This window comes from Nannobrachium achirus (genome assembly GCF_963921795.1).
Source record: "Nannobrachium achirus genome assembly, chromosome: 13".
NCBI lineage: Eukaryota > Metazoa > Chordata > Actinopteri > Myctophiformes > Myctophidae > Nannobrachium > Nannobrachium achirus.
This window is the reverse complement of record NC_137833.1, coordinates 47966071-48018467: the sequence shown is the minus strand read 5'-3', so window position 1 is coordinate 48018467 and position 52397 is coordinate 47966071. Positions and strand designations below refer to the sequence as shown.

The 52397-nt window shown below is 42.5% G+C and overlaps 2 protein-coding genes across 2 annotated transcripts; both read right to left on the bottom strand.

Moving 5' to 3' along the window:
* Positions 1-13182: 13182 nt before the first annotated feature.
* Positions 13183-52102, bottom strand: LOC308297399 (uncharacterized protein; the record flags this gene model as incomplete). The annotated part of the gene is made up of 7 exons (XM_080740809.1): positions 13183-18163; positions 31324-31420; positions 33328-33657; positions 34152-34284; positions 35035-35114; positions 37952-38017; positions 52006-52102. The coding sequence occupies 7 exons, from the start codon at positions 52100-52102 to the stop codon at positions 13183-13185; spliced, it is 5784 nt and encodes a 1927-aa protein (XP_080596935.1).
* LOC308296707 (ligand-dependent corepressor-like) lies at positions 28490-31082 on the bottom strand (the record flags this gene model as incomplete). The annotated part of the gene is made up of 2 exons (XM_080740035.1): positions 28490-29534; positions 31075-31082. The coding sequence occupies 2 exons, from the start codon at positions 31080-31082 to the stop codon at positions 28490-28492; spliced, it is 1053 nt and encodes a 350-aa protein (XP_080596161.1).
* Positions 52103-52397: the final 295 nt, after the last annotated feature.

Below are 52397 nucleotides of genomic sequence, written 5' to 3'. Positions count from 1 at the left end.
TAGTCTAGATAGCCAATCAGGAATCAGAAAAAAAGAAAAGAAAAAGAAAAACTAGCAGCAAAATTATTATGGTTAACATAGCCAAGCAGCATTCTCTGTGAGGTCACCATTATATACGTTTTTGATCGCCATTGTTGCCATGCTATCCCCAGACAGGTATTTGTCAAGAATACAGCCCAAATAGGTAATCTCTTCCTTGCTAGAGATTACTGTATCATGAACTTTGACCTTGAAATCGTTTATATTTATCTCACTTTAGAGAATGTCTGGTCCAAAAAAGAATGGATTCTGTTTTACCAAGGTGTAGTGACAGTTTGTTATCTGTAAGCCAAGTACGAATTTTGGTGACTTCTGAGCTGAGTGCTTCCTCAACCTGCAATTTGTCATCAGCAAACAGGAACAGTTTGCAGTTACAGTCAGCATTCATGTCGTTAGCGGCCAGTGTGGACACTACCTTCCGCTTCTATTGAGAACATTATTTTTTAAATATCTTTCCTTGTCACACTGTTTACACTGGAAAGGCTTTTTCCCCGGTATGGACACGCTGGTGCATCTTCAGGGTACTTAACACCCTGAAACTCTTGTCACACTGTTTGCACACAAAGGGCTTTTCTCCAGTGTGGATACGCTGGTGATTCTTAAGAGTCCCTAACACATTGAAACTATTGTCACACTGTTTGCACACAAAGGGTTTTTCTCCAGTGTGAATACGCTGGTGACTCTTCAGGTGACCTAGCTCACTGAAACCCTTGTCGCACTGTTTACAGACAAAGGGTTTTTCTCCAGTGTGGACACGCTGGTGCCTCTTCAGGTGACCTAGCTCACTGAAACCCTTGTCACACTGTTTACAGACAAAGGGTTTTTCTCCAGTGTGGACACGCTGGTGTGTCTTCAGGTCACCTAACCTACTGAAACCCTTGTCACACTGTGTACACACAAAGGGTTTTTCTCCAGTGTGGATACGCTGGTGCCTCTTCAGTTGACATATCTCACTGAAACCCTTGTCACACTGTGTACACACAAAGGGTTTTTCTCCAGTGTGAATACGCTGATGTGCCTTCAGGTTACTTAACACACTGAAACCCTTGTCACACTGTTTACACACAAAGGGCTTTTCTCCACTGTGAACACGATGGTGTGTCTTCAGGTGACCTAACCGACTGAAACCCTTGTCACAGTGTTTACACTGGAAAGGTTTTTCTTTGGTGTGGACATGCTGGACACGCTGTGTCGATACCTCAATGAAACTCTTATCACATAAGAGGTTTTCTTTCCTGGGTAGGTCATCAAATGTTTCTTTACTTCTCCCGGCTGCGTTGAAGTCCTCACAAGATCTCGGTTTGTCTGTGTCTCCTTGCTGCTGGCCGGTTACACAGCTGGTGATCGTCAGACAGGAAGATGTGGGCAGCTGTCCATTGCTCATCATTTGACAGCAGAGGTTGTTGTGGCTCCTCGTCATGTTTTCATGGAGGGTGACCCGAGACGGGAAGGCGTATGGACAATCCAAACAGGACACCTGTGTCCTGGAAGATTGGTTCATGGACACTGCTTCTGCTACTTGGACTGTAAATTGGAAGGCGTTCCTTTGTGTCTTGCAGGTTGGAAAGACTAATACATTCTCTGACAATCTCTTTGTCTCTATATGTCCCTCACCCGCTGATTCTCACAACACACTTTAAAGACCTTCTCACAGTCGTATTCAGACTAATTGTGACGTTTAGAAACGGCGTATTATTCAGGTTGACCAGAGCTCTGCTCTGACATCACACAACACTTATTCAGGTTGACCAGAGCTCTGCTCTGACGTCACACAACACAAACCACTGACATCATTCCTAACACCGATTTGCACATCTGACAGTTGCATTTCATCCATCCGTGATTTTAGTTGAATCATTGAATCAAGTTGAACCAAACCCAGAAGTAAAGGCTCAAGCTTTTCGGACAAGCTCTATGGCCTTCTGGCATATTCTATGCTACGGGCATAGACGGCCCCTCTGGTGGCCCTTATAAATGCCTTGATGTTATGACTTCACCCCTCTCTGATTGGCTACGGGCCCATGGCGTAAACACAGACACTCAGTCTGGGACAGCCGTCCCTGATGACATGTTTGTCCCCTTCTCATCTCTGCCACCTCTCTCGTGCGACAGTTCAATGTCTGCCGACATTTCCCTCCCCTTCTCATCTCTGTCACCTCGTTCGTAAGACTGTCTGTTGTCCATCGACAGAGCTTTTCTCTTTGTTAAATTTTTCGAAGATTACTTCGAAATTACTTCAACTAGACGTTCGGCCGCCCGACCAGCCTACTCGGGAACGATGTAAATAGGGAGTGAATGCCCCACCCCTTATTGCAAACCCCATTATACCTGTTGTCATAGGACCCGTTTTGACCATCTGTCTCTCTGTGTCCATGTTATGCCCATACATAGCTATCTCTTGTAAACCGATACTTGCCATTGACAGTGCATTGTTGTACGGTCTTGCAAGCTTCACAAATTTCTGATCGAGGAAAAGTTCCATAATGGCTTGTGGAGGCTTTGGTGGGATTGAGCTGAGGCACAATCTGGCTATCCAGACAATAAATAGGCAACCACACAATTTCCCAGAATTGCAGTCTTTCTAGTTCCCGGTTGTCCAGGTAGATAGATAGATAGATAGATAGATACCTTTATTATCCCAAGGGGGAAATTTAGTTGTCCAGTAGTAGCACAGCAGTATACAGTTATTTACAAAGTTACAGAGACGTAAGAAAGATAGATAAGAGGGAAAAAAAACAAAAAAAAACAAAGACAAGAGCAGTACAGTACCAATAAGGAGAAGGTGCCCACCTCTCCAAGTTCCCACATGTCCCTAGTGCCCAGGTGTGTGTGTGTGTCTGTCTGTCTTACTGTCTGTCTGTCCGTCCGTCCGTCCGTCCGTCCGTCCGTCCGTCCGTCTCAATTTCTTTCAAAGAAAGAAAAAAACACGGCCCTGACTTTGTGGGGCCCCAGGCAACGTAGGCCTGGCCCTGCACCGTTTACAGGCCAATTCGGTGGAACATTTGTAAACATTTTGTGATTATGAGAAGTAGACACATCTGAAGGTGGAAAAATAGATTCATTTTTTTAGACAATTTAACAACTGCTGGACGCGGAGTTGCAGACGGACAAAGCAACACGCATTCTCTGGTACACATTCTGATTAAGGTAGTGAGAATCAATGGCTCACTGGAAGCAGTGAGTGCAAAGATCTGAGAATTGATGTGACGTGGTCAGCTCGGCTCAGATGTCCATTGCAGTAGTCTGACTTTGTTGATGTGTCTATACAAATTTAGATCTGAATCCATAATTACTCACTTCTTAATATGTTTGTCATCTGGTTATAGATGACAGAGATACCAGAGTGTGTTAGAATCAATAAAGACACTGAATGTTAAATTCTCCAAAGTTCTGTAGCCTGTCTTGTTGTGTACGTCCTTTATGCATTCTGGCTTGTATCATGTGTATTGCATTCTTTTTATTTTCAACTTCTTTCTGTTTGGACGTTCTTGTAGATCTCCTGAATGCCTGGCGTGTTGCCATCTTTTTACGATGTTGTTTCTTTATGTTGCGTATCCTCTTTTCTTTTGTTTTTGCTTTCTGCATCCTGGTTTGTTTCTTGTGTATTGCATTCTCTTTATTTTCAAGTTGTTTCTGTTCAGATGTCTTTCTAAACCTCTTGAATGCCATGTATCTTGCCATCGTTTTGCAATGTTGTTTCTTTATGTTGCGTAGCCTCTTTTGTTCTGTATGTATTTTCTGTGTCCTGATTTGTTTGTTGCGTATTGCATTCTTTTTATTTTCAACTTCTTTCTGTTTGGACGTTCTTGTACACCTTCTAAGCTGACTTTTTGTCATCTTTTTGCTATGAGGTGGTCTCTGATCAGATGTTCTTTCAGCAGTTCTCAGTCGTTTCTGTACTACTTTCCTTTCTTTATGATGTTGTTTCTGTTCTAGTGTTTCTTTAGCTTTGTGTTTCTTCATTTCATGTAAATGGAAAGGGTTTTCTCTTGACTTTCTTTTCAACTAAACGGATTCTTTGTCATGAAGTCTTTCTTGATACTGATGATAACCAAATGAAGGTGTTGTACTTGGCCTTGATGTTTGTATGATGTTCATTTTAACATCCCCATTGAAAGTAATCTCTTTGTATTGGTTAGAATCAATGACAGTTGAAAGTGAGATCAGCATTGGAATATCATGCTTCTTGTAGCTGTAGTTGCCATCAATATAATCTTTCAGTAGGTTAACTGTTTTGTCTCTGTCCTGAATTGTTACTGGAATAGGGTTTTCATAGTGGCATTGGTTATAGGCGAGAAGTGCAGGAATATGTGAGTCCAATAGTCCACCAAATGTTTCAGGTTGAATCACATGAATAGGACTTGTAGCTTCAGGACTTGTGTTGAAGATGAGCAAAATTCTTTCGACAGCCTGGAGCTATTGCATTGACCACCATATCGCCAAAGAAGTCCAAATTCCAGTTACCAGGCTGCTTGAGTTTGTTCCACTGTTGTTGTCTAAATGATGTGGAGAAGTTATCAGGTATGAGGTATGGATGGTTGTGTTCCAGTTCATGTTGAAAAGCGTCTATTCTCTGTTTTCATTATGTTTTGCAACTTGCTTTGCCAATGTAAATGTATGTTTTCGCATGCCATTATTTTTCTTTCTCCAGTTTATTCTGGGTTTAATTATATAGTGTGTTTTACATGTGAAAGGCATATCAGGAAAAATACTTTTACTTCTAATCCACTACATCTCGGATCCAAATATTGTATTTTTACTCCACTAAAATTTGAAAACTTTAGTTACTAGTTACTTTACAGACATAAATTATAATATTATAAAACATACATAAACCACTTTAGCCCTAATTCATACCTAGGCTGTTTGAAAATAGCCGATCTACAAGCTCACAACGTGTCGCATCTGTACTTTTACTTTTGGTACTTTAAGTACATTTTGATGACAATACTTTCATACTTTTACTTAAGTACATTTTGAATTCTGGACTTTTACTTATAACTGAGTACATCTACAGTGCAGTTGATACTTTTACGATACTTTTACTTAAGTAAAACATTTGAGTACTTTTTCCAACAGCTACTTTCCCCCATAGCCTGGAGGAGCGGTAAACTCCTGCTATTGGCCCTAATGCAGTTCTTTCCCCCCATTGTCTGGAAGGGCGCTCCTGGGGTACTGTCCTGCGATTAGCCCTTAGCTCAGTACCATGTGACATGGATAGCCTATCCAGAAGAGGTGCCCAATGGTAGCTACTTCTCGTCTAAGAAAATGACCTGATCCTAGAGCTGGCCCTTCCAGGACCAGCTAAAAAGAAGAATATTGTGTAAAAGTACATTTTCTTGAAACTTTCATATATTTCTTGAGACTTTCATATATGTCACAGCTGATGGGGAGGCTGGTCTGTGCTGGTTGGATATTTTAGGGGTTTTCTAGGTAGAATTTCCTTTAAAGTTATACCATGTAACTTTTTTTATAAAACAAATCTTAAAATGGTCCTAGCTGTTAAATCGCTAAAGTTTTAGAACCCCCACTCCGTTATTTTCAGCTTCTAAAGCCTTCTCTTTATATGTTTTCTATGATCCCTGCCCGGGACCGGTTTTCGCGGAAAAATTGCGTCATCACACTACCGGCCAATCACAGCGAGGGTTATACACTGCCGGCCAATCACAGCGCAGAACATACACTGCCGGGCTCTCTGGTGGGTTTAGGAAACACGCCTTCAGGAAGTACACTGCAGTGTTTACACTGGAGGAGTCTAGCATGTAACTTCCCAACCGCTGCTCGTAGAAGGACACGGGAGACCTCATTGAAAGCGTCTCGGCGAGGCGAGGCGGACGCGGTGGTCTGACGGCCCGGTCCGCGAGCGAAAAACGGAAGAAAAAAGCAAACGCGACCGCGGTTTGCTATACTGCTACAGACCACCAGTTGAGCAACTTACACAGTATAGCTTTAAGTGTTCTACTTATCTGTGTATTTGGCCATCCTTTGTTTTAATGCTGTTTCTTTCTTTATCCTTGACCGGTCGCTGTGGCCTACTATATTTTACCGATATCTTTCTGATGGTGTCGTACAACTGTTTCTTGTTTCCGTATCTTGTTGCTTCCTCTGCTTCAGTCAGAGTGGCTTCTGTTTACTACAGAATGATGGCATATTGCTACTGGGAGGCTCTCTCCATTCCGACATGTCGCCACTCCGAAATGGACTTCTTATTGTCGGAGTGGCGACACTCCCCATGGGCCTAAGGTTTAGGGTAGGGGTAGAGATAGGGTTAGTGTCGGAATGGAGACATGTCGGAAAGGAGACATGTCGGAGTGGAGAGATGCACCCATTGCTACTGTAGGTTGTCAATGTATTTTCTCTTGTCTGCCTTAATGCTCCCCTTTATTGTTCATTCTAGTATAACTGTTTTTAATTATGTTCACTAGTTTAGTGGGCACTCCATGGTGTCTCAATAGTAGTCTCTCTATGTACACTGGAGAATGCTTTATCGTAGTTGACAGAATTACCATAGAGCGAGGAGTTTCACTCTATTGACTGCTCTATGATTATATGATTATTATTATTATTATTCGAAAAGTGACAATTTGGTTGACACATGACCGATTCTATATTGGCCTTTAGGGCTTTTTCCAGGATGTTATTTAGCCCTGCTGCTTTCCCATTTTTCAGCTGTTGTACAGCTTTCATGATTTCCTCTCTGCTGGGTATGTCACAGCTGATGGGGAGGCAGGTCTATGCTGGTTGGATATTTTAGGGGTTTTCTAGGTAGAATCTCCTTTAAGTGTTCTACCTATCTGTGTATGTGGCCATCCTTTGTTTTAATACTGTTTCTTTCTTTATCCCTGACCAGTCTTTGTGACCTACTATATTTTCCCGACATCTTTCTGGTGGTGTCGTACATCTGTTTCATGTTTCCGTGTCTTGTTGCTTCCTCTAATTTAGTCACAGTGGCTTCTGTCTACTACATAATGGTGGCATATTGCTAGGTTGTCAATGTATTTCCTCTTGTCTTGTGAGACCTATTGCATGTACAAGACAGATAAACCCTGAAGGCCAAATTATCATGTGAAGCTTGACCAATCCTCAAAGTATCCATTCATCTGCCCGGGAGGGACACCGCACCATTCATCTGACCGGGAGGGACACCGCACACATATTCTGGACGTACAGGACATATAAAGCCTATTCATTCTGAACTGAAATGACCTATGGACATGGGACACACATTTTGCTTTTTGAAAATGCCTATTCATTCTGGACTGATATTTTGCACGTACAGGACAGCAAAAACCTGTTCATTCTGGCCTGGAGTGACCATATATGGACATGAGGTGACATACATTGTGTTTTTGAAAAACCCTGTTCATTTTGGACTGAGTTCACCATATATGGTAATTAAACGGACATTCTGTTTTTGAAAAAGCCTGTTCATTCTGGACTGAAATGACCATATATGGGTGTGATACACACAAAGCCATTCATTGGAAGCGGTTTTCACCGCTTCAAAAATATTTAGATTTTTAATATCGCGAGAACAATGGCTTCCACTTTTAAATTGCAACTTTTCAGGAATAGAAAGCCTGCAGTTTCTATAAGCTGGATTGGCAATCGATGATGTCACAAGACGATGGGTTTCTGACCTGCCCACAGCCCTCCTCTGAGAAAAAAAAAAAGAAAAGCTATTTTTGAGTGAGGACCAATTATATGAACATAGGTTGAAAAGTGGCGGATATATTTTTCTGACAGCTTTTCTAACCCCAACCCCTTTCAGGAAATGTTTTAAAAATCAAACCTCGGTTCGAAGTGAAGCAGTGAATTTTTATTCTATGTGTTCTAGAGCTATGAACTCTCTGTGTTCTATATTTTTATGAATTCTGAATGAATGAATGATTTTATCTGGAGGGCCGAATTGTCATGTGAAGCTTGACCAATCCTCAATTGGACGCACAGGACACATACTTTTATGAATTGTCATGTGAAGCTTCAAAGTAAAGTCTCATTAAACATGTCCAATCATCCAATCATACTCCCATACATCCAGAATACACATATTCTGGATGTACGGGACAGATAAAACCTGTTCATTCTGGACTGGAATGACCATATATATGGACATGTACGGGACACACAAAGCCACTCCTTGGAAGCGGCTTTCACCGCTTCAAAAAGGTTTCTAGGCTGAAATGGCACCGAATACCAGGAATAATTTGACAACTAATAACAGATTCATTGAATAAAACACACCTTTGGACCCAACAAATAAGTAGCGATAGGCCTATGCTTATGGGCTCCAATCTAGGCCTATATGCTAACTATGAGGGCTGCTGGGATCTGCTGGGGTAACAGGAAAAAGGCATTCGACACCGTAAATCACTCTATTTTGATTGATAAGCTAAAAGCACTGACAATAAATAAGTGTAAAAGAAGTTGGAGCATGTCCTCTTTCTGCAGCATCTCGCTCAGGCCGCAGACACACAATTAAAGCATGTGCCCTGTGCTTTAACTGTATGTCTGTGGCCTACAAAGACTTGTAGTGCCACTACATGTTGTTGATGTCACAGTGACATCAACAACATAGTGGCATTTAGTGACATTGTCACTAAAGGTGCAGTTTATACTTTTTACAGAGAGGAGAATGACTTGTGTAACAGGGTTGAATGTGACTGGGGACAGAATAATGCAATTTTAATGATTAATCTATTTTAAAAAATTACCAGCATTAAATCACATTGCTGGTTTATTGTAAATACGCTCTCATTAGCGGCCATGGGGTACATGACCAAATGGACAAAATATGCGGCCTCTACTGAAAAAAGCAAGATAAGTTCTGATATCAAGATAAAATGTAATTTTTGAACATCTGGCTTTGACCAGGTCTGAAGTGTGGCCTACATCTGGCCTGCGCAAAGCGCTCAAAGTACACCCATGGATTGGCATTGGCTGGCAATTGGCATGGGGCCGTTTGGAGTTGGCATAGGCATAGCCATTTTCATTCATCTACCACTCGGTCTGAGAAAAAGGGGCGGACAATAGGAACGCCTCCTTTAATTATTTTTGTAATCACTCAGTGGGGTCAAATAGTGCTGGTATCATGTCTTTGGGGCTGTTGCGAATGTCTTTATATCATGTGTGTGCAGTGCCAGATTAACCCTTCGTGGTGCTCTGTGCTTGGACCTATTTGGTAGCCTTTATATGGTTGATTAAAATGTTAACCTAATGTACACTCTCAGAACAGTGTATTCAAACAATGATCATTACTGTTACTTTTCAATATTCAAACACAAAAGCAGCAAAATAGCAGATCGAAAAGCTCATGCTCATGGATCTGCTACGTTTGATGCTTTTGTGTGACGCTGTAGTCTATGTAGTATGATTGAGTGGGGCATTAATTCACAAAAAGACAAAAGGGGTTAAAATGTGGAGATAAGGGTTCTGCCACGATGCATTGGTTGTTACGATATCATGACAGTAGTGAAAGTAATCCCACTGAAATTAAACTTTTTTTGGTAGCAGCAGATATTTTTGACCAGTGCCAGCCACTCGAACAACTGACCACGTGTGTGTGTGTATATACTGTATGTCTGTCTGTCCATCTATGTCCGTCTGTCTGCATCAGTACGGCCTCAACAGCTGCAACACCGCTGGGAGACCAAAACTTCAGCCTTGAAGTGTTTCAAGATCCCTTCATAAAACATCCAGCAGGAATTGGAGCTTGAAGCGCTAGAACATTTGGCGCAGTTTAAATAAATATAATGAGTAGGGTAATTAGGCTAATCAGGCTTTTGAGAACACCCCAGGGAAGTTTTAGAATTGCTTGATTCGGTATTTAGATATTTGATAGTCATTTTATGGACACGCCTCCTTCCTATAAAAACCCATTGAAACATCAAACTCCATTTTAACCGTTCAATGAAAGATTCTTTTTTTTTCTTTTCTGGTGACTCCTGACGCCCTCCTAATACGTGAGCCCTCTTTTTTCAAATGGTTTTTTGGTAAAGTTAAAAAACTTAAGGCCTCTCCATACTTTGACCGAAATGTTCGGCGAGTTGGACTTTCCGACGTGCAAATTTCCGAACTCTCATTCGGTCTAATGCTTTTCAGAAGTTGCGAGTGACGTCATTTTGTAGTCGAACCTTACCTTTTGACCGAAAAAAAAAGGATGGGTGTTTTCATTGGATCTACTATGGTTAAAATGGAGTTTGAAGTTACAATGGGTTTGTATAGGAAGGGGCGTGTCTGATAAAATGAATATCAAATATCTAAATATTGAATCAACTCAAAAACTGTCCAGAGTGTTCCTTATTATTATTATCTTAAGTGAAATATCCCTTTAAGTACTTTAAAAGCAGTGGTACATTTTAAAACGTGTTAAATGGGACATTCTGCATATGAGCACTTTATACTTTTGGTACTTTATAAGTACATTTTGATACCAATACTTTTACTCAAGTAAATTCCAGACATTACTTCAACCAACACTATTTCTAGATCGCAGAATTGATACTTTTACACTGTCATTACTGTTATTACACTTAAATTGCCCCACACTGAGTTTTTAAGTGTTTGAATAAGTGATAAAACAGAAGAACACAACCCAAGAAACCAAAACGTTAAAATTCAAACATCTTTATATCAACTCCAGCAAAAATACAAAGTTCTTAACATAAAAGATGTATAATTCTTGGGATTAACACAAATAAAGCATTGTTATTTCTTTCTGATATACAAAATCAAAATCTATAAATAGCAACTGTAAAGAATAAAACATGTTCAAGTCAGATATTTGGTGGGTTGTTTAATTTAGGTCTAATGAACATGGGGTTCTTAAATAACAATAAAAACAGGATTTAAATGTTTTGCATTTACAAACGATTAATTCCTAAAGAGAAAGGAAAAAAAATAACACTGTGCTAAAATGGTAAATGTTCCATGTTGGATGCTACAATTGCAGATGTAAAGTAACTTTGAAAACATTTGCCTAGCAGTAAATAAAATAAAATAAAACCTTGCATGTATGAATTGAGAAGTGACAAGAAAATACAAACGAAAAAAAAAAAAAAAAAAACTGCCCCAATAAGGAATATATACACATGGTAGTGACATCATTAAGTGGGGCAAAAGCTAAATGATCTTATGTGGAAGAGGTACTAATGCATCAACCAGTAATGCATATTTAATGCCGTGGGAGGTCACAAGAGGGATTTGCTGTCCAAAACCTGGTCAACAGTGATCAAAAAGCCACTACCACAATGTCAGCCCTCATGGGTTTTGTTTTTCTTTTCAGTATAGGTTTATGATACGCACCGTTAACGTGCATGCATAGTCTTGAATAAGTTAACCACTTAAACCCTATATTAGCTGATAATAGACGAAAATAGCAGCGCTATTTTCTGGACGCCCTTTCTTTTGTCGTTTCTAAATTATGAAATTTGTTTTCCAATTGTAAAAGAAACACTAAGAACTAACTTAAAGCCGTTCTACAAGCTCAATGCGTCATGAATGCAATCAGTTGTGAGCTTGTAGATCAGCTATTTTTGCCTTTAAAGATGTGTCCAGAATAGGGATGCCAGGGCTAAAGTGGTTATGTTTTATTTAAGTACAAGTTTTCAACACGTTGTAGTAGTAGGATTCGGCTTTACATAGGCAAAAGCTCTATTCCAGGAGTGGCAGAAGACAGTTTTGCAACAGTTCACATTAACAATACTAAATACGTGCATGTAAGCAGGTACAATCTTTTAAAAAGAGGTGTAATAATAAGCAGGTGATAATGAAGCTATAATGACCAGATTATGACGATGGATGTACAACATGAATCGCTGTCAAATTTGACCTTAATGAAAAATAGAAACTAAAACGAATATCTACAACCATTTTTCGTCATGATGCAGAGAGAGAGAGAGAGACAGAAAGAAAGGGAGATTAACTGAGATTACTGTCGGCTTCATCGTGTAACACAACTAAATGGGGGGGGGGGGGGGGGGGGGGGGGGGTGAGTATATAACAAACAAAAACAGCAGAATATAGAAATCTTCAGAATAAATGATAATGCCTCAGTTAACATATCAGACACAAAAGCTTTTGCACATTAAGCTAGGAGGCATACTTTTATATTAAATATGCAGGTGGGGAACAGGAACCATTTGCAAACATGGAAGGACGCATATCGTCGTTGTCGGGTGGAAACCTTGTATGTCCAAGACCGTTCGTTTTGTATTTATCATTTCAAAAATTAACTGAACTAGTGAAAACGGCATATCTACAAGCACACAACGCCTCGCGGCGTGAGGCATTGTGTGCTTGTAGATCGGCTGTTTTCACTACTTTTGTGCAAGGACAGCCTTGTATGATGAAGCAGGGCTTTACTTGGTGAACAAAAGTACACATTTGAAACTCGGAGATGCGAGGTTTCTGCCCGACAGTGACGATATCCATGTTAACTGGAACCTGTGCAACAGCAAGGGAAACTGAGGCTTCACATAATAGCAACACATTCTGACTTAAACTTCATAAATAAGGCACCTTGTCACAGCTGTTACACACTTCAAAAGCTCTGACTGCAAGACAGGCTGGAGACACCAATGGCCCAAATATTCTACGCAAAAAGTATTCAGTTAAAACTGCTCTCCCATGCTTCTGGGTTCATGCACGTCGAGTAGTTCCATTCTCCAGTGTTCACTAAATTGCGCAACATGCCGCTGTCCAAACATAATATGCGGACGGTGAATGAATTTGCTGCCAACCAGTTGTCATAAGACTAGCATCAAACTTTCATGCACACAAATCTGCAAAACTGGTTTTCACATGGCATCAATGTTATCTCCAGCCATGCTACAGAGTGGTGAAACGCAAAGCCAAAAAAAAGGGGGACAATACCTCTGCTTGGCGTAGCATGGAACTTGCATGTAGCCCCTGAACACATACAGCAAACCTTATGCATTTCGCCGCACAAGCTAGACGAAAGCATGAATCAATTCCAAGTATCAGCACTTTCCTTTTTTAACACATTTTCCTACAAAAAAATAAAGAGAAAAGTCTAAACAGTTGAACAAGAGTACACAAAATAATTACTTGTAGTCCTTTTTGAGTATATTCAACCTAGAGGAAAAAAATATCCTGTGTTCTGTGGTCTCCCGTCAAAACGTTTCATTTTGAATGTGACATCCTGGTGCGCTTAGCTGGAGACTGTAGAGGCTCCTGAGCTCTTTTAGTTGACGATTTTGGAGTCCCACTCCGTGGCGGCGTTGACGCCAGACCTTTCCTTGAGACAGATTTTGGAGTCCCAGTTCCTGTTGGTGTGGGCTCCTGAGCTTTCTTGGCTGCAGATCTAGGACTACCGCCTTGCATTATTGCAACCGTCGACACCTTCTTGGAAGCGGAACTGGGGCTTTCTGTCAGAGAGACTGTTGCCTCCATCTTTCTCTGTGACCTGGTCAGCACCTGGTCGGGTGAGATCGGGGGCTTAACGTCAGTGTTTTGCTGCAAAGTTTCTACGGTGATCTCCGCACCTTTCTCCGCACCACTGACTCGACTCTCTGTGATTGGACCTTGTAGTGATTCCTTTGTTTGGGTTCTTGTAGAACTTGCTTTAGTCGGAGTGGACTTTTCCACCCCTGTTTTCTCCGCTTCCAACTGCTTTTTGCCGGACTCAAGCTTGTTTTTCAATCTTTTAGGCGTACCTGGTCTTGGAGAAGATCTCAGTGGCAAATCTGTATCTTTCCTGGTCAGATCCCTAGATGCTCTATTACTACCCGGAGATCTCACTGTCCTTTCTTGAACAGGAGACTTTGCTGTAGCCTTTCTACCAGACGATATCTTCCCTTTCCTTATCTTTGATTCTTTCATTTGTTTATTTACGGGAAGACGTGACTTCTGTCCCTTGACAGTTGACTTGAGATTAGTTTTTGAGCCAGACTTGGAGGCTTTCATACTTGTGGCTCTTTTTGTTGGGGCCTCTTTACGTTTGACGGAGGTTTGCTGACCATGCAACCGGATGTTAGAGTACTTTCTCAGGATCCGTGCGCTAGCCGGGTTCTTGGGTTTACCTGAAGTCTTCTGCGCTTCACTCTGCTTCTGAGCTTCGGCTGAAGAAGAGAAAGGCTTGGTCAAACGAGTGCCAGTAAAAACCTCTCTCCTCTCCCTGCCTACATTTGCCTCCTGCTCCAGTGCTTTAGCGATGAGCTTCTGACTCTTGGGGTTGCTCTTCACAGGGGAAGCAATGGCAAACTTCTTCAAATGTTTCTTAAGGCGCTCGGCCTGTAGACTTGGATACACCCCTTGAGAGGTTCCTGATGCGCCAGAATTACTGTGGAAGCAGAGCTGGGTTTCGGACGGAAGACGTGTGTTCACCTTCTTGACAATGACGAGGGACTTAGTTTCTGTTGACTCAAGGAACCAGCGACAGATACTGGTGAGGGTAAAGTTTTTCATGAAGAGCATCTGCACCGGAGAGTGCTTCTGGTGGTCCTGAGACTTTGGTTTCCGTGTCCTGCGGGACTTACTCTTCCATATAGCTGCCTGTCTGTCTGACATGTTTCTGTGTTTTTTGACTGGCAGGCCCTCTTTGTCCATTTGGATCCAGCCTTTCTGCATTTTATCAAACTTCATGTTCAGATTTGTCTGTAAATGTTGGTTTTCCTCTCCATTCAGAGCTCCCAAGAACTTTTGAGCAGTGGTTTGCTTTAAGCTCTCGTGTCTGGGCGTGATAACAGAGGTTACTCTGCTTGGTGACAAAGCAGAGGTTTCACAAAACGGGGAGGATCTTACTGCCATCTTTGTTATCTTTTCTGGCTTGATTCTGATAGGTGACATGACATCCCTCAGTTTCTCTGCTAGTCTAGGATCACTTGTAGAAGGCGTAGCCAGTCTCTGTGACCTCAACGCTAACTTCTTGTTCTCAACAGGAGTTGACTGGGGGAGGGGCTGGCTGGACAGACCAGCCTTAACGATCTCACTCCTCAATGGCATTTTCACAAGTTTGTCTGGAGCGGAAGAGTTGGTGGAATCTCCACCCACAGTTTTCTCATCTAGAGAGGGTGGTACTGCCTTCCTCTTAACACCTTCACTACCTTCCGTCTCCTTGCGGAGAAGCCGTTTGCTTCTAAACGGTGTACTTGGTTCTGGTGTTTCATTCTGTTCCGAATTTTGACTTTTCATTGGACTGGATACCTGACTGCTAACTTGTGGATTCTCATCCTCACTGACCTTTTCAGCCTTTGACGATCTAAGCTTCTGTTTGGTTGGCAAACTTCTTTCCACCGCTGAGTTCTGTTCGTCACACAAGTCCGTTTCTGCTGACTTGGGTTTTGCAACACTCTGCTCGACAGTGCTCTCTGGGACCGCAGACCCATTGGATGATTCAGAGACAGCAGAGGAAGGAAGTATGGGTGGGGTGGAAGAAACAGGAATAGGAGAAGAAGAAATGGGGACGGAGGGCACATCTTCTCCTGATGGAAGTGAATGTGACATAGTGGGTCTTGCCGAAACAGAAGAGGTATTTACAGACTGTGGGGACTTTGCCGTTTCAGCTTGCTTCAGTCTGGCTGATCTGAGTGGACGTCTGGACTCAGGGGTTTGGGGAGAATCAATTGGGGGATCAGGGAGAGATTCAGTGTTGCGTGTACTCTGAGCTGCATGTTTTGCGTTTTGTTTGGTTCTTGCCTCAGACCTTCTTAATTTAAATGAGGAACGTGTTATGCTCTGTGTGGTTTCAGGGGACGATTCCTCAACTTGTGGAATTACAAGTGTATTCTCAGATTTTACAGATGCATCTCTCTCTTTTGGCTTGGGACTATTTGGAGCAGGAGCATCGACTGGGGTGTTTTTGTGTTTTTTCCCACGACGTTTTAGAGGTGAACGGGTGCTAGTGGCCGATCTTGGACGCAGACTTCTGTCAGAGGACATTATGGGTTTACAGTTAACATACCCCATAAGCTCAAGCTTAGCCTCTCGTAATCGCTTTGGCAGAGAAACGACCACGCCGCGTTTTCGGCGCCAGGGTGGCAATTCTTTCAGAAGTTCATCAAGTGTCTTTGAGGACACATCATAGACTTCGTCCTCATCATTCTCTTCAGTCTCAGGCACCACCTCGATCACCTCGATCTTAACTGGTCGAAGTGTGTCAATCTTAACTGGTTGAACTGTGTCATTCTTAACTGGTTGAACTGTGTCATTCTTAACTGGTTGAACTGTGTCAACCTTAACTGGTTGAACTGTGTCAACCTTAACTGGTTGAACTGTGTCATTGTCCTGTGGTTGAACTGTGTCATTTTCCTGTAGTTGAACTGTGTCATTTTCCTGTGGTTGAACTGTGTCATTTTCCTGTGGCTGCACCGTGTCATCTTCCTGCACCTCCACTAACTCCGCCTCTGCAGGAGCTGTGGGGCTGTGATTCTGTTCTCCATCCAAATTGTCAGTGACTTTCTGCACCTCTGGTTGAGGCTCCAGTGGCTGTTCCACATCTTTGCCGTCGTCCTTGCCGTCTTCATTTTTGTCCCCGTCTTCTGCCACTACCGCGACAGTCTCAGCTGGGGCCAAGGTTTCACAGTCTTGCTGTACTGCAGACTCACTGCTCGGGACTTCATCTGAAACCAACGGGGGCCCTGCTTCATTTACCTGTTCACTCTCTGATTGCTCCCTCGTGGTTTCTGTTTCTGCCACTTCCTCAGTCGTTTCGTTCGAAACCTCGTCAGGCTCATTGCTCTCCTCGTCCGCTTCAAGCAGTGCCGTAGCGGCCGTTTCTGAAGCAGAACTTTCCTCGTTTGAACCGCTCTCCCTGACCTGCTCTGAATCTGAACCAGCTTCTTGCATTCCGTTTACATCTGCATCTACATGCGTTTCACTATTCTCCGTCGGGGAGCTTAAAGGAGATGGGGGATTGGACGGCTCCTTGACTACTTGACTTTGATCCGTCTGACTGGTCTCGACTAAGACCTCCGGTTCACCATCTGCTGCCTCCACCACATCCCCCATTCCAGGTGTCGCTCTCTCTTCTGGCTGTTCTGAGGGCATGTGTTGGTTAACAGCCTCTCCACAGCCTCCTGCAAGAGGCATATCTACAGGGGGCACGCCATCGGGTTTGGCAAGTATCTGTTTCGGGGTGACCGAGGCGACGAGCTCTGGCGTGGGTTTGGGACAGCTACTCCTGTCGGTACGATTGGCTAAGGTACGGACAGTTTTCAGCTCCCACATTTCCTCTACATACATGGGCCCTCTGGTGCTTTTCCTGGCATTTCGCCGCGGGGTGAAAGGACGCCGCTGTTCCCTCAAGCACTCCGTGATTGGTTTGTCAATATAAACGATATCATAATGGCCTAGATCTGGGTCCGTTATAACCTTACGAACGGACTCCCTGGGCCGATAGTCAATGGAACTCCGCATGGTCTTCCTTGCAGTCCCTTTAGAGTAGAGCGGCGGAATGGTGCTGAAAGCCTTGTGAACCGAGACCTTCGCTTGAGAGTCTTTGGTGGGCCCGATGGAGCCTCTCTGTCTGGCTTGCTGCAATTGTCCCGACTGACCGTGCCTTTTCACGGCAGAGCTGAGTCTAGCACTGTGAGCCTCTGCTCTGTTCGACAAGTCCGAGTTACCCTGTTTCTCCTCCAAAGTGCCAGAGTGAGTCAGAGAGGGCGGGAGCACGCACAGCTTCTTGCCGTCAGACTTAATGATCACCTTAAGAGGCGGGGCGTGGTCACTATGGTGGCTGCTCTCCGCATCGAGGCTGGGGATGCTCAAACCCGTGGTGCTACACAAGCCGGGTGTGCGCAGGTCCAAAGCAGGGCCAGCAATAATGGACGTTTTCAATGAGATAGCCGTGTCTATAACACCCTTTACCGCTGCAGCACCGCTAGTAGTGCGAGGCGTCTCCCGCACATCCAACATGCCCTTGGGAGTGGATGTGATAGGATGCCTCGACTGAGAACATGGCTTCTCAGGGGTTTCCAGGTTGGGCAGCGCAGCGGAGCACACGGCTCCCTGGCTACCGGAGGTAGGGTTAGAGGCGGTCTGAAGGAAGCCTAAGGCGTCTACGATCTGTCTCTGGTGGTGAGGGCAGAGTTTGGCCATGAACTGCTCCAGTGTGGAGGTCGACTGCAGCTCCTTTGCCTTTGCACCATGTACCTCTGGAGGCTCACTGGAAAAAAAGGAAACAGTCGAATGAGTACGAGTCCGTGGTTATTGCTTTTAAATAGATACCAATTCATGACTTATGGTCACTGTAGGGTGGAAACCTTGTCATGTCCAAAACACATGCGTACCAGTGGAGCTAATGCAGTTATAATTTAGTCACAAGCGCTTATTAAAACGTTTGATTAAAGAGGAAAAACATAAACTAGCCATTTTCAAACTGGTGTCCCCTATTTTGGCCATGTCATAGGCACACAATGCCAAACCTTTTTCCAAATTAGATTATATAGCAGATCTACAAGCTTATGGCGCCTATGCGATGCTGTACATTCTGAGATTCTGGAGGCTATTTCAAACTTTTGCGCGACACGGCAAATGATAAAATCCATTGATGAAAGAAGATCAAATATGGGGACGCAAGGTTTCTGCTGGGCAGCGACGAAATAATCAAACAAGAGCATTCATTCAAGCAACTGAATTGTGAAGTGTAATCTATTAAAAGTAAACCACACACACATGTTCTGTATTTTCACAATAGATTTATTAGAAGAATAAGTGATTTTGAAAAGCGATTCTTTTTTCCAGTGAATTTGACCAAAGACATTGTTACAGCTAATATTTTCTTTTCTCTTTTCACAATGCTTCCCCCCTTACAGAGTACACCAAGTAACTTTTACACATGCACAGAGACATTAAGCAACGATGCCCCGGTTTCCATGGTAACAACAAATCAAGATCATGTTAAATCACTGTGAGAAAACACACCAGGAGCAAAACTTTCTTATTTTCTTTTTTCTTTGTCAAGTTGTCAAACTCAAACTGTTATCAAACATCAAGTGCAACGGATAACATTTAGTGATCATTTAAGTGCTCTACGGTACCACAAAGAAATTAAGAAACACATTTTGTCAAAAACACACACAAAGAAATAAGAAATTATAGGATGGAATAACATGGCAAGTTAGACAAAATGTTTGACAAATTATTAACGCCAAAAATCATGAGGTTTTTGTTGGTGTTCCCGTTTTCCCCATCTATTCCATAATTGTCTAATCTAAAGGGGGTCATATTTATGTTTGCGTTTTAAGTGAGGTAGGCCTAGTATTGTATGCAATACAATTATTCTGGGTACCACCCACCAGTATGCCTTTGAAAAAGAAATACCCTGGCCAACAACAACTGAATAACTGATGCATGAACATGTCAAACATATTGTTGATCCCGAAACGACCGCTTTACTTTTTAAAATATCAAGAGGCCTTTTTCTCACGGTAGCCAAAGGGGTGGAAAGGGGTCACTGGGGGGGGGGGGGGGGGGGGGGGTTCCTGGAGGTCCACAGAAAAATGTGGACATTGTGTCATTAATATACCTTAGAGGAGTTGTGTGGGAATAGAAAAAAGTTCCCCCCCTTCTGTGTTGCCTAGAACTGGAGGATTGATTTTGGGGTTTGTATTGTACTTGATGACATCACACATTGTACTTTACAATACAAACCCCCAAAATCAATCCTCCAGTTCTAGGCAACACAGAAGGGGGGGAACTTTTTTTCTATTTCCACACAACTCCTCTAAGGCGTATTAATGACATATTTCAATATTGAAAATGGGTGGTCTTCCCCTTTAAAGGTCCTTCACTTGAACACATTTGAGAACCACTGGTGTAAAAGGGTCACGGTCACAGGTACGAGTCAGAGTGAGAGTGCCGGGGAGTGACACGCAGCGAAGGTCGTCGGGATCGGGACTCGGGAGTCAGGCATCAGAGCCTATGTGGTATGCAACTGGACTGCTGGGCCAGAGGGCGCCCCGAGGAGCTTCCTGTTGCGGTATTTATACGTCGCGTGGAGTTCAACATTGGTGAACTTTGACAAGAAGTCAACCAATAGGAAAAGCCTGTGGTTGACCCCTACTCTGCAGGCTTTTATCAACTACGCACCAGCAAATCGGCGCTGCCCACATTCCGCAAGACAACATTGACATGTTAACCGCCTCTGCATGCACTGGCTACCCTATGTGTGGACCAAAAACTTCCTTCACAGGCTTGACTGACGGCACCAATTAAGGCTCGGTTCCGTTTAGTGTAGCAGAGCCTTTTTCCAGTGAGCCAGCATGCACAACCCTGAGGGCGAGGTCGCTTCTCGCCCTTAGGGCGTCTTACTGGTTATTATTATTATTAATAGCTGTAAAGGAAGTAATATTAAACTAATATTTAATATTTATGTCAACATGGCAACCGTGAAAAAAAGGCCCATTTCAAACCAAGCTTCTCCCATTATGCTTGTATACTGATATAAAGTTTATATTGCATGACCAAATTACCACGTTACCAAATGTCTATGGTGATTACGCAACCTATACACTTTCCCACTTCAACCCTGGTGTCCCTGTTTTTACAGACAAAATGTCTGAGCCTGAACCTACCTAAATGTTGTAAAAACAGCTCACACGGTGTCCCAACACGGTGTAAGCTAGCAGATCAGTGGGTGTGCATATAATTGTCTCTGTCTTCTTCAGGATTCAAATTCAAAGGTTGCAAAAGTAGCTGATCTACGAGCTCAAAACACGTTTCAAACATGTGGATCTGCTACTTTTGATGCTTTTTGACAGCGACAGCACTAAGGTGCCCTCCACACTACAGGCGGTTGCTGCTAGGATCAGCGGTGGCCGCACTGCGGTGAGACACAAACACACTCGCTCAGTGAGTAAACGCCACGCGGCATTTCACAAAGATGAACACAATCCATCTCTCACCGCCCGCGTACGCATGCACAAACGAGCACGCTCGCGGGGGATTTCACGAGACCGCGCCCGCTCGCCTCGCCGCCCCCAAAACTTCGCTGCACGGCCAAAATAGCCGCCCGCCATCCATTGAAAATGAATTGCTAGGAGGCGGTGACCGCGCGTAGTGTGGAACCCCCTTAAGACAGTAAGAATAAAAGTTCTGCCCTTTTGATTGTATGGAAGAATGTGGTGCACTCTTTTAAACCAATAGAATGTGACACATCTACTGTATGTTGCTTGAGGCACTGTGAGCTGGAGAGAGGGTACTGCAGATTATAAAAACCTGAACTGAGGTTGCATTGAAATTCACTGCATTTCAAAAAGACGTTTGCTGCAGTGGCAAAGAAATCTCAGAGAATTTTTTGGAGATACCAAAAATTGCAACGATATCTACTGTATTTGAGATACTAAAAATTGTAATAGTGGCAACAACAACCCCAGAACCTGAGACATGCTTTGCTTTTTCGGTAATGGGACACACATCCCTGCAAGCTCGGTCGACGAAAGTAGGAATATAACCTGAAATAAGTGGTAACATGTTGGATCCCTGAGGGTTTTGCTCTCCATTTCACATAGCGTTTTGTATAGGATCTCATACACGAGATACGTACATGAATCCCCCCCGCCCCCCTCAAATAGTAAAGTGACAACAGATTTAAAAAGACAGAATAATTACAAAAAAGAGGACCACCACAAGGATTTGATGGGAACAATCATGACGGATAACAGGACGACACAGAGCTGTGGATGGTAACCTTACAGTAGAAACACGTAGTTCACGTTAGGAATAGGGCAGGGGCGTCACAAGGGAGGGAAAAGTGGGACTGAGTTACCAGGGCTATTGAAAAATAGCAGATATACAAGCCGACAGCGCGACACTGTGCCGGACTGCGAGCTTGTAGATCTGCTATTTTTTTAAAAGTCATTCCTCAAGTTACTATTTAATAACTTTCAAGACTCGCATAAGAAAGAGTCAAACGTTGTGAAAATAGCCAACCTACAAGCGAGGTGCAGAGGCGGCTGTGAGCTTTGTAGTTTGGCTATTTAATGTATCTGTGGAAAAGAGTCAAACTAAATGTAATGCCTGCAATTCCAATTGCTTGTCAGGGTAGGGGGTCCCCAATTCAAATATGATTTTGGGGGGTCCCCAGTTCAAATTATCATTTTGGGGAGAGGGAGGGGGTCGCGGTTTGAAAGGTTTGGGAACCCTTGGTCTACTTGACATAATGACATACATTGCATACACTCCATTAGTTTCAATACAACATCCCCCATCAAAGACTCATTTCACCTTTTACACATCAAGTTGTCCAGTGACACAATTTCTTCAGTCCATAACTCTGGCAATCATGCAAATATACACACAGTTTCATTCCTTTGTACATTTGCAAAATGATCAAGTTAAATTACAAAAAAAAGAAGAAGAAAAAAGTAGTTTTTTTACACGCTTTACGCATCTCAAAACTATTTGCATTTGTGCAACCTCATCAATTCACCAAGCCTTTGCTCTGTCTGGTACATTATATGGGCTAAGCATAATATTTAAAACGTTATTAACAAATTCCCCTTTGATAACAAAGCGAAGGACAATTTTTAAATCGTATTCCTTCACCTCTGTCACACCGAGTTCATTTATATACCTTATCAGCAATATATATTATCTATATCTTCATAAAGTTCTTCAATGTGAATAAGCGCTTTTGTTTTTTCCTTCTTTTTCTTTTTGTTCTGTTAAAGCTATTTACATTCATGATTACTTTACGAGAGAAAAAAAAGCTTCAATAAGAAATACTGCCTGAGTGAAATGACTTGTGTCCGAAGAGATATTCCATTCAGGAAGCCAAAAAACTCCCATTTTGGAAAAGTTTATTCGCAGATTCTTTTAAAGAACTCCAGACTATCCGTTGTCTTACCTTATGCTTAATCTGATGTTATAATAGCCTATCCCAGAATGAGTGATAGGCATACAGTTTTGTCTTTTTTGGAGATGTGTTGTTCATAATGAGTAAATACAGTGTTATACAGTGTCCACTAGGGGATTCACGAATAGTGATTTTTAGTATTCGAATTATTCGACCTCAAAGTATTCGAATAGTCGAATCTTCGACAGGACTGGCCAAACTGTCAAATATTAAGTAAGCAAGAGACAAACATTGTGAAAAGGCCTACAGTTTTTTCTTTTTTGTAGATGTGTTGTTCATAATGAGTAAATACAGTGTTATACACTGTCCACAGTGTTTGTACTTCCTGAAGTCTTGCAAAACCAAAAACCAGATTTCACCAGTGATTTCATCCAAAGTCCCCTTTAAGGAACCTCATTTGGGACACAAACTGTGGAGAGTATTTACTCATTATGAACGACGCATATCTACAGAAATCAAGCAATAAAAATAAACAAATTACTCTTAAACCCCACCGCTCACGTTCGGAGCTTCGGTGTAAAAAAAATGGGATGGAGTTATGAAAAAAAATAAAAAATAACCTACCACTCGTACTGGTATAGACTGAGTTAAGACAACAGGTAGTCCAGAACTCTCCTTTAACTGTGCCAACCACCAAGACGACACAAAATAAACACCTCACCTTTAAAATATTCAAAAGTCAAGCATGGGGCCGTGGAACTTTAAGATACTTTGGAATATTTACATTATGGTCAGACCCGTGCTTGAATTCTGATTAATTTCACTGTCTCGTCATGTCAGAGGAACTATGCACGTTATCTCTAGCCTCAATCCAACTTTCCTTGTGGTGTGAACATTAATCGAACAAGAGCCTTCTCTTTAAAGCCAAATTCATGCGCCGTCGTACAGTACGACTGCGGCGCAAAAGTGACAACAGGCGATCTAAAAGCTCACCGCGCGTCGCAGACGCGTGCACTGCTGTTGTACGAAAGCGTATAAATCAGGTTTCACAAGGGTGTGTGTGTGTTTGTTTGTGTCTGGGTATACATGTGAAACTGCTACATAGAAACTAGTATACTTTGATATCAGTTTTCCATATCATGAGGTAGTAAACCGTTCGATTTGCTACAGTAAACTTTGAAGAGGACCTAAACATTTGTTTTTAAACCAACTGCAAAATGTCAATTATATATATCTGCTCACATGGCAAAAAAAACTACACCACGAAACGAAACCTCACGTGCTTTCACAGGCATATTTATACTGTATGTCCCAAACAAAAATAGTTCCAAGTTTAATATTAAATTCATATTTTGTTGGCTATGAATAGACTTTGATTAATTCTTAATGATTGTCATGGCGAGATCAATTAGTTTTTGTTTGTTTGTTTTTTCTGATAAAGAGACAAGTCAGCTTGAACTTGTACTGTTATGTCCTTATTTTGCAACCTAAACAAAGACACCATTACATTAATTAGATTAGTGAATTAGCCATGCATTGGAGATCTAGGTTTGGTCCATCAAACCTACTGCTAGTTAAAATGTTTTTAGCCTCTAGTTTTTTTTTAGCAATGACAATCCAATCTTTAAACACTTTAAGGCCCTTTCAGAAGGGTGGCGGTTGATGCGCCCTAGTAATTCATTTTCAATGAGAGGCGGGCGATTATTTGGGACATTATCCAGGGTTCCCACACATTTTTACCAATTAATTTCCAAAACTTTTCCAGAACATTTAACCCAATTTCCAGGACTATATAACAATAATTCAGCTCAATAACAAGTCGCTTACTCCTATGCGCAATGCCCAAAGACAGGTAGTGTATGCCAGTGGTTCTCAACCTTTTCAGGCCGTGAACCCCGAAATAATCATGTTTTAACTGGGGACCCCCCACCCTGACGAGCACTAAGAGTTGAGGAATTTTGTATAACACTGTTCTATTGTGAAAATAGCAGATCTACATGCTCACAAGCATGTAGATCGGCTATTTTCACACTTTCTGACTCTAATATTTGACAATTTGGCCCATGTTTAATTTGTAATTTCAGAGGTGTTAATAATTTCAAAATATTTCCAGGAATTTCATGACCGTGGGAACCCTGATTATCGCATGCGCGCTCGTTTCATGCACATGCCCGCGGGGGGGAAAAGAGCTGGATTGTGGTCAGCTTTTTTTTCCGCGCTGCACGACTACACAGACTCAGATGACTCAGATGAGCGGTGCCTGTCTGAAAGGGCCTTTACTCTATGATGCAGTGTCAATTGCTTGTCTACATGCAGATTTATCACCATTCTTCACTGTTAGTGTAAAAATGTATTATGCCCTGCAAAATAGCACAAGGTTTGTAAAGCAACGTGGTCTGAATAGTTTATACGTCAAAGCGGTTTGAAAAGTTTAAAGTTGACAAAATGAATGTTGTTGTACTGCCGATAGCGTGCAGATCCCTGGAAAAGCGCACATCTTAGTTTAGATAAAATCATTGGCCGCACTGTTTTCAACTCCAATTCACCCAAGTCGGCAAATATATATCCGAGGTACCTACTTATACCTGAAGTATCATTTTGTAGAAAAAAAAGAAAAAAAAAACACATTTTCACTTTCACAAAACACAAAGAAAAGAATCAAACACATGAAGATCTGATAAGAGCTTTTGAACAACCTGATAAAGGATCATAAGTTATTAGGAGTACAATCCAATTACAATATTATGCAAGTCCTGAGGTATAAGAGGTTGATAGTGTACGTGGCATACACAGACGTATTATAAGAGCCATATGCACGATAATTCCTGATTCCAGTATGACACCTGGATATGATTCAGTCCTTTGGATAAGCACAGTATTTATATTATTATTGTTGTTGTTATTCAGAAGCTATTTTTTGAGAGAGAAAGAACAATAAATAATAATAAAACACACAATCCTGTATCCGGAGTGTAGAATACATTTACACTGTGTAGAATAAAGGTATTATCTTGTCTGAAGAATGCTGGTGTAAAATGTGTTGACTGAGAATGATGCTGCCTAGTGCAGAGAGCTGTCCACAACAAGAACGATAACCACAAAGACCATTAGAATGAACGTATCGCTTAACGGCAACGACAGTGGCGAACGTTATCGTTTTCAGAGCAATTGGACAAACAGAAACAGAGTGACGACCAATCGAAATTCAATCGGAAGTTTGTGGAGTGTCGCGTTAAAATGTGCCACTCTGAATGTTATCGTTGACGTTCGTTATCAGAACGGATGCTCACGTCATTAATAGTAATGTCTATATAGTTATCATTCTTGGTGTTGATGGCCTGTAATGGGTCAATAATACAGTCCATGAGTTGTGACAGCCTCCGGTGAAAGAGTCTTTATATTATTGCATTGCTGGCCCACTGGGTAGCCTTCGTCATGTTGTGTGCCGTCTGGCAAAAGTGTTACCTGTCTGAAACACCTTTGCTGTGGTTACAGTATATGCTACTATATGACTTTGTTTGAACGAAGAAAAGAAAAAGCACATTTCGGTAAAGCAACATTGTAACCTTCTTATCCTGTGTCTTAACCTGTTCCAATCTGGGAAAGCATCCGTGTAATTTTAGATCGGGAGATAATCTTCACGTTTCAACATTCTTTCGTAAATGAATGCCCTACTTCCGTCATACAAGAGTGTCGCACACTAGTAGTAAAAATAGCAGATCTACAAGCTCACAACGCCTTGTGATGCAAGGTGTTGTGCAAGCTCGTAGATTGGCTATTTTACAGTTTTAAAATGTTTTAAAACATTATCACAAAAAAGGGAACGGTTTCTGGACACGGTTTCCAGTCAACAATCAACATAAAGAAAGTGTATGTTTTCCAGGTTAAAGATACAGGATATTTCAAGGGCAAATTGTACCTGATTTAAAGTATGAAGTCTGTAAATGAGAAGCCCTACAACAGGGTTCCCCAATTAGTTTTCCCCAAGGGCCGAATTATGTCTAGGGTACCAAGCCGAGGGCCACAACATTGCAGGGGGCGACAGTGGCGTTCCCACTACTCCAGCGACAGTTTTCGTCGTTGTCGGGTGAAAATCTTGTATGTCCAAAACCGTTCGTTTTGAATTTATCATTTTAAAAATGAATTAAACTAGTGAGAACAGCCGATCTACAAGCACACAACGCCTCGCGGTGCGAGGCGTTGTGTGCTTGTAGATCTGCTGTTTTCACTACGTTTGTGCGACGGCCTTGTATGATTTGCGAAAGAACGTACAAATTTTGAGATACAAGATTTCCACCCGACAACGACGATATACTAGTGTTGTTGCTGCTCTTATACCACCATTATTACTGGGGTTACGTGGGCCAGACAGTAGCCCCCCGCGGGCCGCAAATGGCCCGCGGGCCGCCTATTGGGGAACCCTGCCCTACAACAACGCATGAGAAAATGATCAGAAGGCTTGAACTGGTGTTGACACACTACTGATAGCCGGTTAAGGTAGACTGTGAAGACACCTGATAGTAGTAAGGCGTGCGTGGGTATTTGTCGGTAAATAAAATACATTTCTTTATTTTTCTCAAAAAGAACAGAGAGAAAAAAGGAGGACTAGGGGATGGAATAGTTCCTGGTTTTCTTTTAAGTTGACTGAGAATATCCATTAACATGAGGCACCGAGATATATACATGTATATCTGAGGTTTGAGGTATGTTTGTGTGTATATTGAAATCGATAAGATTTAAACTTTCCTGATAGAAACAATTCTTTTTCACGGACAAATACCGCACGCCAAACAAATAAATGTATCCTGAGGTGTGATGAAGGCTATTAAAAGTTACAAGTTGTCACTACTCATACTGTGCAGAAAAGATTACATCACATTTCTAGGGTGGAAAATGATCCGGGGTGTGCTTTTTTTGAAGGTTAGCTCTTAGCTTAATATTTGGACCAAAGCGGGAGGTGAAACTCTGGACAAGAGGAGAACATCTCATTCCAACAAACGGACTACAAAAATAAAAAAAGGTATTTGAAATCTAAAAAGGTGCTGGATCACACGCTATTGCCCTGGCGTCTACAGTGTATTTCCTTGGGGCTTTGGGGTGGCGGGCCATTTGCAAATCTCTGGAGGGCATTTGCAGAAACAGTGACAGAAAGCAAGTCCGTCATCCATAGTGTTTGTATGTTAAGATCACAAAAGTATAAGACATCCTTTTCTTTACGACGAAACATCTAAATTCGGCATCAAGTTATTATTTACAAGCGCTCAGCATGCTCATCTGCAGCAAAGATGTTTTACTGTTGCACAAGTGCCATTAAAGAAAACAGTACCGGCAGAGGGCAGTAAGGGGCGCCACTTGCCAAGACTTGATTCCATGTATTACCAATTTCATTAGGATGATCTTTTTATAGACAGGGATGGCTAAATTCAGTCTATATATAAAACAGCATTTTCTGTCATGGAGTGCTTAAAATCCCTAATGGGTTGTTTTTGGGGGGCGAGTGTAGTGAGTCACTTATAGTGTTTAAGAAAAAGAGAGGAGGTCAGATCGAATAAAATAAGTTAATAAATAACAGTTTTTTTAAATAATTATACACTAGTTCTGTGACGGAAAGACAACATTGCCTCTGCTGCAGTCTGTCAAATGCAACATGAAAGTCATCCTTGTTAAAAATAAATCATTAGTGTGATATCTGGTTTACACATCAGGGGAGGTGCTTGTAGTGAACAACTCTCCCCCGTCCTCCATTGATGCACACTCCAATGTCTCAGAGACAGTGTGCTGCGAGTACTGGACTCCCTCGTTGCGTTCCGGGGACTTCGACAGAGCGCCCTGTTGTTCCTCTACCTGGCTCAGCAGCCTCAGTTTCTTTTTGGGGGGATGTTTCAATGTCCCCAATCGCTCTTTAACCTTGTATTCCAGGGTGCTGTGTGGAATCCCATAGATGGACTGGGCCTTGGACACGCTCATTTTCGCGCCCATAACCATAGTGATAGCTTCCTCGAGCAGCTCCGTGTTATACTGGCGGTAACGCCCTCGCTTCTTCCTCGGCTGCTTCCCCAGATCTGACTCGGAGTCGAGGGCGGGATAGTTGCCGCCCAGCGCCTGTCGGTCCGCGTCGAAAGCCCAGTAATCCTTCTCGCCGCCGGGAACGTCGAACACTCCATTGCTCCCTTTGCGGCCGTGCTTGGGCAGTATAGAGCGAAGCTTCTTCCCCAGGCCGTCCTCGCAGACGACCGACGCCGGATGCTCCGAGGAGGGCGGAGCGTCCAACCCGACGGACAGGCCTCGCACCTGGGGGATCTTGAGGTCAAAGGGTGAGTGGGAGAGGCCCGGGTGGTCTCGGTGGTGGTGGGCCTCGCTGAGAATCCCCTTCCCGCAGGACAGCGACTTGGAGAAGAGCCCGGCCGCCTCCAGCAGCCTGGGCAGGTCCTTGAGGTGCTCGCCGGCCTCGCAGTTGTTGGCTCGGAGCTTGAGCAAGGCCCCGAAATGAGAGTTCAACGCAGCAGAGCCGTTTCCGAAGAGGTCCGAGGCGGCGGGGCTGGAGCGGTGGTTCTGACTCGGAGGTGACTCGGGGTCGCTCTCCGGGGCCAGACCAACCTCCTCCTCTTTGATGTGCAGTGAGTAAGCAAGAGGCTGGGCAGTCTTATAATGGTCGGAGTGGCCGCTATTCTCCCACCTCCTCCCATCCTGTAGGCTCCTCATAAACAGCCCCACTTGTCCGTCCGCTCTCAACGATCGCCTGATTGGATGGAAGGAAATTGGGTGTAAGCAGAGCTTGCACAGTGTTTTTTTTTTTCTTTTCTTTTTTGCCTTTTCTAAAAAAAAAGGACGATGGGTTGGGGAGGGGAGGACGTTGGCCACTCCTTTATTTGATGACCTTGCTTGGGTAACATCACCATCTTTTCAATAAAATGTTGGGGGAGGTGCAGTCGTGTGTGATTTTTTTTTTTAAGAACAAAAAGGCTCAAAAGTTTGGGAATTTGTTTATTAGTTTGCTTCGACGATTTCCGTTCACAAAACGTTCCATCAACATAAGAAGAAAACAAAAGAAAAGGCAAGGGCAAACAATAAAGGGGAAAACAAAACAAGAAGAGGAAGGGAAAAAAAAAGGAAAAATAAAGGAGTTATCAGAAAGAGGGATGTGTTCCGGTGGAGGTTAGATGTTTTTAGTATTGCAGTGAAGCACTCTGTCATGTAGCAGCGGAGCGGGGCACAATGACTATGTGTTTTCCAGATGACTACTGCAAGGACAGCCCTGGGTCCTTTGTGTGTGACGTTACCACTGAACAAGCACAGCAATAAAAGAGTTAGCCAGCGAAGATGGGGATGTTTAGAATATTCAGTCCAAGTGAAAAGACCCTCCGTTAAGAGAATTGCCAATGCAAAAATCAGACATTCGGTCATGGTAAGAAATGCACCACATTTTGTTGATTAAAAAAGGTGGAAAACAGGTAATCACATGTGATTGGTGATAAGATGACAGAGGCATAATGAACGAATAATGTCAGACAAATCAGGAAAATGGGCTGTTGGTGTGTATTGAACACTTAAGTGTTGACATGAAATTACTTCTGAGGTTCTGTTTTCCTTCATTTAAATAATTCCTGATTGTGTCATGCGACTGGTTTTGCTCAACCCTTCAAGGATAGGACCGTATGAGAACTAGATATCGTCATCCAAATATCTGGTTCACATATTGAGCCAGATCTAAACCGCAGGCTGCTCTATTCTGCTAAAAGAGAATGATCATCATTTACGATTGCGTGTAATCCCACGGCAGCCAAGACAGAGGGCGTAAAGCAACTGGTGTTTAATTAATCCAAATCAGAACTGAATTACAGGCATGTTCAGTTTCAAATGCACCAACACCCAGGCCAAAGCATAATGTCGAGAGGATTTGCCTCAGGGGAAAACGGAAACAGAATCATGGGTTATGAAATAAAGTCAAGACTTAACCAATGTATTTTATGATTCAATTAAAAAGACATTGGTTTGAGTGTTTCATTTAAATGAAGAACAGAATAGTTGAGTTGTTTGTATTGAGACTATTTAGGACAGGAGTGTGGCCTGCTAATCTGGTTCAATTGAGATGAATCAGAAATGCTCTGTGTCCAAAATAGATTTAGATTGATGTGCAGAAACTCCTTTTTTCTAGAAGTGCTGTCAATGCGACAAATCTTAAGTTATAGTAAGGACTTTATCAAGCCATTACTGCATGACATGCATTATAATAATTATAGACACCGTGGCAACATTAAATGCTTCTACTATTGACATACTCCCTCATTGGAGTCAATCAATACCTAATTAGATTGTGTGTTGTTTTTTTTTTATATAATCTACTGCATGTTTTTTTATTTTTTTTATTTGCGTCAGAAATTCAATAAGTTATTACGGTGGAAAAGCTTAATCTCGTATTTGATTTCATGATTGAAATGGACAATGATTATCACAAATCAAATTTGGCAAAAGACAGTCAGTGCACTTTTCAAGGCCTGCAGTAGACCATGGACAGGAGGTTATCTTACCCTTTGATTGTAGATGCTGGTGCAGACTGGTAAGGACTGTGGACAGACAGGCGGCTGCTGTGGCGGTTCTTTTTGAGGGACAGGTCAAGGACTCCATCTGGAAAGAGATGTAAAGGCACCATTGTTGATTTAGAGAGGACATTTTGTCTTAAATACATTTTTAATTCAGTTTTTGTCGTATTTTATGTGAAATGTTTTAGTCGACTAAATATCCTCCTAAGAACTAAATCTACAGTTGATTTAACAAAAATGTATTTTGGCAGGCCTTGATGGTGACGTAATGGCTGATTTTACACTTGGCTGCATGCTGAAAATAGTTGATCTACGAGCTTGTAGATCAGCTATTTTTAGAGCGCAACACCCGAGCGCAACATAAAATGACTTGCCATTTAGTTCTACTGGATCTCTTCTCCACTGGTCCCTCCCTAACATTTTTAGTCTAGTTTTTATTTGTTAACGAAATTGTCAATGTATTTAGTCCTTTTGAAAATTCAGCAAGTAATAAGGATTTTAATTGTGGAGAGACACCCTGCTTCAATAGGCATACAGCCTAGGAGTAGGAGTAGGGTTGTCACGATACAGTGTTTCCGAGTACACACCGATATCACAGTTAAAAAGAAAACTTCTCCGCTGCTCAGCTCTGCCCCGAGAGTAGCCGGCAGGCAGGCAGTGCAGTAGAGATGTGACGTTCGCAAACAAATCGGCTCTTTTGAACGGCTCTTTTAAATGAATGATGGGATCCGGTTCACAGTCGTGGGACACCGAGTAGTGAGTGAGAGTGTTGAGAACAGATTCAGAATCAACGGATCATCCACAGAGGGAGGGACAGACTGATCAGAGCAGCACAAGGCACGTTCCAGGCGGCTAGTTGTGTAAAGTACAAATACTTCAACGTTGTACTGAAGAACAGTACTTAAATAAATGTAATTAGTTACTTTGCACCACTGAATATATCTATGGGCCCCGCTCCACATCCTAGCCTCTTCTCTCCCCTGGCTCCCAAGCTGTGAAATGATGTTATTTAGAGTGCATGTTGTTTAGACAGATACTTGGTTTGATGTTTACCTGGTATCCTAGTGACTTTGTAGCACTAAATAGACCTTTTCTTCTTTATTTATTTTTTTACTGCAGCCAATATTGGCATGAAGTACTAGTGTAGACACAGGTGTTACCAATGATACTAATTAAGACGGCGTTCCTTTCAGATCAAACAGAGTTAGGGTGCCGCTATTTGCACGTTGGCTCTCTGGAAAGGCTCTGCTACACAAAGCAGGGCCTTAATTAGCATCATTGGTAACACCTGTACAGGATGTAACATTACCCTATTATTTATGTCAATATGGATGCAGTGAAAACGGAACTTTGTTTTATTTGCACAAGTCATGACCATTTAGGCGTGACCATTTAGGAGTACAACCACTACAAGGTAACAAAAACTAAAAGAAAAAGGAGTAACAGACCATTTAGAACAGTGGTCCTCAAAGTGGGGTCCAGGGACTCTCTGGGTTCCTTTTGGGAGGTCTAAATTGACCCTTTCAAGTATGTACCTCTGACAGTATACAAATGAGGGGAGACCTTGACATTTTAAAGTTTGAGAACTACTGATTTAGACCAAAATGGTCTAAATCCAAGATAGCGCCGTCCATGGCAGCTGTGGTGACTACGTGTTGCGTTCTGTCGGTGTTTTTGTGTTTGTTTGTTTTTGTTTTTGTTTATGTTATATGTGAAAAAAATTGATTTGAATGCAAAAATGTAGTATGCCAAAGCAAATTCCTATGTGTATTACACAATGGTTAATAAAGAAATCTGAATCTGAATCTGAATGCAGGTTTAAATGAATTCGGCAATGAATCTCTGTATTAACAATTCAACATTTGATTTTTGATAAGGCTCCCTCATTGTATCACGACACATACGATATCTCTGAAAAGGCATATCGTGGAGACATCGTATCGTCTCAGCGATATTCGTCACCATATCGGTGCGTGGCAACGTTCACCATACCTTGTTCACTGGGCTCAGCCGGGGGCTTCTTGACGGTGAGGTCAAGAGGAGAGTCCTGGTCGGCCATGAGGAGCTTGCTGAGGACCGGGTTCTGGCTGTGTGCGGCGGAGGCGGCGAGGGGGGCAGCGGGGCTGGTAGCCGGCGGTGGTGGTGCCCCCAGGAACGAGGGCGGGCGCGCCAGGCTTTGGTCAGTGGAGGGCTGCGGATCCGAGAGGCTGTCCTGAGTGGAGTTGGTTTTTGAGGTATATTCGGCGGCGAACTGGCGGATCATTCTCTGCATGATCTCCCGAGCCACTATTGGAATGTGAGGGTCCGAGAAGCTTGGGACATCTGAGAGAGAGGACACAAGGGGCACAAGGGCAAAACAGTTTGACAACACTCAAGTGACACATTTCACCAGGGACGTGCAGAGAATGTTAGAAAGACAGGGCCTGAAATTTCTAAAAAGGGCACTTTTGGTGAAAAATTTGGTGAATTTTCGATGCTTGACGCCACACTGAACTAAGCATAATCAAGTCAATACTGGAGATGTGACATAATGGCATGGATTTCTACACGAAGAATGCAATTCTTTCAACATAAGCTCTTGCGTTCAAGTTCAGGAGAGTTTGGCCAAGTCAATTCTCTTGAATGCTGCCTTCAGGTATGGCATGGAAAGAGGGCATTTGCATTTATTTCACCATAGTGAAAACTGCATTCACGGTCTAGAGAGGGCAGTTTTTACAGGTGGATAAAAGCTCAAGCCCCCTTTGATGTCTATGTGTGTACGGAGAATAAATTAGACATCCACTTCCAATGTCATCATCTGTGATATAGAAACTCACCCTTTCTGTAGAGGACTGCATTTAGGAACTCCTCAGCTTGCTTCTCTAGTCTGTTTATTTTGGTCTGGTCTTTAACCAGGAGAGGTTTCGGTGTATCTTCAAGACCCTGGTTGCTTAAGCTAACTAAGTGCTCCTGTCAAAAGGGCAAAACAAAAAGGTCATCAGAATCACATAGGATATTAATGAACTGATTAAGAATACACAGGAGGGGGCTATTGCATACAACAGGGGTCTTCAACAGGGGGTCCGGGACCCGTAGGGGGTCCTCAGAATTACTGTAGGCCTATAAGGGGTCCTCCAAATCTTTGTGACTTTTTTATATGGAGCACTTGTAGCGTCCATATTCTGAGGACTTAAGCCAAAAATAGCAGCTCTACAAGCTTGTAGATCGGCTATTTTCGGCTAAAAGGTTTGGTGTAGAGGAGAAAAAGAGCAGACTAAGTACAGAGTGAAAGGTCAAGTTTATTAAGTATTGACGGTTCAAGTGGTTAAATATCTGAAAACACAAATGGACATGAATCCAAAATACACTGATGATTGTGCTGTCAAACGATGAAACTATATGGAATCTATGAGAAGGTTGTGGGGGTCCCTGCTTCATCTCTCTCTCAACTAAGGGGTCCTCGGCCCGAAAACGTTGAAGAACCCTGGCATACAACAATGGAGATGGTTGGTCAGTTTCCATCCACAGGGCCTAGTCCTCAATATAAACATTACATATCAAAAAAAGGAGTTTCTGCTGGGAAATCCTGGCTGCACAGAGCCCAAGGGGCACATATATTATACATTCACAACACTGCAGGCTCATGTTTCTTTTTTCTTCTTGTCACTGGTTGGAATGCTAAGCAACATAAAAACTGGTGCATGAGACAAGAAAGCTTACCTTCACTTTGTCACGTCTTAAGCAGCAGAACAGACAATTCTCGTCAAAGGACCAATCAGACACTGCTTCGGGCTCACGACCTACGACAGCAAAACAAAAGTGACACGTCAGTTACTGTACCATTCTGACCTTTTCTGTGGACGTGTGATGAATAAAGGACATCCAAGTCAAGGTTTTATCTGGACCGATGATTCAGCAAGATTCAGGCCTAGCCTTCGACCTACGCAAACAATATCCATCTATACATTTCTGGACTGTATGTATGCATGTGTGTATTATATGTATGCATGTCCTTCAAAAACTTTCCAACATCCCATCGTGCATTGCGCAGAATGTGCAGGCAGCTTCCGGCGCCGCAGCCGAGAGTGATCTACAAGCTCACAACGGTTGCATCTGCGACGCGACGTGAGCTTGTATGTCTGCTGTTAACCGGAAGTGTTCCGCAAATAATGCTACAGTAAATTCTCACGGATACAGGTGGATAGCAAGATTGTTTTTTCAAAAAAACGGTGGTTGAACAAATCTTGAATACTTTTGAATTTTTTAGCACCAATGTTCTCTTAAAAAGTCTGAGAACTGATTTAGGCAGCATTTAGTAGGCTGTAATCGGCCTAGGGTGATGACAGATTTAATTTTTAAAAAATAAGCTTTTTCTTCAGTCATCAACAAAAGAAATTGGGGGGGAAAAACATGCATCGACTGTTATCTTGCACTCGAGACACACACTATCGTTGCAAATTTTGTTGTTCTGTCAGTGCAGGTCTCCATCATTAACTCAACAGCATGCTGCCTAGCAGCCTTACAAGATGTGTGTAAAAACACAGAACCTGCGGTGTTCTAAATTTGCTTTGAACCTATCGATGCATAACATCCAGGCAGGGCACACACACAGCAAGCAAATGTTCCAGAGTGAGTAAGTATAGTGGTTTTCTCCACATAGACATCAATGAATTAATGAACACTCATTTTAAATATAAATGTGGGCCATGGCAAAAAAAAAATAGAAATAATGTTCCTACGAAACAGTGTGGGCTCGCATGTAACACCATGTATGGGCACAAAGATCTACCCTTTGGCTGCACCTCATTGGCTAAAGGCCCTGCCTTTGTACTGTCGAGGAGAAACTGACTGATATATTAAGTCATTTTTGAGGAGAACTTGACTGATATATTAAGTCATTTTTGAGGAGAACTTGACTGATATATTACGTCATTTTTGAGGAGAACTTGATAGATAAATAATGAAGATAACAGTGTTCTCGCTTTCAGCGAGCCCACAATACATTTTGAATCGAAAGAGGGAAGAAATCGAGTCAGCATGCTCAATTCAAAGGGGGTGCGAGTGATATCTCCTTACATTCTTTGTTAACTATGTGTAAAATAGCTCTATATTCTCTAAGATATAGACCCGTTACTGAGCAAACACATGGTGTTTGCTCAGTAACAGGGGTCTCCCTGTCACTCCTGTTCTTTAGTAAACAGGACACCGATTTCATCCAGTCAGAGAGAGAGAGAGAGAGAGAGAGAGAGAGAGAGAGAGAGAGAGAGAGAGAACGAAAGAGAGAGAGAGAGAGAGAGAGATACAGGATAAACAAGTGAAATTGGAAGTGACTAAACAAAAATAAATCAGCAGCTAAATTGGAACTGAAACCCACAAAAGTGAGGCTGATAAATGATCTTCACAGGGTTCTGTTCTCTCTCCTGACTGGATAGAAATTGGTATCCCGACCTGAACGTTTATTTTGTTCACCAAAGAGCTTGAGAGACGGAGAAACCCCTGCAACTGAACAAACACTCTATATAGCAATGATTACATATGGAAATATATACTGTAGCTTTTAATAAAAAAAAAAAGACTGATTACAGAAAACTATCACTTAAACCAGTGTACAAGTATAAATCATGCTAATATTGTTCATAGTTAAATAATTGACTACAATTGAATTAGGGGGGGAAAACATGTACCGTTATGTTTAATGATGACAAATGGAGAAACTTGATATGAGCCTGAGTTGCTAACCCAAATTACATGGTACCAGGCAACTGGGATGTCTTTTAAAGTTGTTTGATTGAAATTATTGACCTGAAAACCGTTTTGAAACGCTTTCACTCAATTTCTTATTTGTGATTTTATATTCTTGAAATGGGGGGGGGGGGGGGGTTATCATAGTATCATATACCACTATTATTTATATTTTAATGACAGTTTTATAACCAAACTGTTGTTGCCGGGTAAAGTAGTTACTTGGGATTCAGAAATCAGGGAAAGGGGGTACTCAAGCCAAAAAAGATTGAGAAACACGGACTTAAACCAACATTACATTTCCAGTAGCCTTCTTTATCAACTGGTATGAAAGACCGCTGCTGCTTGGTAATTTACATTAACTGTGGCAGGGGAATGACGTGGAGACCTGAATAATGCTCACTATTGTTTCATTTAACATTATGCATTGTCATAATAGTCTGAAGGAATCGTGGACTTTTTATAATGGGCCCTGTGCCATCCAAAACACCAACTTCATAGAACACACAAAGCATGTTCTTTCCAACAGCCAGAGGGGCTGCCTTGCGGAGAGGAGGGAGCGAATGTAGATGGTACACCAGATGGTACAATGGTGTTGCATTGTTATGGACAGATAACAAAACACTTTATTCACCACTTAAGACCCCATTCAAAAATTCTCCAAAATGACCGATCTACAAGCTCAAGATCCATCAAGTCTGAACGGTAGATCTGCCGTTTTATTTGAAAGATTTTGAGAATTATCACCGATGATGATGACATCTCCAAAATAAGAACGCCAGACTGGTTAAACGATTACATTTGGAATGCTGACTAAAGCAGTCAACTTTAGTCGGACTAAACTAAAGCAGTTTTTGGTGATGCTTAAGATATAGCTGAATGTATCTTTGCTTACCTTTAAATAATTTCAGGTCTTCTACCAGCCCTGGATCAAACAGACCCTCCAGAATGCTCTCAAAACCTACAGAACAGAAGAATGCCAATCAAATCAGTCAACAACAGGAAACACATCATGTTAATTAAAGAAAGAAAGAAAGAACGAAAGAAAGAATAAGAAAAAGGCTACAAATATTTCAACCATAATGTCTAATCATTTAAGTCAGACATAGCCCTACAGAAGCCAACAGCTGCAGAGAATACTCTAAAAATGTACGACTGCTTAAGACAACCCAATTTCTGCCCAAGGGTCCAAATTAATTTGCTGTGCGAAAAAAAAAGAAGATACATCAATTAGGGCCAAGTGTGCAGCACACATCACTGACACTGTGTGTAGGATCATACAGTTTCCATACAACCAGGCTTATCTCTGCCTTTCCATTTCATCTTGACAACCCCCTCAGCAAAATCTACCCCCCCCCCCTCCCCCTGTTAAAACACACATTATCGGCTTCCACCGCAGGTTTTTTTACTTTAACAGTAAATACGTGCACTCTGACTCCATCCCCATCCAGTTGCCAAGCAACCGAAGCAACTATGGATGGAGTTGGGTGCACTTATAGTGCATGTTGTAACAATAAAAGAAACTGACAAGAGAGATGGAAAAGGTGAAATGATATGAACGGTATCGTGAACCCTGTTGCAGAGGGGGAGCTGTGACGGTTTCATGGGAATCCACCACCACGCAACACCAAAATAAACCTAGAAAAACGGGCAGGAAGGCAGCAGGCTTCCTGCGGGTTGGACAACATGTCAGATAAACCGACAAAATGACAGCATACAAGTCCATCCATTAGGGGTGGGCGATATGGTGATAATTATCGCTGAGACGATACAATGTCTCCACGATATGCCTTTTCAGAGGTATCGTATATATTGTGATACAACTGAGGTAGCCTTGTAAAGAATCCTGCTTAATCGTTAATACAGAGATTCATTGCAGAATTCAATTCAAACCTGCATTTTGGTCTAAATCGGTAGTTCTCAAACTTTAAGGTCTCCACTTAACTCTGACAGTATACAAATGAAACCAAATGGACCTGTAAGGGTCCACGGTCCATTTGTATACTCTCAGAGTTACATACTTGTAAAGATGAATTCAGACCACCCAAAAGGAACCCAGAGGGTCTAGTTTTTGTCAAGTAACTTGAAAAATAACCATAAAAACCAACGTGAATAAAAGTTGTGATAAAATCGTGTATCGTGATACAGCTTGGGAAAATATCGTGATATTGTATTTTTCCATATCGCCCACCCCTACCATCCATTTAGGGAGCAACGGAAGAGGCGGAAGTCGCAACGACGATGAGATTTTGTTTTGCAGTCCCAGCTGTTCCAAGTTCACGGCGCACATTGCCTTCTCAGGCCTTCACTGAACAGTGCATAATACAATATGCTAAAGTCTGCCTACCGCCATAGGGTCAATATATACACACCAGATCCAAAACTACAACACGTGTTTAACCAAGCGCTAAGGAGGTCAGAGGCAGCATCTGTCTAGTGAAGCAAATCCTAAATCAGAGTACTGTAGGAGCGTACACTGTAGTCCAATTCTAACATTAGACACAGGGTAAGGAAGAGTGTTATTTAACCAAACCATGTGGACATGTGGCAAACGGTGGATCAACAGGACACTGCCATTTCCGGAAGCAGCGTCGGTAATTAACAGCCTTTTCAAGTAGTTGCGAATTAAGGTAGTCGATCAACAAGCTCACGACGAGCTTGCGGATCGTCCATTTCCGCCGGGGCGATATCAACACCGCGTGATGATGAAGTATAGTACGATGAAGTATAAAGGGCTGGTGGTTAAGAAAACCTCACATTTGATAGCAGCACGTTCAACCTAAAGATGATAATATAACCCCAGCCAGTTGACCAACCCCAAGTTTATCAGCCTCACCATCATCAGCATCAACGATCCCTGCTAACTGAGTTGAGAAGATGACGTCTGTTGCATAACCTTCCCTCCTTTTAGTCTAAACGTGTTCTACTTACTTTTAAGATTCACGTCCTCACAGACGAGAGCATGGACGAGAAGCGGCGAAAAAAGAAAAGACCCCAAAAACCTCCTCCTCCAACCCTCCTCCTCGCCACCATCTACTCTGCTCCTAAACTTACAGTGAGCCCAATCACATACTGTACTACTGTCATGTGTTCAAATGCCCCCTCTCTCTCTCTCTCTCTCTCTCTCTCAGCTTCTCACCCTCCAACTCCCAACCACCACCACCCCCACCTCTCCCCCCCTCACCCTCCCTCCCCCCCGAGAGTCAAACAGAGGGAGCGGGGAGGAGGGAGAGGAGGGAGGGTGGTGGTGGTGAAATATAGCGTTTGCCTGTAGCTGGAGCGTTGTGTGTAGCCTGTTTCTGGGTTAGTGCACAGGACTTCAGCTGCAGCCATCCAATCCCATTTCTGAAAATATTTCAGAGGCAGGGGAAGGAGGAAAAAAAAATCTAGGTCATCCACTTTCGTTTGACAGAGCAGAGGCATGACATCAAACTACTCTTCAGGAAATTTGAGTTTAGGGCATTTAAATAATGCGTCATATACTGTACAAAAAAAAGATGGAAAAGAAAAAAAAGAGTTAGGTAATACCAAAGCTTTTCTGCTGGAGGACAATCTCGTACAGCTGCTTTTCTTTTTTTTTTTTGGTGCCAGATACATAAATTTAGGCTTTGATGCACACTGGAGGAGAACAAGTAGCCTAAATGTGCTGCGGATGAAATATTGATGGCTGCTGACGTTGCTGTGCAAACTCCACAAAGCATGATCTAAAATACAACATGGTGGGGGTCTGGGGTGTGGTCCGTGTGCAACAAAAACATGAAAGAATATACCAAGACAACACTAGCTGTAACGCCTGTACACTTTGCTGTATGACCAGTAGCAGAAATGGCAGATCTACAAGCTGGCCAACGTGTCACATGATCATCACACAATGTGAATCACTTAGTGAGCGTGTTGATTGGCTATTTGTCCATTTAAAAGAAAGCAGGTCATACATTTTACGAAGAAATACCAAAAATAGGGATGCCAGGTTGAAAAGTGGTTAATGTGTCTTTTTTTCAAGTGATGCGACTACGGCTGTGGATATATTAGTGTAATTCTCAGCCTATAAAAAGGTGGGTTAAGCATTTTGACTGCTTGATGGAACATTGGGCAATTAATCATGGCAGAAGAGGAATTAGGCCACCATTCAGATTGTGCTGCACAGATGTAGCGGCATGTATGGTATCCACATAGCCTCCAGATATACAATATGAAGAGCTAAAGAGGTGTGGAATAAAGTGATAATGAGAAAAGATAGCTCAGGTCTAATAACCACTATATTGTTGACCTGGGAGGTAATGGAAGAGACTAGATGAAAACATATTGGGGACAATGATGAAAGGAGATGAAGTATTATTAACAGGGCTAAGGGATTCATCCAGTGCCTAGACATAATACACATACAACTGATTGAGATGTTTGGTGAGACAGTGACGATCGTTTTTCACTGAAAATTGTTTGGCAAATGTGCCCATGAAAGCAATTTTATATCAATCCTCCAGCGGACTTTAATGACGAAAAATGTTTTAAACGATCTGGATTTGATCCAATTCGTGTCTTCAACAGGGGGTCCCCAGACTCAGAGTTACTAAAGGGGGTCCTCCAAATCTTTGTGTGATAGAAACGTTATTTCTCTTTTTTTATAGGAACCACTTGAACCCCTATAGCGTCCATATTCTGAGAACTTTAGCCAAAAATAGCAGATCAACAAGCTCACAACGCCTCGCGCTGCGAGGCGTTGTGAGCTTGTAGATCGTCTATTCTTGGCAAAGAGCTTTGGTGTAGAGGGGAAAAAGAGCAGACCAAGTACATTTATTAAGTATTGACGGTTCAAATGGTTAAATATCTGAAAACACAAATTGACATGAATCCAAAATACACTGATGATCGTGATCGTGCTGTCAAACGATGAAACTATATGGACTCTATGAAGAGGTAGTGGGGGTCCCTGCTTAATCTCTCTCTCAACTAAGGGGTCCTTGACCTGAAAACATTGAAGACCCCTGTTGTAGAGTATGATAATTAATACAATATAAATTCAACTAGCACATCTGCAGTGGTTGGAAGTGGTCTCCCTACACTTCCATTGAGCCACTTCTGTGGGGCAGGTACGACACAGACATAGAAGTCCTGCACCAATCTCATAAGCGCAATATTTCTCCTAGCCAAGCAGGGTATTCTTCTGCCCTGAAAGAGCGACAGAAATGTAGTCTCCCACGTAGAACACCTGGGTTAGGATCCATGAAGATAGCAATGATTGACTATGACAGAATAGTGATTTAACCTTCTAACAAAATACTTCACTCACCCTACCTAAACTACATCTCCACGGGAAAAGTGCGATGGCCTCTCCATCTGTATACTGTACTCCGCCCATGGCAGTGTGCTCATCTACCTGGGACTAGACTAGGCTCTCCAGGTTGAGTGTGTGCTAGATATGTAGCCCTACATCAAACACTCCCTGAGGAATTGACCAAAGCAGAAGGGAAGGAGGCAGAAGAGTTTCCATAGTATGAAGAAACGGTCCAGAATCTTCAGGTACCAGGGTCTAAATGAGCTCTCAAATTCTCTCAATGGAAGATTAGAGAGACCAGCTCCAACCACGGCAGGCGATGAAGAGTTACATTGTAGAGCGGGTACACATTATTGTGTATAATCTTTTTAACTCTTTAACAATTAAAAAATAGCAGATATACAAGCTCACAGCGCGGCACCGAGTGCCGCGCTGCGAGCTTGTAGATCTGCTATTTTTGAAAAATCGTGTCTTTTGAATCCTTCTAAGGTTTTTTGAAAAACCTATGTTTCTATGTCAGCAATCTGGCTGGCCATGGTCAAAGGAAAGGTCCTTTTCACTTAACTGGAGAACTCAGTTAGTCTGTACTTGAGAGACTACTATGCCAGTGGTTCTCAAACATTTTTATGTGAAGGACCCCCAAAATGTCATGTATTTGGCCACGGACCCCCATCTCAAAATATTTGAGATAGGGGAAGCAAAATTTTAGTTACAAACGTTCGCTTTGAAAATGCATATATTCAAAGATGTGCTCACATTTTCACGACTTTTTCAAAAATAGCAGATCTACAAGCTCGCAGCGCAGAGCTTGTATATCTGCTATTTTTCACTGGTTAAAGCATTCAATAACTCTAGGCATAAATGGGTTAACATACTCTACCATAACTATTGGTTAAAACAACGTTTTATTCAGTAAAAAAAAAAGGTTCCAGATTGCGGCATCAGTCATTGCTAAAAGGGTCAAGTGTGTTGGTAATAAACATGTATTGTGCCAAGGCGGGATCCCTAAATAAACAGCTGTTTTAACCACAAACCTTTGCTGTAAGCCAGTTTATTTGATCACCTTCCATTGAGCCGTGCTTGTGCTCATTGCCAGTAACGCTACACTACCCAATCTGTCTTAGCCTTCTCCTGACCTACATCTCCCAACCAATCAGGGCCGGGGAAGCGAGGAGAGAGATTTGGAGTGACACCCTTGTCCTTCCACAAGCACCACTTAATAGAAGAAATCCCCTTTCAGGAGGCAGATCTAGGATCAGCTTATTTTCCCTAAATCCAACCCTTAACCTCCCCACTGTACATCACCGACAACTGATCGTAATTCCGCTAAGCCGACTTCTTAAATGCTAGCAACGTTGGCGTTGCCCTTTTTTTTTTTTTTGGGCTAATGTAGCCACTAGCCAAAAGGAGTAGCTTATTAGCCCATCAGCCGAAATACCAGCCATTGTACTCATTAACAGACAATATAGTATTCAATTCCTCAGTTTGGCCATGTCTGTTATTGGCAAGAATTCTCAAACATAGCTGTAGGCATATATTTATGCTTAATTCATGCTCCTCATGAGCTGGTATCGTGTGGTTAAAATAGCAGATCTACAAGTTCACAGTGCGACACATTTAAGTTTGTAGATCGTCCTTTTTTTCATATACATTGAAGTCAGGCTTAAAAGGATAGTTCACCCCCAAAATGACTTTTGTTGTTTGTCACTTTCCTATTTCCTAAGCCAATAACTTTAGGAGACTCAGGCACTTTGTGTCTCCATAGGAGACACAACTGCTGGTCATCAAATTATTGGCTTAGGAATACGACAAAAACTAAAAAAATATATATACACCAAGGGGTGAATAATCAATTGAAAGGTTTTTTTTGGGGGTGAACTATCCCTTTAAGTCAGTGGTTCTCAACCTGTGGGTTAAGAACCAACCTACAGGGCGAGTCGCGAACCCACAGGCACGAGGCATTGTGAGCATGTAGATCTGCTATTTTCACAATACAGCCGTGTTATACAAAATGTAATGCCTCAACTCTTAGTGCTCGTCAGAGTCGTCAGAGTGGGGGGTCCTCAGTTAAAATATGATCATTTTGGGGGTCCCGGCCTCAAAACGTTGAGAACCAGTGCTTTAAGTGATAACCTAAACTAATTGTGTAACATCAATGCATGTGTGATCAACGACCTGTTGCGAGAAGTGATTAAGTGCTAAGGGATTGCATGTCCCATCTATTTGACTAGCAGGAGGCTATTTTATCAGAGCCTACTTGGGCTGTCTGACCTAGTTTGGGATTTCAGAAGCTGCTTGCTATGTGTTACATGTCTCCTGCTACTTGTGCACTCACTAATCTAATTGTTCGGGGCCTTTACAAACAATTAAACTCAGTGTGTGTATGTTATTAAATTGGCTAGTTGTTCAAAAATGTATTTTGTTTTACTCTAATTTGTCCAACAATGCATTCTCCCCTTCCATTTAACCCATTTAGCCCTCAATTTAGATTTTAGCTATTCAAAATTAGCAGATATAGTGTACAAGCTCATAGCTACGAGCTTGTAAATCTGCTATTTTTGAAAAATCTAAAGCAAACACTTAACTCAAATGTTTGCTAAATATTTTGGGATGGGGGTCAGCGGCCAAATACATAATTTTGGGGATCCTTGACATGAGAAGGTCATCCACCCCACCTCTAGATCTAAAAGCGCCATTAGGAGACCGAGGGAGCACCCATGTAAAACAATTCATTCTGTCAAATGTGGCTGTGAGAGACTGGGAATTGACCTATGTGTGCCTGCTTGCGGGTGTGTGTGTGTCAATTTCAAGTCCTTCCACAAACCAGTCAACTAAATTATAATCACCAATTCCAAGAGCAAAACTGTTCATTTAACTCCCTTAAGGGGTGCAAGATGTAACCAAAATGGACCCGTCAGGGTCTGTATAGTATACACAGTGGGGTCTGTATATAAAAAGGACATAGAATTTCTTCAAATGTTAATTGAATGCAAACATTTCATCATGGGAGTGCAGTTCTCTTCCCATTGGACAAGCCTCCCGTTTCATGCTGCCCTACTAGCTCTGAGGGTCTCTGACTCGCATCCAACGCCTGCATGACCCATCCCCCACTGACACTACAGTACAACTCAGAGAGAGAGAGAGAGAGAGAGAGAGAGCTGGAGTTTCTGAGCTTGAATATCGTCATATACAACCAAAAATATTAACCCATTTAGACTGGGTACGCATTATTACGTATTATTTCATGCTTTAACTATTAAAAAAATAGCAGATATACAAGCTCACATCGCGGCACTGAGTGCCGCGCTGCAAGCTTGTAGAATTGTAGAATTCTTTGAATATTTTGACCCGATTCTATAAGTGTCTTCTGAATCCTTCTAATGTTTCCATGTTGGCGGTGCTCAAACTTTTTCATGTGAAGGAACCCCAAAATGTTATGTATTTGGCCACGGACCCCCATCTCAAAATATTGTATCAGGGACCCCCCCCCCCCCCCCCCCCCCCAGAAGCAAATATTTGAGTTACAAATGTTCGCTTTAAAAAATATGTATTTTCAAAGATTTGCACAAATCTTCATGATTTAAAAAAATAGCAGATCTACAAGCTCGCAGCACAGCGAGCTTGTATATCTGCTATTTTTCAATAGTTAAAGCACAAAATAATGCGTAATAATGCGTTCCCAGTCTAAATGGGTTAAACCCCCTCCCCCTAAGAAGAACATTCATAGGGGGCCCACAGTGAATCCTTGTACCCAGGGCCCAGAATTTGGTGCGACACCCCTGCTTTTGAGAGCTGGAGTCTGAGCTTGAAGCAGTCGTATATAACCAAAAATATTAACCTACATGCATGCAGCATCACTGCTCCCCCCACTGCATGCGGGAACACTAGGAGGCAAAAACAATCAATCGATGAATCAATTTGATTGGCCTCTCCCGTCTCCGCCTTTCCGACGGGATCGTCTTTTTCAGAATCGCATGACGTACACACACGTACGAACTGAAGCCGATCACACATCCATATCATACAAAGAAGGTCATTGACATGCCTGAGCAGGGCTCTATGCAGATGCAGGATAGCACTGTCTGGAGGCTGGGGATATAATGGAGAGAGATCACAAAGTTTCACTGATTACTTGAGCCACGGCATAAGTAAGACCAGTACGGTCCTTCCATCCCTTCTTGTCACCCTTTCTTTGGATTAGATGCTAGAAATACGAAGGTTACTGGTTCATGTTTTGATTTTTGTTTTTGCTTGATCATAAATCATACACAGATAGCATGTTATTCCGACAGATGCTAGGTTTATGTTTTCACCGGGTTATCTATCCTATAGGGTCTTTGAAACAATACATTGATCTCTTTTCACTCTTACTTATGTGACCATTTACCCCATCATGTGCTGCCTAGTGCGGGGTCTTCCAACGTTTTTCAAGCCAAGGACCCGTTAGCTGAGAGAGAGAGAAAAATCCCCCCCCCACACCCCCAACAACGTATTGTATAAGAAAACTGTTGCAGATTCAACTGTTTCATACATTTCGATATACTGTATTCATAGACTTATTTGACAGCAATATCATCAGTGTATGTTGGATTCATGATAATGTGTATTGAACAGACATTTAAAACCCTAAAACCCTCAACACTTGGTAAACTTCACCTTAGGCTCTGTACTCTGTTTGCTAAGTCCCTCTGGATAATGTTAATTGTAAATTGTAGTCAGCGAGCCATCACACACACAGTGTATATTTCTGGGAGACAATGCACATAATTTAGCCACTTGAAGCTTGAGCTTACAATGCTTACATGAGATACTGTATGATGTGGTCAATAAGCCATCCAAAATGGGGATTGGTCATTTTATCAGTGCATTAAGCCCGATTTATACATAGTTTGCTTTGCATGCAGTTGTCGCGCACCGAAAACAGTACGATCGACAGGTTCCAAATGCGTCACCGCATGACTGGTAGTGGGATTGTACATCCGATATTTTCAACGTACGACACCCACATGCAGCCAAGTTGGTACTATAAATCAAGCCTTTCGAGCCTCCACGGGCATAAGCAAAGCAAGTGCTTGAAATGACATTTGTCAGCCATACATTAGGGCTCATCGTGGCGATATAGCGGCATCAGGCTGTACACTAAAGCAATGAGGTGACAGCTTTGAGCCAACATCCAACAGGGGGGAAAAGCCTCCATGAATAGTTAACAAGATATGATGCAAAGTGACATCCAAATGGTGTAATGCTGCACGGAGCAAACCTCACAATAACAAAACCCAGTGAGACCATGAGTGAAATGCAAACATAAAAACGTGTGGGTGTTAAGTCTGAGCGTGAACACTTGTATACTCATACGCCACGCATGCATGCAAGCTCAAATACCGTGTACACACACATATGCGCGCGCACGCAAAAACACACACACACGCCTAGCCTGCCAAAACAATGCAATTCAAAAACTGTTGGGAGAGTGTGCTTGTGTGTGTGTGCGTGTGTGTCAGCATACACAGAGTCTGAGTGTCAACAAGCCTCAGCAATGTTTGCAAATTAGGAGATGTAGCCCAACTAGCCATACAAACAATACAATCTAAGCCATTGTCAATAGTCTGTGTCATTTGATTTAGAACTACATCTTCAAACGCTCACCCACACCAACCTCTGCATGAAATGTCTGACATTCCAGACTTTTTTAAATGTTAGCCTAAGCCTGTTCCGAAAACTATTTGGAATTCCAAATTTCTCCCGACCAGAGGCCAGAGAACAGAACACATGTCATCAGCTGGAGAGCACAGTTTGCGCACACGGGGGCTGCTGTTCTACTATGGACACAAGACACGCATGCGAGACACACAGACAATAGTTTCTGCTGTTCGACGGGGGACAATTGCCCTCCTTTTTTTTGCCCTGTTGGTTCTTACAGGCTCACACATTAAAACACACAAAGACAAAATGTCCATTACGACTACCAACAGGGTGGTTGGTGGTGGCGTGCAGCACTCGCTCCGCCAAAAAAGCTCCAAACAAAACTATGGGCTTGTTGTCTGCCATGGACAGAATCTACCATTCTGTAGCAGGCTGAAACGCTGCTAGTTGTCATGCAGCTCCGCGAGCGGGGCCAGCGAACAAGGGACAGTTGTGGGTCATACATGAAGAAGAGGGGCTGACTAACTGCTGCAGGGCCTCGGGGCACTGGGTGACCAACCAGAATCTTCCCTGTGTTCATTTTCAGTCTAAATCACCACCAGCAGAAAGCCTAGCCTTGTACGGGTCCGGAGCCTATGTAAAGCCTCAGTTAGTATAGCCTACTTTAGTCCACCGTTTTCCAAACAGTGGGTTGGGACCCATTTGTGGGCCACGGACCAATTTCTATGGGTCATGACTCATGACCCCTGTTATTTTCCTACATTTAAAAACACATTTCTTTCATACATATATATATATATATATATATATATATATATATATATATATATATATAATCTTTTTTTGTAAAACTTTTATACATTTTATTACAAACAAGTGTAAGAAATTCCATAATTAAAAAATAATTAATTACGTGAAAATAGCTGATCTACAAGCCCAAAAAGCAGCGCAAAGCGACACATTGTGCGCTTATAGATCTGCTATTTTCACTCGTTTGGATCCCATTAAAAAAAGTCTAATCTCTCTTTTGGGTCTCGGCCTGCATTGTGAAGCGTTGTGAGCTTGTGTATCTGCTATTTACGCCATGCGTCACCAGCGTGCAACTATTAAGTATAAAGCAGGCTTAAATGGAACATGTTTGCCCTGCTCTGTTATAAAGGGTGTAATTAAGCAACATCATTACACAATGACAATCCTACTTCTCTCTCATCCCCCCGGGACCATTTTGACCAAAGGATGTTATATTCAGACATGGGGCTGATGATAACTGGACAAAACCAGTCCATGAGTAGAAATTGGACAATGAGAGCCTAATTGTGCATTAACTTATTTTTTTATTATTATATTTACTTAATTATTATACTATTAGCCTACTTCATATCAGATTAATTGTAATCTAATATAAATGCAAGTTTAAGGCAGAGGCAGCAAATTATGAAAAAGATGCAAACAGTGTAAGTCCCACCATTTGGCAGGTTCTTATTAACTTAATAATTGCTTATTTCAGCAGGTCGTAGTTCACACAAGAAATGGCTAACAATGAACTTTGAAATGGCTTTCTGTTTACTTGTAAACGTCGCAAACAATGACAGCAGGATTGAGTAGACAGATATAACATACCGAGAAACTAGACGTTTAAAGGCATCTACACGCCATGTGGGGCAATCAGTCTGTGCATTGATTGTAACTGAATTCACTATATTAGTGGTGGTCTATTGATAAAATCATACAAACAAATTCACAAGAATCTATTAACTTAAGGCTGACACCATCATATGACGAAAATAGCCTATCTACAAGCTCACCAACACGTCACAACGCACGGCTGGTATACAACGGTCTAATTAAGCAAATAGACCTAGGCCATTATGAACAACATGCCCAAAATAGGGACGCCAGGGTTAACGAAGTTATAATCCACATACGAGATGTTTTCCTCTGCAAAACGCAAATGCTTTTCAATAACGCTGCACTACGGTAAGCAAGTACGGACAACTGTTATTAGAGGTAACTAGTGTCATGTTTCAGGCTCCTACAGATTACTGGTGCTTGGAAAACCTCTGGCAATGTATTAGTGCATCATAAATTCAGAATAAAGACCTTTTACTGACCCTCAAAGCCTCATATTGCTAATATTTCACAGATACCAAACACCAAGGTGCACACTAGAGTTCTCAACAGGCCTGAAAATGAAGGCCCGGCCCTAACTGGCCTGGCCCGAGGCCTGGCCCGACTAATTAGCATACATTTTAGGCCCTACCCGGCCCTAAATGTCAGGTCGGGTATGGTCGGGTTCAGGCAGAATTTGAGTACACACATTTGTAGATATATGCCTACCCTCCACCACACACACACACATCTCAATACACCAAGCACATGCATGCACGCACAGGAAACACACACACACACACACACACACACACACACACACACACACACACACACACACACACACACACACACACACACACACACACACACACACACACACACACACACACACACACTTTGTTGTTTTTTCAAATGTATGTATGGCTATTTTAATATCTGGACTCTAGGATGATTAACATACAAATACTCCAAATAATGTTTCCGTACAGTAGCCTAAGAACACACACACACTACACATCATAAACTGCACGGCAAGGGGAAGTTGTGGTTTAGGAGGGGGAACGAACTAGGATAAAAGAGAACTCCAGCATTATAGCTTATCATAAAACTAAAACAATAATTTTCTAGGATGAGGAGGGGGAAGGGTCTTTGGCACACTTCCTGATTGCAGCAAGGCGCCTCCCGAGCAAGGTCAGTCAAAAGCCAGTCATTCTAATTTGCCCCAAGCCTAAACATCTTTATATATAAACTCCTAGCCTTCTTGGATCAAGACTATCATAGATGTATTTTATTGATTTTGGCATTTGCATATCGTAGATACAAAAGTAAAAGCCAGACTCGATAAAATGCATCTACGATAAGTCTTGATCCAAGGCTAATATCCTCCACATCTCGTGACTTTAGAGTTCTCAAATTCTGCCCGAACCCGACCATAACCGACCCGACATTTTCGGGCCGGGTAGGGCCTAAAATCTACGGCAATTAGTCGGGCCGGGCCTCGCGCTCGATTCAAAAAGAAAATATAAATATATTTTTTAATCATCGTATTATATCTTACTATATGATAGAGTTCTCAAATTCTTCCCGAACCCTGGCCTATCCTATCCTACCTGATCCGACGTTTTCGGGCCAGGTAGGGCCTAAAAAGTATGCCAATTAATCAGGTCCAGTTTGGGCCGGGCCTTAATTCTCAAGCCTGTGTGAGACTCTTTGGACAAAACCAAGGAATACACTTCCCTATAGCTTGTAGATCACTTCTTTTTGACAAGGAGTATAGCTTTGAAACATCCGTCGCGTGCACGCACACACACCATCCCCCCCAACCAAAATACAGTACACGTCACACGGGAACGCGCATCCCAGCCAAAACGGTGTGGTAGTAAGGGGGGGGGGGGTCTACTCTGCAATGCATCTCTGCAATGTTAGCCTAATTTTCGTTGCGCGGCGACGGTATCGCGTGCACGAAAACAGACAAATCTACAAGCTCACAGCGCGGACGCGTTTGTGAGCTTGTAGCTCTGCTATTATCGGCGCATTTGGCCGACGAGAAACGCAACGCGCTGTTTGATGATGATGACCCTCCCTTTAAAACAAACACGGTGCCCTTTAAATTATCACACGGAACTACAAACAAATCAGCCAAACGCGAGGAATTATCGCGATATTTAGCACATAAAAAATAAAACTACAAAACTACAAGTAACTACAAGACATTTTAACCAAACGCCCGTAGGCACACAACAACACAGAGCGACAGACCGCTCGTGAGGAAAGGAAACAGTTGAGGACAAAAAAAAGTCGCTCGCGGACGGAAGGAGAGGAGACGGTGCAGTTATAGAGGGTTATAACGCCTACAAAAGGCTGTAGGCGACTTTAAAAACCTCACGGTTGTTCGGCGTGCGTTGTTACGTTGTCCTTACCTACACAGTGAATGAGTTTGTGCCGCCACGAGTCTAATTCCTGCCGAAAGCCGCGCCTCTCGATCGTGCATTGCTGCCTTTTACACAGACTCGCCATTTTCTACCCGAGTCCTCCTCTGGACGGGCGCGCTCACAACGACGGAGAGAGAGAGAGAAGAGAAGAGAGAGCGAGCGCTCTGTCACGCGAACGCGCACGCCTATACTCCTCTAGCACGACGTAGACCGGGGTCCATTGCCTTTACGGGTTGCAGATCCGGTGGAGAGCAGATACGGAAACGGTCCTTATATGTATGAGCAAATAGCCGGATATAGTAGACGGGCTCTACATGGGGCATGACCACTGTGCAGTAAATGGAAACCTCAGGCTTCTCACAGGTAAAGTTGGCCAAAAA